The following is a 72,089-nucleotide window of genomic DNA, read 5'->3' as shown; positions in this document are numbered from 1 at the left end:
AAGATGGCAGACTAGAGGGCAGCTGCATTTCATGTTGCTCCAGGATGCAGGATTCAAAAGAGGAGATAGTGAGAGACTTGGGATCAACTCAAAGCCGCCGGGTGAGTCTCTCCTGTTGGGGAGGTGTCCCAATGGGGCGGTAGCTCCAGAATGCAGGAAACTTTGTGAAGTAGAGTTCCTCGGCGAGACACCCCTCCCCCCGCTGGAGCGGTAAACACGGACAACTGGGATCATCGTAGAGGAGGCGGCTCAGCACAGCGCTTGGACTCGGAGCAACCACTGGGGCTCCGGGCGGCTGCCTGAGGAGGAGCAGCGTGGCGAGCTGTTTGGACTCAGAGCGATCGCTTCTGAACACTAGGGAGTTGCCCGGAGGAAGAGGAGAAGCGTGGTGGGTCGCTTGGTCTAGGAGTGACTGCATCAGAGCTACAGGCGGCTGCCAGAGGAGGAGCTGCGTGGCGAGCTGTTTGGACTCAGAACGACCGCTTCTGAACACCGGGGGGTTGCCGGGAGGAAGAGGAGAAGCATGGCGGGTCGCTTGGTCTAGGAGTGACTGCATCAGAGCCACAGGCGGTTGCCAGAGGAGGAGGTGAGTGGTGAGTTGTTTGGACTCAAAGCAACGGCTCCTGAACACCGGTGGCCTGCCTGGAGGAGGAGCGCAGTGGGTCGCTTGGTCTCGGAGCCTCCGCTCCTGAACACCCGGGGGGCTACCCCGAGGAGGAGGAGGAACAGGGCGGGTCACTTGGACTCTGAGTGACTGCCTAGGGATACGGGCGGTTGGCAGGAGGAGGAGACGCGAAGTGAGTTGCTTAGACTCATAGTGACTGCTTTGGAAACCGGGCAGCTGTCCGGAGGAAGAGGTGTGTGGCGAGTCTCTGGGTCTTGGAGCTATTGTACGGGCTCCAGGTGGCGGCTCAGAGGAGGGGCCGCATAGCCAGGCGATTAGGTGCAGAGCAGGGTCCCAGGACCAGCATCTTGGTGGAAGAGCCGCACAGAGACACGCCTAGGGGCAGAGCGACGTTCCCAGGACTGCGGGCAGATTCTCTGAGGAGAGGCAGCCTAAGGAGACTCGTCTGCGAAGAGTGAGGTTCCCAGGCCCAGTAGGTAGGTCCGGGCCCCTGGGAACTTTGCAGAGGAAGACAGCCCAGCCCAGGCGGTAGTTGTAGATTGAGGGGAACCTCTAGGAGGGGAAGTAACCAGCAAGACATCCCCACTGGGTGAGTCTTCCCTGCCGTGTGAGGCTTTCCCACAAGGACGGTAAAACCAGAGACACAGGCTCAAACAGGCCTTGCCTCAGCCCGCAGCCTAGTTCCCCTTTGGATGACCATTGATCTACAAGTGGAGGCACCTATGCCCACTATCAGGGAATATACCCCACCTGAGGGTCACCAACCCTAGAGAGGCAGCTTCCTTGTGGAGCACCGCATTTTCAACTTCCTCCAAGACTGCAGGCTACTGAAGGATAAGAGGGGATATACTAGCAATCTTCAGGGACATTATAAGTCAATAGAGGAAATCTGCAATATCTTAATGACCCACTGATTGCTGAACAATATGAGAAAACAAGGGAAGAAAGTGCCCCAAACAAATCTAGATGTTACATAAATAAAATCCAACTACAGCATGGCAGAAGAAATGCAGAAAGGAAGTTCAGAATGTACATAATTAAAATGATCAGGGAAGCAAACGATGAGATGAAAGAGCAAATGCAGGCATTGAATGATCGCACCAATCGACAGTTAAAAGAGCAAATACAGGAAGAAAAAGATCATTTCAATAAAGAGTTAGAGATATTGGAAAAAAACCAAACAGAAATCCTTGAAATGAAGGAAACAATAAACCAAATTAAGAACTCCATAGAAAGCATAACCAATAGGATAGAACACCTGGAAGACAGAACCTCAGATATTGAAGACAAAATATTTAACCTTGAAAACAAAGTTGAACAAACAGAGAAGATGGTAAGAAATCATGAACAGAATCTGCAAGAACTATGGGATATCATGAAAAGGCCAAATTTGAGAATTATTGGGATTGAGGAAGGCTTAGAGAAACAAACCAAAGGAATGAACAATCTAGTCAATGAAATAATATCAGAAAATTTCCCAAATCTGAAGAATGAAATGGAAAATCAAATTCAAGAGGCTTATAGGACTCCAAATACACAAAATTACAACAGACCCACACCAAGTCACATTATAATGAAAATACCTAACGTACAAAATAAAGACAGAATTTTAAAGACTGTGAGAGAAAAGAACCAAATTACATTCAGGGGGAAACCAATACAGATATCAGCAGATTTTTCAATCCAGACCCTAAAAGCTAGAAGGGCCTGGAACAACATTTTCCAAGCTCTGAAAGAAAATGGATGCCAACCAAGAATCTTATACCCAGCAAAACTTACCTTCAAATTTGACAATGAAATAAAATCATTCCATGATAAACAAAAGCTAAAAGAATATACAAAAAGAAAGCCAGCATTACAGAACATTCTCAGCAAAATATTCCATGAGGAAGAGATAAAAAACAGAGGCAAATCAGCAAAGGGAGGAATTATCCTAAAGGAACTGTCAAATAAAGGAGGAACCAAGGCATGTCAAAAAATAAATAAATAAATAAATAAAATTTTAAAAATGAACCAAATGACCGAGAATACAAATCATATCTCAATAATAACCCTGAATGTTAATGGCCTGAATTCATCAATCAAAAGACGTAGACTGGCAGATTGGATTAAAAAGAAAGATCCAACAATATGTTGCCTGCAGGAGACTCACCTCATAGAAAGAGATACCCATAGACTAAAGGTGAAAGGATGGGGAAAAACATACCATGCACATGGACACCGCAAAAAAGCTGGAGTATCCATCCTCATTTCAGATAATGTGGACTTCAAGCCAAACTTAGTCAGAAGGGATAAAGAAGGACATTTCATACTGCTTAAGGGAAGCATAAATCAGCAAGATATAACAATCATAATCATCAATGCCCCAAACAGTGGCTCATCCATGTAAGTCAAACAAATCCTTCTCAATTTTAGAAACCAAATAGACCATAACACAATAATACTAGGTGATTTTAACACGCCTCTCTCACAACTGGATAGACCCTCCAAACAAAAATTGAACAAAGAAACCATAGATCTCAATAACACAATCGATAATTTAGACTTAACAGACGTTTATAGAATATACCATCCAACCAAGAGCGAATACACTTTCTTCTCAGCAGCACATGGATCCTTCTCTAAAATAGACCATATATTATGCCACAAAGCTAATGTCAGCAAATACAAGAAGATAGAGACACTACCTTGTATTCTATCAGATCATAATGGATTGAAGTTAGAAATAAATGAAAGAGTAAAAAACAGAAATTACTCCAACACCTGGAGATTAAACAATATGCTATTATATGATGAATGGATAACAGAAGATATTAGGAAGGAAATTAAAAAATTCTTAGAGGTCAATGAGAACAAAGAAACATCATATCAAAATCTCTGGGACACTATGAAAGCAGTACTTAGGGAAAATTAATTTCATGGAGCGCATTCAATAAAAGAACTAAAACTCAACAAAAAAACGACCTAACACTACAGCTCAAAGCCCTAGAAAAAGAAGAACAGACCAACTCCAAAAGTAGTAGAAGACAGGAAATAGTCAAACTCAGAGCTGAAATCAACAAAATTGAAACAGAAGAAACAAAACAAAAAATTGACAAAATAAATAGTTGGTTTTTCAAAAAAATAAACAAAATTGATAAACCTTTAGCCACACTAACAAAGAGAAGACGAGAGAAAACCCAAATCACTAAAATTCAGAATGAACAAGGAAATATCACAACAGACACGACTGAAATACAAAACATAATTAGAAGCTATTTTGAAAATCTACACTCCAACAAAATAGAAAATTTCGAAGACATCAACAGGTTTCTAGAGACATATGAATTGCCTAAACTGAACGAGGAGGACATACACAATTTAAATAGACCAATTTCAAGTAATGAAATAGAAGAAGTCATCAAAAGCCTACCAACAAAGAAAAGTCCAGGACCAGATGGGTTCTCAAAAGAGTTCTACAAAACCTTTAAAGAAGAGCTCATTCCAATACTCCTCAAACTATTCCATGAAATAGAAGAGGAGGGAACCCTCCAAAACTCGTTCTATGAAGCCAATATTACCCTGATACCTAAACCAGACAGAGACACATCGAGGAAAGAAAATTTCAGACCAATATCCTTAATGAACATCGATGCAAAAATTCTCAACAAAATTTTAGCAAATCACATACAAAAGCATATTAAAAAAATAGTGCACCATGATCAAGTGGGTTTCATCCCAGGGATGCAAGGTTGGTTCAATATCAGGAAATCAATAAATGTCATTCACCATATCAGTAGACTTAAAGTCAATAATCACATGATTATTTCCATAGATGCAGAAAAAGCACCCCTTCATGCTCAAAACACTTGAAAAAATAGGGATAGTGGGAACATTCCTTAACATTGTAAAGGCCATCTATGCTAAGCCCATGGCTAATATCATTCTAAATGGTGAAAAACTGAAAGCATTCCCCCTAAGAACTGGAACAAGGCTGGGATGCCCTCTTTCACCACTTCTATTCAATATCGTCCTTGAAACTCTAGCCAGAGCAATTAGACAGACCAAAGAAATTAAAGGAAAAGAAGAACTCAAACTATCCCTATTTGCTGATGATATGATTATATACTTAGAGGAACCAGGAAATTCCACCAGAAAACTTTTAGATCTCATAAGTGAATTCAGTAAAGTAGCAGGATATAAGATCAATGCACATAAATCTAAGGCATTTTTATACATAAGTGATGAATCTTCAGAAAGAGAAATTAGGAAAACTACCCCATTCACAATAGCCTCGAAAAAAATAAAATACTTGGGAATCAATCTCACAAAAGAGGTGAAAGACCTCTACAATGAGAACTACAGAACACTAAAGAAAGAAATTAAAGAAAACCTTAGAAGATGGAAAGATCTCCCATGTTCTTGGATAGGAAGAATTAATATTGTCAAAATGGCCATACTACCAAAAGTGCTATACAGATTCAATGCAATTCCAATTAAAATCCCAATGATGTACCTTACAGAAATAGAGCAAGAAATTATGAAATTCATCTGGAAGAATAAAAAACCCAGAATAGCTAAAGCAATCCTTGGCAGAAAGAGTGAAGCAGGGGGTATCGCAATAACAGATCCTCAACTCTACTACAAAGCAACACTAACAAAAACGGCATGGTATTGGTACCAAAATAGAAAGGTGGATCAATGGTACAGAATAGAGGACATGGACACAAACCCAAATAAATACAATTTTCTCATACTAGACAAAGGGGCCAAAAATATGCAATGGAGAAAAGATAGCCTCTTCAACAAATGGTGCTGGGAGAATTGGAAATCCATATGCAACAGAATGAAATTAAACCCATATCTCTCACCATGCACAAAACTAAACTCAAAATGGATCAAGGACCTCGGAATCAGACCAGAGACCTTGCATCTTATAGAAGAAAAAGTAGGTCCAGAGCTTCAACATGTCAGCTTAGGACCAGACTTCCTCAACAGGACTCCCAAAGCACAAGAAATAAAAGCAAGAATGAATTACTGGGATAGATTCAAACTAAAAAGCTTTCTCTCAGCAAAGGAAACTATCAGCAATGCAAAGAAAGAGCCTACAGAGTGGGAGAAAATCTTTGCCAATCATACTTCAGATAGAGCACTAATCTCCAGAATCTATAAGGAACTCAAAAAACTCTACACCAAGAATGCAAATAATCCAATCGACAAATGGGCTAAGGAAATGAATGACACTTCACAGAAGATCTACAAGCAATCAACAGACATATGAAACATCTCTAGTAATAAGAGAAATGCAAATCAAAACCACCCTAAGATTCCATCTCACCCCAATTAGAATGGCAATTATCAAGAATACAAGCAACAACAGGTGTTGGTGAGGATGTGGGGAAAAAGGTACACTCATACATTGCTGGTGGGGATGCAAATTAGTGCAACCACTCTGGAAAGCAGTGTGGAGACTCCTTAGAAAACTTGGAATGGAACCACCATTTGACCCAGCTTTCCCACTCCTTGGCCTATACCCAAAGGACTTAAAATCAGCATACTACAGAGATACAGGCACATCAGTGTTCATAGGTGCTCAGTTCACAATAGCCAGATTGTGGAACCAACCTAGATGTCCTTCAGTTGATGAATGGATAAAGAAAATGTGGTACATATATACAATGGAATATTACTCAGCCATAAAGAATGATAAAATTATGGCATTTGCAGGCAAATGGACGAAATTGGAGAATAACATGCTAAGTGAGATAAGCCAATCTCAAAAAACCAAAAGAAAAATGATATCGCTAATAAGTGGATGATGACACATAATGGGGGGTGGGAGGGGTTAGTGTTAGGGTTAGAGTTAGGGTTAGGGAGGGGGGCAAGAATGGAGGAAGGAAGGACTGTATAGAGGGAAAAGAGATGTGGGAGGGGTGGGAGGGAAGGGAAAAAATAACAGAATGAATCAAACAACATTACCCTATGTAAATTTATGATTACACAAATGGTATGCCTTTACGCCATGTACAAATAGAGAAACAACATGTATCTCATTTGTTTACAATAAAAAAAAAAGATCGACATGAGATCATTACTTTTTTGAATCAGTTATACAACAGAAACAAAATATGGTTGGTACTGAAACTAGTAGCAGTAGCACACAGATACTACTGAGATTGTGTGTGTATGTGTGACCATGAGTGTGTCTTTGTGTATGTGTTTTAACTTTTTGGGAATAACATGCAATGAAAGAAGTCCCCTTCCATCAAAGTAGGGACCTCTGTAAAAGGGTCCAGCCTATAAAAGCAATATTAGAAAAACTATCACAGACTATATGAGTACTGCTTTTATATACTTACCATGGGTAGGCAGAGAAACAAACTCTGTTGTAGCTAGAAGGTGGGCTGTTTTTGTCAATGACCAGAGCTGTGATAACCCCAGTATCATCTGGAATTATGATGCCATGAACTACTGTAAGGAGAATTCATTTCAGACCCTTGACTCCTGAGGAGGAGAGAACTAAGTATAAATTAGAAAGAAATTAATGTGTGTGAATGGGAGGTACAGGTGGAGGAAATGGCGAGGAGGAATGAAGAAGAAGGGGAAGAAGAAAAAGAGGAAAGAGGAGGGGAAAAGGAGAAAGATTAGGAGAACACAAGAACAAACTCATGTTCAGGATAAGAATGCAAGCCATTATTTCAAAACATGTGAGGAAAAACAACGCTAGGAATGACAGCCAATTAAAAAACAAACAATGACAACAACAACAAAATAATCAGGGAATATATTCACTCCAGAAGAAGTGAAAATAACAGAATACTTTGAAAATTACTTTGAAATAAACATGTTAAACTCCCCAAAAAGATACGAAGAAGAGATTGTGGAATATAAAACATACATTAACTGACAATGGTTATGAGAAAAATCAACATTTTTAAAAAGAAAAACAGACGTTGAGATAAAATCCAAATATACATGAAGCTAAAGAGAGAATAAGTGAATTAAAATATTTATTTAAAAGGAATTCGCCTCCAATGCGGAACATAAAGTTAATGACTGTTATGGTTTGGATGTGAGGTGTCTCCCAAAAGATCACACGTGAGACAATGTAAGTAGAGTCAGAGAGGAGATGGTTGGGTTATGAAAGCCTTAACCCAATCAGTGAATTTATCACCTCACGGGGTTAATTGAGTGGTAAGTAAAGGCAGGCGGAATGTGACTGGAGGAGGTGGGGCATCGGGGGTTGAGGCTTTTGGGTGTATTTTTCTATCTGGCAAATGGAGACCTCTGCTCTTTGATCATCAAGTGAGCTGCTTCCCTCCACCACACTCCTGCACCATGATGTTCACTTTGAGCCCTGAGGAATGGAGCCTGCTTGCTGTCTATGGACTGAGACCTCTGAAACTGTGAACCCCCAAATAAACTTTTCCTTCCTTATGATTGTTCACAGCAGCAAAAAAGCCAATTAAAACAATGACATTAAAAATATAAAACAGCATATTAACTGAAAAGAAACCAAATGAAAACAGACCCACACTTTTCTCACATTCCATTGAATATGTATAACATAAAGGATGGAGAGAAAAATCTTTGAAGTTACCCTCAGTACTGAAGGATGATATTCTGGGAGATTATGGCAGTTTGGACTTTAGGAAGTGATGGAGGGACCAGAAATGTTAAGTCGCTAGGGTCAGGCTTCAACACAAGTGCTTTGCCAGGTGACACAGGTGGGGGAAGAAAAACAGGTCCGTTTCTAAGTTCTGTGAGACAACTGTTGTTCCCTCAGTGTCAGAAAGACAAGGGGGAACAGTTAGGCCCAGGACTAATGTGAGTGAGTATCCGATAGCAAAAAGTATGCTATTCACAGAAGAGCAATAAGCAACCAGGTTGAAATAAACAACCAGCCCATCTAAGAAGGCAGATCCATTGCTTTAAGATCTGGGTTTTAAAGACAATCCATAAATCTGACTTTTAAGGTGGCATCTTCCAGTTTTAAATGTTGACAAATAATTTAAAATATAGTACACTACAAAACTGGGCAGGCCAAAAAAACTCTTGCCTGCAGGTTGAATTTGCAGCTGTCCACTTCAGAGATATGTGCACAATTAGTTGAAATTTTAGTCTTCAAAAGGTTTCATGTGACCTTATCAATTCCTTTGACCTATCTCTTCTTTTGTCAATACCATGATATTTAAATCAATATCAAAGCATATGTAAAATGTTATTCATACTGTGACCCTAATAAGACTTTCTTACATGAAGAGAACATCTTCTACTCTTGCAGAGACAGTTATCTTTTCCCCTGATGTCTAGAACTGTGCCTGATACTGTTTGATTGGGTACAATTAAATCAATACATTTCAAAACAATTCAATTTTGGGCCCATGCAAAATTGTGTCTGGATTTGTTGTTCTCCTTTGAACGGAGAATTACCAGATCAGCTGTATCTCCTTGCAAAAATAAGGAAAAATATAAATGAATTTTGAAATAGCATATGATTTCTCATTCATGGGAGTTAATTGGACACAAAAAGATACTAATGTATTAAAATTATAAATAATGTAACAAAATCTTTTTGGGACAAAAAGTTACATTTTAAAATACTAATTTTAACACTTTATTTTATTTTGCTCATTCACTTGTGTTTCCTAGATTAGTATTATACATGGATATAGCATTTAGTAACAAACCAAGTAATAATGATTGAATAATATACTCAATCTGTGTTTCTTCTAATAACTGGAAATAATGCTGTAAGCAATCAGATTCTGATTTTTCCTGGCATTTTTATGTATATATGCAGAATTATGCTCTTGATATAATGGAATATAGTAAAATATTATTTTAATTTTTTTTGAGGAAAGAAAGGAGAAGTATCTACCCTTTTCAATCTACCCAACTCAATTAGTCTTGAGACACCTTCTTTTCTTTAAATATTTTACTTGAAATATTTCAGGTTTTCAGCAAATAGGAATGTCTCAAGCATTATGCTGCTGAAATAAATCACTTAAATTGCCAGGTTATATTTTACAGCTCCAGTTGTTTAAATATTTATTGTAAAGCACCAAGTACAATGATTTCCATTTTTATAATTAATGAGAAGTTCTGGAAAAATAATTCTAATTGGCAAGCCAAGAGTGATTGGTATGTGTTCTTAAAATTTCATCCAGATCTGTAGCATTACTCTCTTTCTTTGTGAATGCACATCAATTAGAAAGATCAGAGGAAGGACACCACTAAAAGCTGAGTTGCAGCCATGGTCCTAATGAGGTTAACCAGCAAGAGAAGAGGTTGCCTGGGTTCTATTGAACATGCTATTCTCTCCAGGGCACAGGTGGTTTCAGATGCATTTCTCTATAATTTAAAAAATAATTTCCTAATCTTAACACATTATTTCTTCTAGGAGTGTAATTAAGCCTGATTTTGGATCTCCCATTATAATTCTAAAGACATTATTTAACAATTATATTATTCTCAGTTTTTTTTTTTTTATTCTTTAATTTAAATCGGCTATCTTCCCAAATTTCATATCAATTCATGGTTCATTCTTTAAACAAGGCAGCCTACCTTCTAGTTAGGATAGATCACAATTTGGTTTTGCTCATTTTTTCCTTCATATTTTCTCATTGTATATTGCTCCCAAGGTCCCAGCAGTGATGGTATCCTTGACTTGAACTTATCATTTCCTCCTCTGCTTTTTCATCTGTCATCTACTCCTGAATATTTCTAATATATGCCTTACCAGAATCCTGCCTATGCTGAGATTCTTATTTATATCTTAATCATTTTCAATAGCAAATCCTCCCTCTACCTCATTTATAGCCTTCTTAAATCTTTAATCTGTGAGTTTCAGAAGATCTAGAATTCTGCTGCTGCTATACTATGCTACCTCACCATTTTTCAAACTTTAAATTACTGACCTTTTCTATAATCTTTGATGGTTTCAGCATCTATCTTTTTTAACTCTCAATTACCAGCTCACTTGCTTTATCCTTTCAATTCCTTTCATACCCTTCTCTTCAAATAGTGCCATAAAAATAATCACAATATAAGGTGCCAAATTTCCATTGTGTCTCCATAAAGTTTATTTTCCTAACATCATCATTATATGCCCACTAAATGTCTGATTATGTGTCAAGAAGCGTGTTGGGGACTAGATAGAAAATGTTAGGCTGCATATAGGGTAGCTATTATTACATGTTTAATGAACTGAAATTTGTTATGTTATCAAAATGAACATAAATTTCCATACTATGCTATAATAAAGGGATGAATTTAAAATGAAATGAGATAGGATGGCTATTACATTTTGGATTCTTGATTTTTGTTTTTTGTTTAAAAAGAAAAAAAAATTTCTGTGTTTATCACTTTTATCACTGTGTATAGTAATGAGAAACATCTCCACCTATTTCCCATTTCACTTTTACCTTCTGAAGTCTGAAATATCAGACAATTTCATCAAAATAATGCACAGGAAGTAAATAGCTTAGAGTCTGATCTTCATCCTTAGGGTGGAAGGTATACATCCTGAAAATAAGTTGTAGAAATGAAGGGCCTGGATTTGGAGACCTATATTTTATTTCATCAAAAGCATGTTTTGCTTACCATACAGCATTCTGCTTACATGAGACTGTTGATACGTAGGTTTAAAACACAGATGTTATTAAATCTGTTGAGAGGTTTCTCAAGGAATGTGAAATTCCTTCAACCTCTGAAGGGTATATTCTATAGTCACTCGTTTAAAGGAAGAGAATCACTTGAAGCCTTTTGGGAATGATGCTGTTACATAGCAGAGTAACTAGAAAAAAAATGGAAAAAAGAGTAGAGAGAATTATCTTTAGTTCTGTTTTTTTGTTTTTCCATTTCTGGTAAAGGTCTTTAGGTTATATGCCAAGAGATTACATTTCCCGTAGGTGAAAAAAATGAAACAAAAATGTGTTTTGTATATATTTAACTTTGTAAACTTGCACTTCTCTTTTTTTCTCATGAAAGCAATTAGATGTAGTTCTGAAGACAGAGCAAGGGAAGGGGGGACCTGCCCGTACGAATTGAAGAGATAGCAGAAGTCCTAGAAAATTAGGACTCCCAAGCTTTGAAATAATTTAATAGCATAGAAGGGTGTAATACTGATAACAAACACTATTCACAGATTAAAAGCACTTCAGTTACTATTTAATGTTTATCATGAGCTCTTCTGTACCTGAGAGCTTCGGTCTAGATTTTTAGACAATGCCTAGCTACACTGTAATATTTCCGGAGGGGCCACCAGGAAGTTCCTGATATTTGGTTTCAATGAGTAGCAAGAAGAAACTTTCTCCTGCTCATCAAACCAGAAGGCCCTGTAAAACAGAACAAACAACCTACTGGGGTAGTTCTTTCTGTTGATCTTCTGAAATAACAAATGCAGTGTTGCTGAGCCTCTCCACCTCTGCACGCTGTCACCAAGGTCAGGACAGCTGAAGGGAGGTGTACAGGCAGCTCTCACCTGACCCCACTTCACCCTGAAAAAAGTGAGTGGTTGGTGATAAACCAAGTTGTGTGTTTAATGTGTGATACCGAGCTGCCAGAAACGTCTCATAATTATTTTTAACTGTGCTTCTGCCCACTCTGCTCTTCTCATGCACGGAAGACATTGACGCAAACTTACATTTCAGGCCTCTGATGAAAAATTCAAGAAAAGCTTTCTTATTCTTTGCTAGGTGTTATGTATGAATAAGCCTCTGCCACCTCTCCTCAGAGACAAGGAACAGACGGTAGGAAAGGGAAAGAAAAGGGGGATGCAGTTTGTCCTCTCTATGAGCTCCATGAGTTATTTCCCAGACAGGGTTCCTTCTGGGGAGGGCAAGGAAAGTCACCCCAGGGTTTGAGATAAGTCACCCTCCAAAATAAAATCAGGAAGATTCGAACATAATGGGTGAGATTAGTTATCTGTAGGAATGACATACCCTAAGGAATAGCCAAAAAGATATGTGGAGAAATTTAGAAACACCCTAAGGAATTTGACAATAGCAGAGGCTTGATTGTATCCATATATTTCCAGCAACAATCTAATCACAGTAAATGGATGAAGCCGTAACACAATCAAGCAGGAACTTAATCAGTTATAGTGAATAGATTAAGTACTCTAATCACAATCAATTGTATTGTGACCCACCTAAGGAAGAATGTACTAACTGAAGGGGGGTCTATAAGGAACTGGGGGCCCCAAGACGCCAGAATTTGGCTATGACTGCAGCTCTCTCCTGTGTAAGATGTGGAGCTACAGTGCTATACTTAACTGGCAGGTAGGACTCAGGGCTGTTTGCATAGTAATTTGGATTTCAAAAGCTTTATTCACATGTAGATTTGCCTACAAGGATGAGTGCACTTATCAGCAAAGCAGCAGTCCTTATCAGTTTTAAGGCCAAAGGATTGCATTTTTAGAGTTATAAAAACAGCCAAAGGGGAGTTGGTAAAATTAATTTCAAAGACAGGGTTTCATATTCACTCAACAACCATTCATGGAGACCTTACTATAATACTGCAGTCCCTGGTTTAGGAGCTGGAGACTCTGTGTTGAAAAAGAGAAAATCTATGCCTTTAAGCTTTCATTTTGAAAAGGAAGACAGAGATTAAACAACTGACTATACAGTAAGTTATTTCATTATAGTAGTGTTTTCTAGAAAGAAAATATGCAGATTTACCTGAATTGAAAAAAATCACAGGGGCCCTTGAACTGATTTAGAGAGAGCTTTTTTGAGGGTCCTTTTGGTTGATTTATGCATAGCTTATTAAAAGTAAAGAGACAGAGAACCACAGAAATACATACAAGTCCAGGGAGTAAAATTATGCTAACATGGTGAATAAACTGGGTGATAATCAGTAGCCCCAAAATGATCTAGGACAGCACAATGGTTTGCATGCAGACTGTTTAGAAAGACCACTGCTAATGTTGCTTTAAGAGTGGCACCAAAAGAGGCTCCTATTGCCATTTACATTCCACACATGATGTACTGTTTAGAAATGAACTGCTTCCAATATTCTTAGAACAGATAACAGCTTTGAAGATTTTACATCACTGGAAGTTGACCATGGATCAAAATGATCTGTGTTCACTCTTGAAGCAAAATGAGGGTGCTGGAAATGTGTTATGGTTCCAGCCCCCATTGTGAAGCACTGGACAATCAGCTACAGTGGATAAGACCAATTTGAGGATGCAAGATCATAAGGCATAAAGGTAGAATGATTCTAAAGTGATGCTGAAATAGAGCATTCTCCTGTAATTTCCTATCCGAGGCAGAGAGGGGTTATTGAAAAGTTTTAGAGCAACCATGCACATGCTCTAAGTAGGTCTCAAGGGCACTCAGGCAGAAGCTACATTACCCAGGAATGTGTTAGGAGTTGGCATGCCAGGACATAAAATATGGAGTGCTAAAACACTGCTCTGTGTAAGATATAAGGAAAGGGCCAGCATATGTTAGCTCCCCAGTCACAGATCATAACAGAAAAGGAGAAGAAACAGATGAAAGAGCAAATAGGTAAAAGAGTTCCTCCTTCCAAAATATATAGAGAAAAATATTTTGGGAAGAAGCTTCCAGTGATTGTAAAGAAAATTAATTGACTGTGCCTGGGCTTATAAGGCATTATGCATTTATTTTTTAAGCATGTATTTCTTAAGCTTTTATTGAGAAATTATTTGTTTGTAGTGTTGTGCTAAGTTTATGAAGGTTTATAAATTCTGCTTTTGGAAGTTTATAGTTTACATCTATGAGATTTGGTGAGAAAGCAATTCAACAGATACTCTGGGTCTCCAACTTCCCTAATCTTCTCTCCCCAAGTTCATTTTAGTGAAACATTTTTTTTTTCCTTACTTCTCAGCCCCTGTGAATTGTTCAATTGACATTCAGGACAGGATGCTTCGCACCTTGTGATGAGTGCTATTCATTTTGTTTTCTTCTTTGGGGAGATTTAATCAAGGAATCTTCATGGGAGTTAATGGGTATAAAAGTAAGAATATGCCATTTCAAGCAACTGTATAATAAACTGGAAATCCATATGCAGTAAAATGAAATTAAATCTCTCTCACTCTGCACAAACTCAACTGAAAGTGAACCACAAACCTAGGCATTAGACCAAAGACCCTGCACCACATAGAAGACAAAGTAGGCTAAAATCTTCAACATATTGGCTTTGGATCAGACTTCCTTAACAAGACTCCCAAAGCATAAGAATTCAAAGCAAGAATCAATAAATGGGATGGATTCAAACTAAAAAGCTTTTTCTCACTAAAGGATACAACCAATAATGTGTAAAGAGAGCCTAAAGAGTGGGGAGAAAACCTTTTCCACACATACTTCAGATAGAGCACTAATCTCCAAAATTTATCAAGAACTTACAAAACTTTACACCAAAAATATGAAGAACTCAATCAATAAATGAGCCAAGGAACTTGACAGATACTTCACAAAAGAAGATACACAGGTGATTAATAAATATATGAAAAAGTGTTCAACATCTCTAGTAATTAAAGAAATTCAAGTTCAAACAACTCTAAAATTTCATCTTACTTAGAATGGCTATTATCAAGAACATAAAACAATAATAGATGTTGGTGTGGATGTGGGGAAAAAGGCACACTTTTAAATTGCTTGTGGAGTTGCAATTTGGTACAGTCACTCTGGAAAGCAGTATGGAGATTCCTCAGAAAACTTAGAATGGACCCCCTTTTGACCCAGTTATCCTCCTCCTTGGTTTATACCCAAGGACTTAAAATCAGCATTCTACAATAACCCAGCCACATCAATGTTTATAGCAGCTCAATTCACAATAGCTAGATTGTGGAACCAACCTAGATGCCCTTCAATAGATGAATGGATAAAGAAACTGGTATATATACAGAATGAAATATTTTTCAGCCATAAAAGAATAATATTATGGTATTTGCAGATAAATGGATGCAATCGGAGAATATCATGCTAAGTGAAGTAAGCCAATCCCCAAAAACCAAAGGTCGAATGTTTTCTCTGGTAAGTGGATGATGACACATAATGGGGGTGGGTGTGGGGAGTGAGAGAAGAAGAGAGGAACTTTAGATTATGTAGAGGGAAATGAGAGGGAGAAGGGGGTGGGGGTATGAAAGATGGTGGAATGAGACAGACATCATTACCCTATGTACTTGTATGATTACATGAATGGTGTGAATCAACATTGTGCACAACCATAGAAATGAAAAGTTGTACCCCATTTGTGTACAATGAATAAAAATGCAGTCTGTAAAAAAAAAAAAAAGGAAAAGAAAAAAAAAAACAGGGAAGGAAGAAAAGCTGGTTTAGACATGATAGAAAAGCATAGAGTAAAGACATTACAGCTTGAAAGGAAACTAGAAGCTGAAAAACTAAAGGTAATCCCAAAAGAGGCTGTGGATGATTATATTATGTAATTATGTAAACTGTTAATGTTAAAAGCTATTGAGAACCACAGTAGTTTAGATTGGAAATGGATCTCTGAGGTCTTCTTATACAACCTCCTTGTGTTATGACTGAAGACTCCGGGATCCAAGAGAAGTTCAGTATGTTGGCAGAGCAATCCATTATTTCATAGCAGTTATTTTCTTGAATCTTATTCATATTTGGTGGTAGAGTTGGAAGTAGAAATCGTGTTACCTGATTCCCACTCCATTCACTGTTCTTTACTCAATCTTATATTCCTATTCCATTAAAAATGAATTTACCTAATTATTATAACACATTTCAAAAAAGAACTATTATGTGTCTATTCTAATATAGTTAAACCTCGTTTAAACACAAATACTCTGCTCTAGAACAGTGGTCCTCAAGCATGAGATTGCAGGAGGATCACCTGTAGGTCTTGCAGGAGCTAACATTCCTGGGCCTGAGATTTTACTGATGCTGCTGGTCCAAATTTTCATTAGCACTTTAACAGCACTAACTCTAGGAAATAGGCACTAGTTATACTAATCCCACTTTTGGTAAAATGGATGAGAGAAGTTAATTTTCAGTGAAGGAACAGCATGAACTAAATGAACCATTATTTGAGTTGGTTGATTTTAGATCTTGTTGTATTTCCATGCCAGTCTTTTACAAATTCTTCTCTCTGCTTACAGGCTCCTGTTTGCAGCTGGCAAGCTACCTACCTCCCCAGGGTTCTCTTTTACAGGAAGCCTTCTAGTGTTTAACAGGTTGCTGGCACAGGTCTTTTTCTTATTTTTTCTTTACTTTGTGTCTCTCCACTTTGGCCCTTGCCATGGTGATCTATAATTGCTGCTTCGCATGCTTATTTAACCTTAAGACTTCAAACTCCTCCAGGCATTATCCTTTACTTATGCTTTCATAGTGCTTATCATAGTACTAGTCTTATAATTTATATTTGGTTGAATGCTTATAAACATGAAGATAACTAGAGAGAAAACAAATATAAAATACTTATTGTTGACCAATTCTCTGTGAGTGACATTCATTGCTCTTAATTCTATTATCTATTCCCTTTCTATTCTTGGTGGATCTATAAATAAAATGCAAACAACTGTGAGAAGATTGTAAATACACGTTAAATGTTAATTCATGATACAAAAATCTTTCATGAAAGTGTTAGGTAGGAGTTCAGGGATGCCAAGATGACAGAGACAGGGTAAAAGAAAGATACCCCTGGAGGACAAGACAGGGAGAGGAATCATCATGTCCTTGTTTATGGTAAGTCCCATTACCATGACAACTCCAGTCACAGGTTTAATATTTTAAAATGACCAATCGAGGTAAAATGGGCAGTATTCTAATTAGGATTTCTAAAGTAACCAATGGGGCAAAAATTGGACAATAATCTAATCAGGTATCATAAGGTAACAAGCAAACCAATGGAGTAAGGCTTTTAATCTGGGCCATATAGAAAAGAGAACCCCTCACAGCTCAGCATACAAGACACTAATTTCCAGACGTTGGGGCCTTAAGCCCCTCTTTCTCTCTAAGCCCACTTTGTTCTACCTTACAGAATGCTACTCTTACCTTCACTTTCAATAATCTGTACTTTGCTTGCCTCTTGTGTGTGTCTTGTCCAACTCTTTATTTGGAACACCAAGAATATGGATGGACCCCACTGGACACCCCAGTGAAAACTCAAGTATTCAGAAATCCCCCTCCAAAAGTTTGGCATCATCAAGGATAGTACATTCATTCATTCCTGAGTCATTTCCTTTAGAATTATATTTCTTAGAATCTTTAACAGGAAGGAATCTTTGAAAAACACTGAGGTCCCTTCCCTTTTAACCATATCCATAGGAGGTTGGTCTCTGAATTTGCTTGATGACATCCCTGGCAAGAGCTAGGTACTTTATAGTATACCTATTTCAGTTGTAAGAATGTTAGTTTTTGGATTTTTGTTTGTTTTAAAAATCAAGTCCATTTCCTCTAATTGTCTTTCTGGTTGTACATGGAGTAAATATAATCCTTTCTATTTTGTTTCAGTCCTTTAGATTTCTAAATATACTTGTCATGTTCTGTCTAGCATATTTTCCTTCGTGAAAAGAAGATAGAGAAAATGAAAACCACATATTTAATCAAAAAATACCTATCAAGTTCAATGCTATATTTCCCATGGGTGCTGTCTAGAATGGCAGGCAGAAAGAATGTGTAGAAATATGCAAATCAAATTTGAACTAAAAATACAAACAAGTATGAATTATGCACACTCATTAAAAGAAATTTACTGATTGATTTCTACTCATTCTACTTCAGTTTCTAATTTTACAGGAGTTTTTTGGTCATTGACACTATCCTTGTTTCCATATTTTCCCCTTACAGAACTGTATTTGTGTGAATGTTTGAAGTATTATCAGAAGGAAGTTTCTGATGACAAGAGGCACTCCAACAGACTCTGTTCCTAATTTTATTTCATGGTGACACTCCCCCCTGGTTCAAGACATAGTGAATAAACCTCCCTTCCACTTGAAGTCTCCATGTCTGATAAAAAATGGAATAGTTGAGTTTATGCAGCTGTTCATGAGCTAATTATCTGCAATCATTTCTGATTACTTAATAGGCCATGGTAGGATGTGTGTTTGCTGCTATGTTGAGTTTACACATTAGGCTTTAATGTGCTGATATGGTTAATTGTTGTGCTCACTGCTGCCTGCTAATAGACCATTCCTGAAAATGAGACCATATCTCAACGGAATTTGCTTGTTTATTTTAAATAAGTAATAACTACAAACTCAGATCCTAGATCCAGTGTTTACCATTTTAAGAATGCACTTTTTAATGCTGTATCATTTCTAATGCATTTAAATTATTCAAGTTTGAGAAAACGAGTTATTAAACTAATGAGTCAATAACCTACTCAAATACATAGATTTTAACATTTTGCCTGTTCTATTCAGTTTCCTAAATTGTTTTCTGCCATTGATAGCAAAATCAATTCTTTTAAATAGTGCCAAACAAGTTGAATATGATACCATAATAATGAGAAAAATAAATGCATATTAAAAACAGACAAGTATTTATTAATATGTAAACCAAGATTCTCATACTAGCAATTGGGAGTAACACAGATATGTTAGTATGGAAAGTAGATATGGAATTGTGTAATGAGGCCATTAATTTGTTTTGTAGTTTTACATTTTGTGATAGCATTTAGTCCAAAAAACTCTTTGTAGTTTAAAAAATTTAGAAAACTGTTTTTTTGTTGACTCTGCATATTTGTGCTTCTATTACTGAAAATCGATGCAAAGCACCTGTATAGGTGTTTAGGTATTCCTTTTCATCCTTCCCTCTCTGTTCACAAGATCTATTTTTTTGTCCTGTTATCACTTTTTTTGAGACTTCAGGTCTTTTTAACATCATGTCTTCCCTCCCTTTTACTGCTTTTATTAGAGAAGTCAATACTATTCAAATAATGAATAGGTATTTAATAAATAGATGTCCTAGATTTCTTTTTGCAACTTCTAGGAACAACAGGGCTCTTTCGTTCTTTGCCCATTCCCCAGGCAGGCTCTGCTATGGCTCTTTTAGCATTGTTTTCACTTCTTTTTGAATAGATTTCAATGAACAGGTCCACTGGGTCTGCTTGAGACCATCACTGGGTGATACAGTGCAATGTGGTCCTGTAATTATATAATGTTTCCATGCACTTAGAGCCATAAGTTGCAATGAAAAAATACTGCGAGACTGGAATTAGAATAATTTAAACTGATGATGATTTATACTCATGTTTCCTAAATATGACTCCTATCTAAAATGCAATATATGCCTAGAGTACACTAAAGATTTGGCTCTTTCCATTTTTCATGAAGGACTTTTTTTTTTTTTTAGTTTTTTGTTTTCTGTTCTTTTCCATGTTTTCAATTTGATGTCTCACTGAAACCATAAAACTCTAGTATCTTCTTCCTAATGACTTCTTTTTCAAAGTTCCAGACTCTCTGTTCCCCAAATACATGTCCTTCCTCATGCTTCATGCTTTCATATTGCTTCCCTCAATTGTTCCTGTTCTGCTCTAGTGAAGTTCAATTTCTTCTTCTAAGTTTTTTTTTTTTTTTTTCTTTTTTAAATCATGACCGTTTTTTTCCAAAATATTCTATAAGGGCTGGGCATGGTGGTGCTCGCCTGCAATCACAGAGACTCAGGGGGCTAAGGCAGGAAGATTGCAAGTTCCAGGTCAGCCTCAGCAACTTAGGGACACCCTATCTCGAAGTAAAAAATAAAGAGGGTTGACTACATAGCTCAGTGGTTGAGTGCCCTTGGGTTCAATTCATAGTACCACAAAAACAAAAAAACAAACAAAAAAGCCCTACAAAACTAAAACATTCCATGAAAAGAGTTGTGCTAGACCATAGTGGTTGTACTATCACTAATAAAGATAATAAAATTAATTCAAACAGTTTAACTGTCAGGGATTTTAATAAACCCTTTACATGGATATTACACTTGGTCCTCAGAATGGTTCTGTGAAATTTGCACTATTATTGTCACTGTCTAACAGATGAGATGACTAAGGTTTAGCACACGTATTAATCAGTTTTTTCGCTGCTGTGACTAAAAGACCCAAATCAGAACAATTGTAGAGAAGGAAAAGTTTATTTAAGGGTTCATGAGGTCTTAGTCCATAGCAGTCCATCTTCATTCCTTGGGACTTGAGGTGAGGCTGAACATCATGGTGGGAGAGTGTGAGGGAGGGAAGCAGCTCACATGATAATCAGAAAAGAGAGTGAGAGGGGGAGGGAGAGGAGGAGGGAGAGGGAGAGGGAAAGGGAGAGGGAGAAGAGAGAGGGGGTAAGGGGAGGAGGAGGGAGAGGGTGAGGGTGAGGGAAAGAGTTCACTCTCCAGATACAAAACATATACACCCTATAACCACGCCCCCAAGAATCACTTCCTCTAGCCAAACTCCACCTGCCTTCAGTTGTCACTCAGTTAATCCCATGAGGGATTTATTTGCTAATTAAGTTAAGGCTATAACCCAATCATTTCTCCTCCAAACCTTCTTGCATTGTCTCAAATGTGAGCTTTCGGGGAACACCACATCTAAACCATAACAACACAATAGACAAAACTTTGTAAAATATTGAGTTCAAGGTCATATGGTCAAAGAAAGGTTAATGGCCGGCTGTAAAGGTCTTTGAAATAGCAGTCTGACTTCAGAATGCTTATCTCAGGGTCTGAGCAATTAACCACTATGCATACCATTTCCCACAATGCTAGCAGAATAGTTTTCCTTTTCATTTGTTCAAATGGCCCTGTGTTTGCATCATTAGTTTAGTGTGTGTCCCAGTGTGCATTGACTTGCTTATCTGCCAATGGGTTCCTTAAGGGGAGAGAGTGATTTATTTATTTTTATAGCCTCAGAAAACAGAACTGGCCCATCTTAGGAACTCCATTTATAGCCATGAAATGGGAATTGATTCTTTCTTTACACATTTATCTCCTGGTATTTTCCTTCACATACCCTATGATATAGCTAAATAGGACTGTTTGCTATTCCCCACACATCGCCCATGCTGCCGCTCTCAGATATCTTTGCTTATGCTGTGCCTACTGCCTGAAATGCCCTTCTGCATATGCAAATCTTCACCAAGGTGAAATTCCAATGGCTGTCTTTCCTGAATCTCTTCTAGTTTATGGGTTAGATATGCTTTGTTCCTGCATCCTTTAGTGCTTTGTTTATAGTGCTGTTATCCATTATCATTTCATTCATTTGTAGGATCTTTTTACGACAATACTTTCACTGAATTTTTCACATAGTAGGTGCTCAATAGAGATCAACTGTTTAAAAACCTATTTAAACCAGTTGGATTGTTTTTGTACCAAATGAAGAGGTTCAAATTTATGACCTTGTGAGAAATTATTTATCTAAACATATTATTAGCAAAATGTAAGGCAGCATTATTTTCATAGCTTGCTTTTCAGTGAATGCATAACCTTTGCTTTGATTTTGACCTGTTCATTTGTAAGCAAATTTCTATAAATGCCAAGAATTTTATTTAAATTATTAGAAAAATTTAAGTTTTTAGATATGGAACAATTTTTTTCTCTTTCATAATAAAACAGTAATGCTCTTTTCAAAGACATTTAAGTGTGTTCATGCCCAAATAGTGGTAAAGAGGTTAAAAATATTCAACAGATTGACATATTAAACCTTCATCTACTACTGAAGTCAACAAATGTTTATCAAGTTTCTACTGTGTAAGACATAATACTTGGTAAGATTATTTGAAGAGTAAGTTATACATAATTTCTTTAGGAAGATAACATTAAGAAATATAGATAGAATAACTAGTAGAGCAACCACTGGTAGACTATGGTATAAACCACAAAAAAGATATAAAGTGCTGCAAAGATATCCAATGAAAAATCTTTTGCTAATATTGGTAACCTATGACAGAGATTCTTTGCTTGGCCAAAGTTTAGTCAGGTTTCTGAATCTTCTCATAGGCCCAACTGTACATTGCATTTTTCAGCAAAAAAGCTCTGTAGTTTAGCAAGAACTTTTTTATCCTTTGTATCTGATCAGCTTCCCTATACTCTACCATGTTTCTTACTCCACATCCCCTGACCCGGTTTGACCACTCTGCCCTGACTTCATTAAGAATCTCCTTAAATGGTTTTTATTTTTCAGAATTAACATTTTTTAAAATTATTTTTTATTTTTACAGACTGCATTTTGATTCATTGTACACAAATGGGGTACGTCTTTTCATTTCTATGGTTGTGCATGATGTAGATTCATACTATTCGTGTAATCATACATGTACATAGGGTAATGATGTCTGGAGGAACTTTAGATTACGTAGAGGGAATGAGGGGGGTATGAAAAATGGTGGGATGAAACAAACATCATTATCCTTAAACTGTTTTAGCAGGAATCCTTATCCTTGATGTTTCTTCTTAGTACTATTTTCCATCCACTATTTCCAGCACTGCTCTGTGGTTATAAATTTCCACTTGCTCATGCTGTACTCAGAGTTAGCCCAATGTCTCTTTCACACTGTGAGAGCCAATTATGGTAATCCCTATTAACTTTAAAGGACAAAAGTTTTATTTTTGCTCACTGTTTCATGGGTTTCAGTCTATGGTGTTTCTGTTGGTTCCAATGTTTTTGAGTCAGTGGCAAGGCAGTATATCATGGAGGGGAGCTCATGGTGGAGCAAAGCTGCTCACCTTATGGCAGAAGGAAGGGAAGAGAGGAAGGAAGGGGCCAGGGTCCCAGTATTCCTTTCAAAGCTATGTCTCATGGCCTAACTTCCTACCACCGAGCCCCTTGTTGTGAAGGTCCTACCACCTCTCAATAGCACCAATGGCAGGCAACAAAGCCTTTAACACATGAACCTGTGGGGGACACTTCAGATCCACAACTGTATAGCAATATATTAATTATTGAAATTGACTTAATTCTATAATTTAGGTAATAAGTTTCAAAAGGAACATTAGAAAAATATAAATCAACTTGTCTTTTAAACATATACAAGCAACTTCTGCTCTTAAATGCTAATTTTTTAATCTAATAAATTTCCATGAAAACACACCTGAAGTTATACAAGGGTTTGGCATTTCCCTTGCATCTAAGAGGAACTTAATGTTTGTTGAACAGAATAAAATGTTCTTTTTCATAAAGAGGATGTCAAATTTTAAAATTTTGTTTAAAAAAATTCTTCTAATCATTTTAATACATACGGTAGTTCCTGAGAAAAGTATTCATTACATGATATCTTATTATTTCATTGTGCTGTATAGTCCTATCCTAAAAAATAAAGCTTTCTTCAAAGAAGTTACAAGAGACCAACAGACTACTGAAGATAACTTTATTGTAATTATTACATGCATTAAATATACATTATAAATGGAATATACTGCCCATCTGATGAAATGAGTACATTCATTAAGATAAAAGGGAAAAAAATACCACAGGATAACACATTAAAAAAAAAAAAGACCTCGTCTCAAATACTGCATACTTAGGTTACATGAGGTATTTTACAAGCTTTCTTATTAAACAAAGGGGTGTATACATTATAAAAAGTTTGAAAGGATGAAGTGCCAGACATTCTACAGAAAGAGAAAATATTAGCATCCTGGAATAATTTTTATTCCTGGTCCATTTTCTGCCCACTGGAAAAATTGCACTGTTTTTCTTTCTCAAAAGGACACACAAAAAAATTCTTTCCATTATTAGGTCCAATCTTCAACACTGTTCTCATGATGGAGCGCCTGCCATGGTCGCAGAATGGGAAGGACAAATCTGCCCACTAGGGGAACAACGAAAACAAAAAACAATGAGTGTAAACTTGGAAGTTACTGTGATGTACAGACTAAGCCGAGACGCATTTGATTGGTGTCATATTGGCTTCACTCCTATTGATATTAAGTTGATTGTAAAACAGACATAAACCATTACTTGTTGCCTTTAAATAAAGTTTATATTCTGTAAGAAGCAACTCTTACACGTGTTTGAATCACACAGAAAATGTCTTAATTTTGAGCTTAAGGTTTCTAAATATCTGAAGATATAGAAATTCCTTCCCTTTATTAATAACTGAAAACTGTCAGAATCTTGTAATAAAAGTAATCACCAGTGTTTTCTCTATAGTTTAAGTTTAAATTACAAGATCAAATATTTTTCATAACACTAATGCTAAACTTCCTTAGTCTCTTAGGAAGTGACTCCAGTAGGAACATATATAGACCAAATTAAGGAGATTCCATTGTATTATTCTTATTTGAGCCTCAAGAGAGGCATGAAGAAGTCTTATATTACTGCTAATAATATTATTATTTATTGCTAATAATTTTTTCCATTATATCTATAAAAGTTTCTTGAGGAAAGATTTAGAAGGATAGAGTCACGTCTTATTCAGAGGTGTAAAATTACTATCAAATTTTCCCTGGGAAATTCTTAAGAAGAATCACACTGAAGACAGATATTTATCTCTCAATAAGGCTAACTAGAGCATTTTTGCTCCAGCACTGAAATAGGTCAGTATTTTCATTTTTCAGTTATATATCAGATAAAGTGTAGTTTGGAAAAGTGTGTGCTTTTAAATTTTAGATTCACACTCTGCCTGTGATTCTCATACTGAGAGGAATGCAGAACGTGAGACTGACTGATGGACTCCAGATTATTGTCTCCTACCTCAGATTCATTTTCAGGGACAGACTCATAGACTGGAAAGTCATAAAGAATATAGTGAAATTACTTTAGTGTCATCATCTTTCTTCCCTGCCCCACTTGGTCAAACTTGTGTAGCAGGATTCACTAGGGTTATTGTAAATTTAAGGCATGTACACTGTCTTTCTCATGTACCTCTACCCGATGAAACCAAAGGTTTTCATAGAGCACTGAAGTTAGGAAGAGTAAATTCTTATCTTGGATTATTAACCACATGAGTACTACCAGTACTTGTTAGTCAATACCTTTCCATCTTTGTGAACCAAGGGCAACAGTTTTATATTCTTTTTACATTTATGATTATAAATATGATACACTCTGGTAGTCTAATAGCTATTAGTTCACTATTATTATTTTGCTGAACCTTTTCAAATTTTAAATTATTCAACGTTTGAGTTTTAGACTGACTACTATTGTGGCTAAAATATAAAACTGAAAGAGCATCACTATTTGTTACATTTTAATAACTAAAATTCAGTGACACCATAGTAAGCTTGATAAATCTTATACCTACTTCAAAAAATCCACATTGTGCTTCTCCAGGCAGAGGACAAGCATAAAACTGTCTTCCCTTGTTTGGGCCATCCTTCCTCACAACTCGGAGAACACAGTGGCGGTTGTGTTTACTGCATCGAGGGCCACCAGCATTTAAGGTACAAGAACCAGCCGTCATATTCGTTTGGTGTACACTGTAACAACAGGTCATGAAATAACCACAGAAAAATAGTGCTAAGGGGATCATTCACACGCCACCTGTACCTGTTTGAACTCTGCTTATATGAAGAAACTATATCAAAAAATAGGCCAACATGAACTTTAGGTAATTGCACAAACTACTGCCTTTTTAATTGTTTTCCAAGGTAATCTAATTCACTTCTCAAGCTACCTATATACCTGAAGCACAGAACTTAAATTTCTGAATAAAGACAGCTGAATTGTTGTGAATCCATTACATCAAATTGTTAAGTTCTAGTTCTGATATTCAGTTCTTCTTTTACCCAGTATTCAGTGTAGACACTTTTATTTCCTGTAAAATATTCTCAGGTCTAGCTGGCCCTCGACCCATAAAGCAAGCAGAGTCACAATCTTCTCTAATTATTTTCTCATTGGTAGCAACTCTCATCAATGGCTCTGACAAGGCCAAAGAGACACTCTTTCTACTGTCCACTTTAAAGACAATTTTCTATGCTTTTCTTTGATCAAGGCTACTATAATAGTTGCAATCATATTCTAGCAAGAAACAGGCTGCCTAGAAGAGCAGAAATGTGTATTTTGTGAAGCTAGTAGGGAAGCTTTATCTCCCCCACAATTAGAATCAAGAGTATTTGGAGGTCATTCCTGTATTCGTTGAACAAAGCTGAGGAGTTGACCTTGTACTCTAGCTGTATAAGCAGAATTTTCTCTCTGAAAAAGAGCTTCGCTATTTTTAATTTTCTGTTTTGCATATTTTAAATCATGCCTTTATAATAGACTTTTAATAAGCCAGTTGAAAAGAAAGTGTTCACATTGATTAAAACCGGGGGTTGGGGTATAGCTCAGCAGTACAGTAGGTGCTTAGCACATGCAAAGCCTGAGGTTTAATCTCAGCACCCAAAACAAAACAAATAACCAAAAAAATAAAACCAAACGTCTTTCCCCTTTATACATCTATGTTTTTAACTTTTAAAGGATAAACAGTGAATTCTTTCTTATTTGGGGTAAAATTTCTAAAGAAAAAAAATTATTCTTAAATTTTAAAAAATTAAAAAATCAGATAGGTGTTTTTACTTGTTTCCTTAAACTGCATTTTTCAGATACCTGTTTCTATAATAGTGCCTGAAGGCATCCTAATTGAAATGTTCAAAGAATATGATCTTTTATTTGTGATAAAATTTGTTTAAACTCATTTTTAAAACAAATGCTTCAATTTGTTGGGATAGACTTAGACATTCTGAGGGCAGTTTTTGAAGATGTTCTTGTGGCAGTCATTTGTAAACTGAAGGTAACTGGGCAATTCTAAGGAATTCTTATAATTATTCGACCAGTCACTATTTTGCTGGCATATATTCCCGGGTGGGGTGGTGGTTTATATTTGAGATGAGTAATGTCAAATTAGAAATACCAAAGCTGAATTCAATCCCCAGTACTGAAAGAAATAAACACAGCTAAGAAGCAATAAGCTTTTCTTTTCCACAACCCTCCATTTGACAAAATGCCGCCAAAAGAGGTGCTATTCAAACTTCAACATGGAGAGAGGGTGAATATCTTGATAGTTGTATGAGAAGTCAAGAGATTTAAAAATTAAGTGATTTCATAAAGTGTTCTTTTTAAATTTAAAGACAAATGATTAAGATTACTGGCAATAAGTGAAATGATCCTTATTAAACTATGTACACATAAAACATAGTTTTATATATAATTTTAAAGGTGGACATCTTTGATAACAATTAATTAAATATTTTCTAATCTACTTGCTTCAACATACCCAAGGACAGGCTGATTGTTTACCCTTGAGGCTTTTCTGAGGAGCGGGGCAAAGTAAAAGGCAGGAATGAGGTAAGAGGGGCATCAATGTCTTCCCTCTGGTTCACATCTGTCTTCAATTTTGTTTCCTCCTTGGTATCAAGTTAAAGGAAAAGCTAGTCATATGTATCCTAACCTTGGTCCTCAAGAGTGTGTTTCACTGCCCAGAAATATCAGACTCACCTGGAGCTCCTTAGATATACAGAATTAACTGCTCCTACTCCAGAATCCTATGGAATTAGTATCTGCATGTTACCAAGTTTCCCAGGCGATTCATATGCACATTAAGTTTCAAGCACTGGAGTTAATGAAACCAAGATCCCGGAAGCCACCTGTGATCACAATCACATGGGCTCTAAATATGTGCAGCTAATCTTAATTTTACGATAGAAAACATTATTCAGGATAATTAAATATCCTACTTAATTGAGGACATCTTGGTTCCTCTTTGCTTCAAGCATTATTTTAAAACTTTCTAAAATGTAGCTAAGCATATTCATAGGTAAGTTTAGCATAGAGAATAGTTGATTTTGATGAACAGGTCAATCATTTTGAAAATGGACTTCTAAATGGCATAATAGATCAGGAGTTGGCAAACCTTTTAAAGTAACACATTTTAGGCTTGTGGGTCTTGTGGTCTCTGTTGAAATTACTCAATTCTGTTAAAATTCATTTGCTGAATATAAAATTCATTTAGATATAAGGTTACATTAATTTTAAAAAAATCCTTAGTTCATTATAATAAAGATGCTATCTGAAAGTTTTGGATAAATCAGTGCAAATGAATGTAGATTTGGTCGTCTGAGATTATTTCAAGGATTAAAACAATCAGAAGATAAATAAACAACTTATCCTGAATGGTCCAGTTGATTCTGCAATCCTTAGGGAGGGGAAACTTCAAGGGGTGACCTGGAATCTAGAACCACGTGTCAGTGCTACGGCACCAGTGAATAGAGGCAGACCTTCCACACCACTGATGGCAATGAGAAAATGCTAATGATTTTGATAGTGTCATTTCACTCTTCTACATGATCCTTTGCATTGACTCAGTAAAAATTTTAACCTACAACACATGCCATCTCTGGAAATGTATCAATGTGTTTTGCTTTCTATTTATAATAATTGAATCAAACATTTAAAACTGTTTCTAGCAGTTATTCTTAACTGCTTAAAAATTGGTTCAATTATCTAATTTATAATTCAGTAGCTGGAAAACATTCAAGTGTGTTTAAAGATCGATCCAAAAATATGCCTCATCAACATGGCATGTATAGTACAGTGATGAGATCAGTAATTAAAAGAACAAAAGTCAAATGAATTACCCTGTAATTATTAACGAAAAAATTAACTTGCTATAAATTCTGGGTGGACCACCTGCTTTAATAGTATTATGTTGTGGGCTTCTGCTAGGTGTCTTGTCCACAAGATGAATACCGTAGCTGCCAGACAAGGAGAAAAATGAAATAAATGACAGTAATTTGCAATTTATTCCTTGTAAAGTAGCTGGGTGCAGAAGGGCTTCTGGGTGAATTTATTTCATCACTTGACATTTATTCTGCTAGTTGATCTTGATTGATTGTGGAGTCTCAGTCTTGGTGTTCTTATATTCAATACATTCACAAGGCTGCAGCATTTCTAAGTAATGCTGTGCACTGTGATTAATCTCATAATTCTATTACTAATGGCTTATGAAGAAATCACTTAAATTTAAGGTTACATTAATGTTTTTTTTTTTTTTTATCCCTGATTCATTAACTAAATTGTCTGAGATTTTTAAAAAAGCACTAAGGAAATAAAAATATGCCAAGATATTTCATCTGGGTACAACAAATGACACAATATTTTAAGATGATCACTTCTACTTCTTTCCACTTAAGTCAGAACAGAAAAGCTGTTCAAAAATGATTTTCTCCTACAGGATAGCTTCCCAATTCAGACATTCTTAACTAATTGCTCCATATTTCCATCATGAGGCACTAATAAAGTGAAAAGATTTTCTATTTACCCAGCCAGTTAAAAATTTGGCCACTATAGCTGAATTCAAATGTGAGTATCATGGTGACAGAAGTTAAATCAGTTATCATAAGAGATTATGAATGAAGTATTCTGAAAAATAAGTCAAGAATAAATCATCTGGATTAAGTGATAAAGTTATAATAGGAAATTTGAACTGAATGCATGCACTGAGTAAAAGTTGTCTCAGAACTGTTATGAAATAAGCTTTGAGAATTCCCAGAGTTTGGTCTAGGAGTGTCACTTATCCACTGCCCAGAGGAAGAAATCTTCCTATCAGCCAAAGCACAACAATCTTAGGAAAAGCTAGCAATCAGAATTCCACCAGAAATTAAAGATTCCACTCAAAATAACTGTCTCCTGTTGCCTAGGAAGAAGATCCTGCATTTATAAGTTATATTCTTTATTTTAAAATTCTGGATATATGGCTTCTTTTTTGGTCAAAAAGCAGTTTGGAAAGCAAAATTTTGGGAAAATCTCTATTTCTGATGGAGGTATATTATCATATCATGGTGTTTAGGAAGCCCAGATAAAGGGAGGAAATGAGGTAGGGGAAGGAGGGCCAACAGAAAACTGGCCCAATATTAAGGAGCTGCCATTATTGAGGGAAGAGATGACACTATTTATTCAAATGTCTGCATCTTGGTTAACAGCAATTGAAGTTTTCTGGAATGAAGCTGGAAGTTTCATAAAACACATCTAATCAGGTATTTATAAATTGGAATTACAACTTCCGTTTCAGATACAAAACCAGTATGAACACTTCTTGGTTGAAATAGAGAATGCCACCCCACATGGATGAGTGAGAAACAACTACATTCTTTAACAGAAACATCACTAAAGGTATCTTAGATTTCTTTTTTTTTTAAATAGAGACCACTTACTAAACTTTTACAAAAGTTTCTCTTCCAGAACTATTTTTCACTGGAGGGAAATTTGGATGGTCTTCAATTTATGATGGTTCTACTTAGACTTTTTCAACTTTACTGTGGTGTGAAAGCAATGGGCAATCAGGAGAAGCTATACTTCAAATTTTGAATTTTGATCTTTTCCTGGGTTGGTGAAATGTAGCACAATAATTTCTTTTGATGCTGGACATCAGCAGTGAGCCAGAGCTCCTGGTCAGTTACATAACCACAAGGGGAAACAACCAGTACTCAGTGTCCTATGCTACTAGGCTATGACTGATGTTTTAGCAGGTAAATTAACTGCATTTTTGACTTAAGACATTTTCGACATATGCTGGGTTTAGCAGGATGTAACCCACTGTAACTTGAGGAGTATTCTACATAAAAAAATGCTAAAGGTTATTGGTAACTGGTCTGATTATGGGCAATTTAATATTTTTCTTTATACTTTCAATATTTTTCAAATATTCTGTATTGAGCATATACATGGTTATAGTACAAAAACCTCAACTTTTTATAGGTGTAGGAAATTTGTATATTTCCTTTCCTCCTCTGGCATTATAAACTAGAGAAGAGAAAGGAGGTAAATTACTACAATGATTTTGCAGTGTTTGATTTATGTTACAAGAATCAGTTCGACTTTCTTAGCAATGGATGATTTTTCTGCCTTCTTAAAACTTAATGTAGTACAAGTACCTCAAAGATCTTAAAAATATCTTAAACAAAGCTGAATTCAAATATCTTAAAGACCAAGGTTAGAAGCATCATACCTGTTAGAAAATCCAAGGTTGCAACTTTTGAGATCAGGTTCTGAGTGGTGGGTTGTTTTCAATTTTTTATGTGCTGGACTAAATAATTCAGACTGAGAGCAGACCAAAGGTGATATGTTTACTTTGTTAGATAGTTGAGTTATATAGTTTGTTCTCTCCTTGGAGGGGTGCTGTGTATCACTAAGACAAATGTTTGAAGGAAGACAGTTTTGAAATTCCCCATCCAGTATCTGGTTCTGGCTTTTTGTTCTTTCCAAAGTACTGGATTTACTGCTAAAATCAGTTAAGACAAGGGTTGTAGTTCCAAATACAGTTTTCCTGTTGATCTTTACTTCTGTATGTGTGTTCCCAAAGCTATTACAAGGATACTTCATTAGGTTGCTAAAGGCAATAGTATTTTCTTCATTCTTGAGCAATGAATCTGAAAGGAGAGATAAGTAATTCTGCAATATTCCTAAAAAATATAATATATTGACTATTTGCAACGTCTTTTTTATTTGACTAGAAAATTTAGTTCACTTTATTACAGTGAACTAATATGTAGAACTAATAATGCAAAGTTAACTTGAGCAAGTTATAATTAATCTTTTGCTGGTTAGGAAGTAAAGTTTTATTTAAAATGCAAAATGTTAACAACCTATAGGGACACAAAGATGGGTTTAACGAAGATTTCTATTTGCAGTATATTATATTTAAGCTTTACATATTATACAGCTTCAGTTTTGTTAATATTAGGCAAAGCATTAAAGCAGTAGTAATTAAGAGAAGATGTCTCACAAAGCTTTAGGTCAACAGTTAGTCCTCTGTATGGACTACCAGTAATGTTCCTGTAAATGACAAAGCCATGCAAATGGCATATTTAGAAGAAGTAAAGATGAATCATGCAGACTTAATATTTACCAAATAAAACATCTCGACAAAATATTCTGGGATTTTGGAATTTGTACTATATCTAAGACTAGATTTCTGAGGTTGCTCTCTGAATGATACTGAAGAAGAAGGGATGGAAATAGGAGGTGCAGTCCCTTCAGCTATTAGCAAAGCTGTGCAAGGGGTGATGCCCAACTCGCAGGCCCAGGGAACAAAACACAATATGACAGCTAACACAATGTAGAGGTCTGTAAGTCAAGAATGAACTTTCTCATCTCTAATTGAAAGAAAGAAAGAACACTTTGCGAACACAATAGAAGCTGCATCAATGAGATGGTTCTTAATCACAGGTTTCCTCTGAGGTTTTACATTCTCTGAACGCATGAAATTGTGAGCTATAAAGAGTTATTTTGAAGGATTTCAATGAAATCAGTACAATTGTCTGGGTAAAGATTTTAATAACAAGGGTAGGAAGGATAAAGAAGAGAAAAAATTCAGCATTTTTCTATTCCACCTGCAAAGATATTCTTACAGAAATCCTCCCTTTCAATTTATGAAACACTTGGACTGAATAACAAACTCGAAAGTTGCTGAAATCTGCATAAAACAAAGCTTTATTGAATAATTCATTAGAAACAGTAGAGAACAGATGTGATCATCTCAGTTTTTTGAGATACAAAGGCACATACTGTTTTAGCACAAGCATGTTTTCCCTCCCTATAAAAAATATTCAACAGAATATTGGCATGGTTTACAGGCAAAGGATGGCAATTCCTTTAAGTCTTTGAGAATGAAAGCATTTCACTTAGTGATAGAATATCAAGAATAAAGCAAGATATGTACCTAACTTTGTATAAATGATCCTTTTGGAAATGCAATGAACTCAAAATCAAAATTCAGTCTTACCAATAGGCCTTGAGGTCAAGCAAGCATCACATGTCTTAGCAGAGGGCTTATTTATTAGTGTGCAGACCAAACATGTCCATTGCTCTTCAGACTTCTGAGCCACCAAGTCAATAAGATGATCCCTCCTGTTAGATGTCCAACTGACTACAGTATTTCTAATTGGTAGTTTGCTAGAAAAAATTTAAAAATTAATTATTAACATGATCATTGCCTTATTCTTATACATTCTGGGTATTTTAGAATCAATTACAAAAGTATTAATGTCCCAATGCTTCTTACATTGCTTAGAAGTCATAACTGAGAGTTAGATGTCATAACTACATCTTGAGCCCTGCTGATTGCCATTTAAGTCAGAAATAAAAGTTTTTATTTAGAGCCAAAGAGCTATTTTTTTGAACCAGTAGGAAGTATTTCACAAATATTCTAATACTTTTCAAAGCAAAACTAAAATGTTACTCAACTAAATCAGAAAAACAAACATCATGCAGAAATTAGAGCACTAAACATTGAGAGATTTTACATTACCTCATGTACTCCAAAAATTCTAGAAAGTCTAGAATTTATGGTATTTGCTAAGCAATATGTGGGTTAGTTGATCAATAATAATAAAAAAAATATTTTTCTTTGTATTATTTTTCTTCATATAAAACTACTTTATATCTTCTGAATTACTATTGGTTAGTACACAAGCAATAAAACCAACCCTGATTTTTTTGAACACAAAAGTAAATAATGATTTTCTACCTGGAATTTTTCCTTGACCATTTATTGTTATACAAAATGCCTTCCTACAGCTCTGATACAGTCTGACTCTCAAATACACAGGTGTAGGTCTATAGAGCACATCATGTGGTTAAGCAACCACAGCAGTATCATGGATTTTTCTCATTATTCCAAGCATTAATATTGAAAACTCTCTTCCAGGTAAAGGCTATGTATCTTACATTTCAGAACATGAGTTCTTTGACTTTCCAATGTGACCTTGACTTCTGTAACATTTTTCTCCTTACATACAATTATACTAGTTTTTAAATTCAGGCTTGTCTGATAAAATAATAAATAGCATGAGAAAATCTGAAAGTAAGATACATCTCATTATGATTCTTTTATCTTTACTTACCTTGACTTTTAATGCATTTAGAATTTCTTATTCCTATGGAACACCAGACCTTCTACAGAATTTGCTTACTTGACCTTATTCCTGCCCTCTACTAATTTACACTGGAAGACAGTATGCTGAATATTTGTTCATAATTAAATAAACACGACTTTAATGCCCTTCAGATTTTCAATGTGCTCTCAACTTTTCATTATTTTCACCTTTTTCATACAGAGGCTTTGGAAGTATTCTTGCCTATACTGCCCCATTTCTTAAACAGCCACTATTAAATTCATTCCAATCTCTACTTGGATATCTAGCAGGACTCTCAAACTTACATGTGGCAGTAGGCTGAATAATGGCCTCTTAATGGTATGAGGTCATAATCCCAGTAAACTATAAATTGTTACTTTGTAAAAAGAGCCTCTGCAGATGCAATTAAGGATCTTGACCTAGGGAGATTATCTGGATGGTTCCTTAATCCATTCATAAATATTCTTATGAGAGGCAGAGGGAGATGATTTGATTTACACAGGAGAGATGGTACTATAAAAATAGGCAGAAAATGTCCTGGTTGCAACCAAAGTCAAGGACCTTGGGCAACCACCAAGAGGTCAATTCTTCTCTTGAATCTTTAGAGTAAGCACAGCCCTGCACACACCTTATTACTGATCCAATGCTGCTGCTGTTGATTGAGCTTCTGGCATGTAGAGCTCGAGCAAATAAATTTCTGTTACTTTAATTCACTAAATCTGCAGTAATCTGGCATAGCAGCCACAAAAAACTAGTACAAATAAAATTCATGATCCCCCAATCTGCAACTCTACTTTGTCTCTCAGTAAATGTCATAAGCATGCCCTAATTGATCAGGTCCAAAGCCTAGACGTCATCCTCAATACTTTCATTTACATCCCATGTTCAACCTGTCAGCAAATCCTACAGTCTACCACAGAGTCAAGTTTACCATAAAGGTAATGAAGCTTATTCTTTCATGGCGTGGTGGGTTGTTTTCTACAGACCAGAGTGGGGGACAGGGAGAATGGAACCAGCAACTCCAATTGCATGCTGGAGGCCAAGATGCTATCAGTGGTGGTGATCCTGGGGTTCTAGGTGAGGCTTATGGGCTGCCAGTGTCACCTCATGAATGTTCATTATCCAGGGACAATGTGCCCTGGTCACATCAAGAAGCAGGTAGATTCTGTCTTTATCCTTGAGTACCATGATCGGAACAAGAAATGCTTCTTCACTCCTTGCTGAAGGGCCATCATCACCCAGTCTGCAAGGTCCCTTAACCCATATACCACTCCAATGCCCTACTCTTAACCCCAAAACAGCAGGGTAGAGAGGGAAATCTGAGGCAGTAGAGGGAGGAAAAAAAAAGACTGAGGTTCTCAAAGTAAGGTCCTTAGGCCAGCAGCAATGGCATCACATGGCAAGTTGGACATGCTGATTTTCAGGCCCCTCTCCAGACCTCCAGAAACTCTGGGGATGGCCCAGTATCTGTATTTTGACAAGCTCGAGGAGATTCTAGTGTTCCTTATAGTTTGGGAACCACAGCTTCAAAGCTTCCTTGCAGGAAAGAAACAGTGCTTGAGGAAAATATTACAAGAAACATTAGAGATGAATTATTGTCAATTGCCAACTGTGGGATGAAAGACAGTTTTCTAATTCATTGATAATAAAAATGCAATATTATTATTGGTGGTCATGTGACAGAGCAATCAAGGAGTCTATAGCCCAAACATAGAAGGCAATAACATGCTGAGTCAGGCAGTGAATGAATAATACTCATTTTTCTGATGTTTCTGGCACTTAAAAATTATAATCTATTGTGACTCCTTGGACCTAGGTTGGTTGGTTTGTTCTTTTTCCTGTGCTGGGGAATAAAGTTGGGTCTTATGTATGCTAGGCAAGTGCTCTACCACTGAGCTACATCCTTAGTCCTGGGCCTAATTCTATTCATAATTTTTTATTCATTTTCATAGAGTAGTCCCCCTAAACTGTGTAAGATTCAAGGCTTCTTCAAATTCCAAAAAAGTTAAATACAACCACTTTTTGCCAGGCTTCATTCACCACCTACACTGATGTCGAAAGCTCCTGATGCTGCTGCTTCATTCTAATAACACAGCAGTCAGTTTTTTGGAACAGCTTAAGTGATTCCCATAGAACATAAGTCAGTTCATATCACTTCTTTGCTTGAAGCCTTCCAATGGTTTCCTAGCTCACTCAGAGTCGATAACATTTCAAGTTAGCCAGTGATCTTCTAAAATTTAAATGAGTTATTTCATGCCTGTTCAAAACCTTCCAAAGACTTCATGTTATACTCAAAATGAAATGCAAATTTCCTTCCATGCCCAAGCAGCTATGCGTACTCTCTGGTCTGTGTCTCATTTCTTCTGCTTTGGTCAATCACCCTTGCCTTCTTTCTCTTCCTTGAAAAAGTCAGAGGTTTCTCGCTTTCTAGGCTAACTTCTTTGAAAACTTCTCTCCTATCCCCATATCTTTACAAGTCATCAGATCTTTTCAACAATCTCTTCCTCAGAGACTTAATCTGCTCACCCCATCTAGAATGGACTTTCCTTATTATTATCTATCCTCTACTGTGGCTGGTATTTCTTAAGAGCAGTGATCATTACTTATCATTGTCTCATATTACACACACACACACACACACACACACGAACAGGATTTTCTTAAAAAAGATCTACCACTATATTCCAAAGATACCATTTTTTTCAAGACCATTTTAATTTTCCAGCTGTCAAATCAAATGACTTAGAGAGGGTCCCATCCTCTCTAACTCAGTTGAATAACTCTCTCAAGCACTTCCCCACTTGGTTGCTATAGCATTGATTCTTCCACCTCTTTCATGAGCTCCTTTTCTTCTTCTGATTACTAAGGCAAGTTAAGGTATCACAAGGATCTCTACTGGACCTTTCTGCCTCTTTGTGCTTTGCAAATATTATTAAGTTCAACTGTTATCTCAGATTTCTCCAAAGTGATGAATGGTAGGGGCATAAAGTACAAGTGGAGCATGACAGTATCTTGCAGATATCTTTGCACGTCTCAAGTAAGACAAGATACTAGCATGGGAAGCAACTGATTTTTCTTTGTCCAAACAAAACAGATTTTTTAAAAAGGCCAATATAAAAGCTAATAAAAGAAAGTTATGCAAAACAAAGTAGCATTTAAAGGTTTATATAAAAAGAACTTCCAAGCTGCTATTCAACTTCTATTTCAATGGAATCACTTGCTGTTTCATTCCTTCTACTCTGAATTCTTACTCTTACAACACCAACACTTCCTGGGAGGTCTCCAGAATGTATTTCTTCTGCTGAAATCACAAAACAAAACAAAACAAAAGCTTGTTATCCTGAGGATGGAGTTAAGAGGCTTAAGCAGGAAGCAGTATGTCCTCTTTTTACTTCTACCTATGTAGAGACTGGGCAAGGTCATCTTCATGGTTTCCTGTCCCTGAGGCTCTGGTTAGTACAGTTTTTCCATTTATTTTGTGAATTATCCCAGTATTCATTTGGTCACATGGCTCTTTTCAACTATGTTCTAAAGATGACAACTATGCAATTAAACTTTCTTCCCAAAGCAAGCTTACTGCATTAAGACTAAGCCATCACAGGTTGCCTTCATTTCTTTTGCACCCTCCAATTGCTCCATCCCTTCAAGTATCTCTGCAGGTCAGGCCTGGTATTAAGATTTGGCTTGCATTCTATGTTCCTATATGAATACACAACCAATGTAACTCTATGACATGTACAACCACAAGAATGGGAAGTTATACTTCATGTATGTATAATATGCCCAAACACATTCTAACAAAAAAGAACAAATAAAAAAGTAAAAAAACAAAAACAAAAAACCACACACACAAGATTTTGCTTGCAAACAGCACTAAATTCTCATTAACTGGCAACCAATAATCAGAACATTTGCAAACTAGGTGGTTGTTAAGACCCAAATATATCTTTTTTAAGGAACAAAATATCCTCTCCACCTACGCACAGCTCTCCAAATGCAGTGTCTCCTCTGTGCACTTGCCCATGTGCTGTGTTCTCTTCCAGGAAATCCTTCTCCTTCCCGATCTTTGATGAATTCCTACTTCCTTCGACAAGAAACTCTAATTTTACCTCTTTCAGAAAGATTTCCTTGTCCTTCCCAGGTAGATTTTTCTATTTACTGCACTATACCTCCACTGCCATTAGTGTATCCATACCTGTCCACAGCACATTCACTACAGCATCTTTATTATCTATTTACTCATTTACTTCTCACTTTAGATCTTGAGCATGGTGGGGACTATATTTGATTTTGTACTGTATTCCTGAACCTGGCATATAGTGAACCATAATAAAGTAAATGATAAATTTTAAAAATTAAAAAAAAATTTTAAAAAGATTCTAAAAAAAATCCTTATTTTCCTTGAAAGAAACAATGCTTACATACAAAAATTATGAAAGTTAGCATGTAATTAAGACCCAATAATAAATGATATAGTCATTTAAAATGTGATACAATTAATAAAAACTAGAAAACATGGGTATGATTTATGATGGTGTTAAGTAAACTTTTACCAATTGAAGGAATATTTAGATCACTGCTATTTTCAGACTTCAAGTTAAGCTAAAGTGACTTTAAATTAAAAGAAGGAAATTTAATTAAAAATAAAAGTATTTAAATACTAATCCAAAATAAATGAATGGAATATAATTACAGAAAAACCTAACAATAGGGCAAATAGTACTGGTTTCCAAACTTACAAAATTATGTATGTATTTCTTTTGCAGTTTAAAGTCTTAAACTGATTGGCAATATATAAGACAGGATTAGGTGAGGAAGGAAGAGTTTTAGTAGATCATGCCCTCTCTTTACTCTTTAAGTCTCTTTCAGGGATCTCTGAGCTTTAAAAACTAGTTTCAAAAATCTTCAGTTCTGACAGCTAATTATTACCTTATTTAGATGATAAATAATATTTGATGATTTGGAAGAATAAGGAATTTTTTTTAATTTGAAAAGCTATCAATTAACAGAAAGTAAATATAGAACATTAATCACCTATTTAATAGACAAATATATATTGGAGGTCTACTGAGTGCCAGATATTGGGGTTGAGTGCATGTGGCCAACTGTATACCTATATTATGAAAAATAGTTTCTTGTTCATGAAAAACAAAAACCAATCATAAACATGTATGGTAATATAATTATCTAAGCATTTCAGATGTCTCTGATAGTAAAATCAGGTGAAGAAGCTGAGAGGAAGGAAATATAAAGTGACTTAGAAGTAGCTGAGAACAAGAGGAGTGATGAAGAAAATGAAACAAAGGAGCAGAGAGAAATAAAAGTAGCTTCAGATACATTTATGAAGAAAGAAGCCAAGATCTCCGCATTGTGGCCCAGAGCTCTACACATACCCAATGCCCTCTCTCTCCTCTCCAGCTTCTGCACAGCTGCACAGCTTCCTATTTGCAGTCACATCATTTTGTTCCCTTTGCTTACTTTTCCTCCTACTCAATAGTAATGGGTAGTCCCTGAAACTCACACCTTGATTTGTATCTTCATTTGGTCACAGTGAACTGAGAAACTTTTAATGTTTCCCCTAACAATACTGTGCTAATAAGATCCCAGGCATGACCTCTAACCCTTCAGTGGATACTCCACTGTTAACCTCACATATACACTCACTGTATCTTTACCATTATATCCCAACTTTCTTGGACTCATAAAGTACAAATCTCTATTATTTGGTTCTGAAATTTTCTGCATTATTCTACATATCAAATCTTCTGTGATTTTTATTGACTTTTAAAAGTGTTTAAGGAAGGTTCTATTTCCAGTGTTTTGATCCTAGCCCTGGTAACCATTTCTTGTCCTTTATTCTGCACTGGCTTCTTCATACATTTCCCATCTTTTCATTTTCTATGTTAACTACATGCTATAATCTATTAAAAGTCCTATTAAACATTCCCAGAACTGCGAATGATCCCTACTATTTGATTTCATCCTACCTGTAAAACCAGCCTTCAATGGAGCCTTCAAATGTTTGGCCTTTGATGGCTTAGCTGATATTTTTTTCATTCTCCAGCATGCCTGCATATTAACGTTCAAATGTGGTGGCCACACTTCCTTTTTAAATTAAATAATGTGTACTTTTTCATTTACTTAACCAAAATTCCATTTTTAAAAGTAAAATTCAAATTTGACCTTATGAGATCTTCTAGCCCCTCTGTATGTGTAATCCTCTAATATCCCTGAACTCATAGCACTACATGCACTGATAATTTTGGTTTGTAATCCCATACAGAGTAGCTGCAAAACAGCTTTAATCTTTCTCTTGGCCTTGCCAAGTCACACTCACCCCACTATCTTCTACTAGGACGGAAAATAATCAGATTTTGTTGGGATTACTAGATAATGACACTGAACTGATACTAATTCAAGGAGACCCAAAACATTACTATGGGTCACCAGTTAGGTCAGAAGCTTTGGTCCATTTCATCTTACAGAGAGTCTTCAACCCATCCAGTGGTTACTACACCAGTTCTGGAATGCATAATTATACTCAGCAAAGGGCAAAATCACTGCACATATGTTTATTAAGTAATCTGTTGTTTAATCAGTCAGACAAGTTCTGAAAAAAGATCCTGCTTAAATTTTATGACATATTTCTAAGTAAAGCAAAGACTTTTGAAGATAGTTGCATTTTTCCCAATTATTGACTACTCCTGATACTCACTTTCCCAAATTAGATTATACCAAAGGGCTGGATATTATCACCTGAGTTAGAGGATTTCTACCTGAATTGAGAAATTATCCATAAATCAGCTTTGGCTCCTTTTGGTTCTTTGATGACATTATTTACTGTTTTCTTCAAAAGGTCCAAATACTTTTGAATTGTATACTCTTATGAATAGCTTGATATTTAGTTATGTTCTTTGATTATTAACCTTTTAGTTAGATAACCAAGGCAAACAGTATTGCTTTAAATGAGGTTTCTTACCATATGTCAACATGTTGAGGATTTTCTTTTTGACACTGAGGACAGAAATAGGTCATTCTGTTGTTCTCCCCCAAGCGACATACAGTTATTCTGCAGTGGCAATGACCACAGTTCGGACGTCTATAAACCTTGTAGTGTTTAGAAACACCAGATCCTGCTTTACAGCACTAACAAAATAAATAAGTAAAAGTTGAAAGAAAATAAAAATAAATATATGTTTAATGTTAAACAGTGTTGTGAAGGAGTCAAAGATAAATTCTTTAAGTCACCTCTGAAAACAATCCATTAAAAATTTACATATATTTGAACATAGTTCCATATAATCTTTTCTTTCATCTAAGGAAAAGGTATTGACAAGCTTCTGTAATGTTTGTTAAATAAGATTGTGTGGAAATAATTAAATCACTTTAACTTATTAGTATTCAAAATAGTTCTTTGCATAGCTTTATCCTCTTGTTTAAATGAGACATAAAAGTTTTATATATTAAAATGTCTTCTATGATTTTTAAGGTATTTTTTTAATTGAACGTAATTATGTGGTTCAAAGAAAAAGACTAGATTAGTTTTAAATCTGATTACTTTCAGAACACTGAAACTGCTCACACAGTTATAACAGTCAAAAACCTTATTTCTAGGGGACAAAATTTAACAGGAGCATTTTTTTTTTTTCTTTTAACCTTAGAGACTCACTGGAAAACAAAATTCAAATACCATCCTAGTAGATATGTTCCATTTTGGAATAAATACTATTTCAAAAAATATTTTGCTATCTTCTGTGGTTTTTACACTATTCATATGCATTTAAAACTCTTACAAAAAGAATATTTTGGATTTACATCAGTTGTGTGAAAATTTAAAAGTCCAAAAATAAGGTTCACCATATGAGCTGAAAATTGCACAAACAATTTATATTAATTTAAACAAAGTTTTGAAAATAGCCAATTTAATCTGGGCAGAAAATGGGCTGTTTTAAAATAGTCCTATTTACTCAAGACAAATATGTAAAGCAAAAGGTTCCCTGACACTTTAAGTCAATTAATGAAGAATGCTACAATACTTTCTTTTCTAAACATAGTAAAAATAAGACTTTGAATGTAGGAAAAGACTGGCAGAAAAACAGACTTATTTAAAACAGGTTTAAAAGATAAAATGTGTCTATTGAATTCTATGTACGCATATATGTAAGTTTTAAAATTTACATGTTAGCAAGTACTTATTTCATTCCTGGATTAGTTTTTGTGAGAGACAGAGAATTATTATTCATTTTACAGATAAAGAAACTACACTTAAGATTTATTTACCTGAAGTAGTCTATTTTTCTAAACTTCTGTTTGATGTATTCAAATGTAGAATAAGAGTGTATGACACATGCGTTAACATAGCTGCTTCCAACTAAGTAGAATTCAGTATAATCATGGTTAGACAAGTCTGGAATGACCTATGACCTAGAATTTCAAAATGTTAATTATGCCCATAAAATGTCCCCCTGCCTTTTTGTATCTCTATACTCTTACCACTAGGTGGCTATATCTAGCCTTAGCATTTTTGATGCAATCAAAAGGGAAACCACTGACATTTTACATAGCTGAAAATTTCTGCTCTTACCCTGTAAAAGAAAATGCTGAAATCACGAATCATCTTCACAAGGTGATGGGTCTGTTGCTCTGTTAATTGACAAACCTTGAGATGGAAAAATAATTGAATGTAATTTCATAATTTATTCACTACTGTAAAATAAAAAACCTTCCAGTTCTCTGAAAGAGAACTATGAATAAGTTAAAAATATTATGCATATCTTCTAGAACTCTCTTTATTATATATCTTTTTGGGGTTCATTAACTAAACTGTAGCTTTATTTTTACTTGATAGTGGTATTGATTTTAAAAAATACTATCCCTATATGTGTTTTAACTCTAAACTCAAGTATATATTGAATGAAAAGCCTTGCTGGATTTGAAAAAGTGAAAAGTAAAAAGAAAGAAATCAGAAAGAAAGGAGGAAGGAAAACTAGGCATAGGAGCAGTTGAGTATCAAGGTTACAATAGGTTTTAAAAATATATGAATTTATATACAAGGATTAATATTGAAGTACTCGACACATGGAAGAACCCAGACAGACCTTACTGGAGAACTTTTATGACAAAGTGGCACAAATCTCAGTGTTCCTGATGCAGAATTAATTTTCATTTGGCACATATGCTTTAAATGGCAATTCCAAAAGAAATTCCAATACCTTACTCTTGTTGTATGTGTCTGAATACACACACACACAGAAACAATTTATCAGTGAGTATAAAAATGAAAATTGTCTAATCAACATAATCTTCCAAAAGTATTGTAAATGTTCTTTGATTTTTTAATTTAAAATATATACATTTTAAAAACATTTATTCTTTACATATCTTATATACATATCAAGACAAATCTTGGAATGCTAACCTGTACTAGTTCAATAATTGTGTCTATACTTTTAGGAGGCTAATAAATAAAACTTCAGAAATGTCAGTGATTTTTAAACTTCCAGGTACTATGGGTAAATGAACTTTCACTAAGTGAATGGATGACTGTACAGATAAAACGTAAAATTCTCAGTTCATCTGAAAATCCTTCTTTCTTAACATTTTCCTTTGAGGTCTACGTGATTTAAAACAGCACCTCCTTAAAATTTTTTTCATTATTGCCCCATTGAACTAACTTGTTCCCAGTGTCAAAAAGCAGAACTCAATCTAAAATTATCACTACCTGGTTTCTTTTAAAACTTAATTCCTACTGATTTGGATTTTACCAAACTATCTAGGAAGTATCTACACAAAACAAAAAGGTAACTTGTGACTTACATAAAAATAGTTAGCAGAATTAATTATTATTTCAAAATAACCTAATTAATAGAAATAATTTAGTTAACAGAGTTAAAAATAATTTAAATAGTAATAGATCTGGATAAAGCCCTAATGTAGAATTCTTCTGGAAACTAAAACACATGCATTCCAATCTCTCTGACTTCTCAGAGAGGTTTGGATTCCAGTCTCTCAAAACTCTCACAACCTTGCTCTACTGACTACTATCCTCTTTCCTATAATTTAAGTATTTCTCTCTACCACTTCTTTTTTTCCCAATTTAGAAGTAGGTTCAAATCTCTCCAGATATAGAAAAAGAAAAAAAAAAAAACCTAAATCCATCCCTATTCTGGTATTCCCTCCTTGCAGTCTAATATTTTTCTCAAGTTAACCTAAGTTATTAGAAGGAACAAGAACTCTATATTTTGTTTCCATTTATTTACTGACCACTCATTCCTTAGTTCCTGTTATCTGAATTCCATTCTTATCATACTACTGAAACTACATTTTCTATGAGCACCAACAGCTATAACTAGGAATACATGAGGATGTGTAGAGTATATGTTGAACATGCCAGACAAAAAGAAATTCATTCATACATCCTACAAACATCTCTTTATGCCCATCATGTCAGCCACTGTGTTCCAGATGCATGGAAACATTCCTGAACAAAGCAGACCTGTCCTAATCAGAGACTGCATTCTAGTTAGGAGAAGGCAAATTTGTTGAACAATAAATGTAATAAGTAAATATATTGCGTTTGAGAGTAATACAAGATACAGAAAAAATAAAATGCACAGTAAGTTAAGGAAGATTGAGAGTGTGAAGGGGAAAAGGGGTTGCACACTGCAGTTTTAATGAGGTGGTCAGATTTGGTTGCAGAGAAGTTGACATGAACCAAGACTTGAAGGACACCTGAAGCCTGAGCAGAATGTGTTACTGCAATACAAATTTAAGTGTTCCACATTGGTCCCGTAGTAGTATTTAAAAAGAGAAGTTTAAAAATACTTAAAATTTACTTTAACAGCTGGATGGAGACCACTGTCAAAGAGTGCTTCATTTTTGATGATGTTCCCTACCCCAGGCAACACTTTCTGATCCAGTAACACATCACATAGCATCCGACCTTTCTGTTTGTTAACTTCACTTTCTGCTCTTGAGAAACTAAATTTAGGTGAACATATGTCTAATTCTTCCATCATTCTTATTTTCTGTTGGCTTTCCACTGAGTTCCTATAGAAAGAAATAAAAAAAAAAAAAGTAACTGTTAAGTCTGGCTTACAGTTTCACAATGTCATTTAAAAATGAGTTTTGATATAAACACTTCACAACAATCAGGGCACAAGAGTTATTTGGGTGAACAGTGAAGAACCTAACAAATTATTTTATTTGAAGACTTCTTTATCATGATGTTTCATCAAATGTAAATTGTTTAGTAACACAGGTGACGTTCCAAAGCAAACTGCAAATCTAATCTCCATAGTTTTGCAGCTAAGTATTTTTATTTTATTTTTTACCTGAGTTCTACAGATGAGTCAAAGAAACAAATCAAATCTTTGGTGAGCTGCACTTCAAAAACAGGAGAAACACCATTTTTACTTTTATGTTTAAGTGGATTAATCATGATGGAGCCTTTCATTCCAAAATGAATCCTGAAACAAAGTAAAACCCATTTTTAAATAGAAGTACATCATGAATCACACTTTTCCCCTTTACTTCATTTTTTTTTTTTTTTTTTTTTTGCATTAAAGGCAAATAAATGCTAGTCATCATGGGCACTTTCTAAGGGCAAAATATTGTAGCTAATATTATATATTTTTTCTTATACTTTTGTATCTTTATAAAGCTAGAAGATGTGACAATGCTTCAACCAACACATTAGTTTCTAGAGAATAACCAAGCCCCAACAATAAGCTCAAGAAAACATACCCCTCTTCTCTTCTTATCAGATGAAATATCTTTTATTCATAGAACAGTCTAGCATCTCTCGGTATTTTCTGATTCATAGGCTTGAGATAAAGCTAAATTTAAAATGCCAATAATTTGTGTTTATAAATTCTACAAAGCCACTAACATTCAAATTCCCTATTTCTAGCCACAGTAGAATGGAAATGTTTACCTACTGCAAAATAAGATCTACAGTTTAAGATACTTTTCTTTCCTGCTACTCCGGGCTGAGCAATGAAATAATTTCTTGCAAAATCTTGTGTATAAAAAAGAAAGAGCAACAGGCGAGAGAGAGAGAGAGAGAGAGAGAGAGAGACATGGAGAGGGAGGAGGCAGGAGAGTGAGAGAGAGAGAGAGAGAGAAACACAAGTCAAAATGCTATTGTCTTCAATTCTTTTCATTTTCTTTTACCTTTACATGTATTGGGAAGAAGAGATTTATAAATATTTACGGTTAACTTTAAAGTTACAATGCAGTGATGAAAAATTCATAACCTTTCAGATTTTATAGGATTGATTAGCATGTCCAGTAAAATAAGAAAAAAAAAAAGAAGTGATTTTGTGAGGCCTCTGATGATGAAGATCAAAAATGATTCTCAAGATGAAATACTGTGTTCTGCCTTTCAAATCCATCTTCTTGTAGCTTTGTTGAGTTAATAAATATGGTTCTTTTGGCAGTAAACGTTACTGCTCTGCGCTTCTAATTCCAAAGCACCATGTTATAGTATTGTACAAGGTTAACCAGTCTAACTTTAAAAATGTGGGTTTTAAACTCTGTGTGCCCTACTATCAATCATAAATGCATTTTACATGCCCCATAGTTCTTGACAGGAAAAATGTGTGCCTGTAAGTACTCCATAATTTAGCTTATGGAGGTTCAGCCCCAGTGAAAGGTGTACAACTGTCATGCCCAGAAGCCATCATATCTAAAATCTTTTCAGCTGCATGCCTCATAAAGTGGATTCTAAATCACTTTCCATAATGAAACCACATCCACATCAAAAATCTCAAAGGTTAAGACCCAATTCAAATGCAGGAAAAGCCTTGATAAGAACTGTAAATAAAGTAAATGTGCCTTTTTCTTGTAAATCTGTTCAATTTGGGGGAAAATGTGCATAAAATAACTATTTTTATCTTATATATTTATTTTATTAAATAGACAAAATAATGGAGCACTGATAAAAATTTTCTGTTTAGTGTTAAGTACCTTTTTTCTTAAAATAAGAATATATTAGTATCATGAAAAATTTGAAGACATAGTAAACATCTAAATTGTTTTAACAACTGATATATTGGTTTTTATAGATCAGCACATAGATCCATTGTACAATTAAGAATGAGATTTTAAAGTATCATTTGATTTTTCTGTATTTCATATATGTAATTATCCTAGTTCAGGAAGATATTCCCAGATCCTATTTCTATGCTGTTCCCACATCCCAGTCAAATGGTTACGAGAGACCATTCACTCTGCATAATGTCACTCTGTCTGCCAACTGCAGTTGTCTGGCCCAAGGGTGGATGTCAGGCCAAACCTGGACTGGTCTCCAGCCTTTCCTCTGATGCTATGCCTTTGATACAATTAAGTAATAAGTCCCTGTCCTAGCTGTATTTATCAGTTCTCTTAATAAATTTATAGATTTTAGATTCACAGAGATCAGTTTTTATTTTTTTAGTATTGGAAAAATCACTGTGGGAACTGTCTGTGGGAATGGGAACCCGAGAAGCCAAGGAAGACCTGTCTGCAGAGAGGAAGGTTACAACAGATTTTAGTGAGGAATGGACTCAAGAAATGAAGAGAGTCCTAATAGCTTTCAGTCTTTGCTTCTAGTTCTACCTCAACCCATCTGGTTCAGGTTTCATAAGATACCCCATTTTCTTTTTTTTTTTGGGTGCTGGGGATCGAACCCAGGGCCTTGTGCTTACAAGGCAAGCACTCTACCAACTGAACTATCTCCCCAGCCCCCCATTTTCTTATAATAAGTAATTATTAAACTTGTTTGAGTCATACTTTTATCATTTGCAGTCAAAGTTATAAATGTAAAACTTATGCACAAACTAAAACTGAAATGAGAGTAAGAAAATTCCTGTAGTTATGAGTCTTCTAAAACAAATTAATAAAAAAGTCCTGAACCCATTGGAGAAAAGATAGCCTCTTCAACAAAGGGTGCTGGGAAAACTGGAAATCCATATGTAGCAAAATAAAACTAAACCCCTATCTCTCACCCTGCACAAAACTCAACGCAAAGTAGATCAAGGACCTAGAAATTAGACCAGAGACCCTGTGCCTAACAGAAGAAAAAGTAGGCCTAAATCTTCACCATGTTGGCCTAGGATCTGACTTCCTTAACAAGACCCCTAAAGTACAAGAAATCAAAAATCAATAAATGGGATGGATTTAAACTAAAAACCTTCTCAGTAAAGGAAACAATAATGTGAAGAGAAAGCTTACAGATTGGGAGAAAATCTTTACCACATGCACATCAGATAGAACACTGATCTCCAAGATATAAAAAGGACTCAAAAAACTTCACACCAAAAAAAACACAAATGATCCAATCAATAAATGGGCTAAGGAACTGAACAGACACTTCACAGAAGATATACAATCAATCAACAAATATATGAAAAAAGGTTCAACATCTCTAGCAATTAGAGAAATGCAAATAAAAACTACTCCAAGATTTCATCTCACTCCAGTCAGAATGGCAATTATCAAGAATACATGCAACAATAAGTGTTGGCGAGGATGTGGGCAAAAAGGTACACTCATACATTTCTGGTGGGACTGGAATTTGGTGCAATCATGCTGGAAAGCAGTATGGAGATTCCTCAGAAAACCTGGAATGGAACCAACATTTGAACCAGCTATCCTACTCTTCAGTTTATACCCAAAGGACTTAAAATCAGCATACTACAGTGATGCAGTCACCTCAATGTTTATAGCAGCTCAATTCACAATAGCTAAACTATGGAACCAAACTAGATGCCCTTCAATAGATGAATGGATAAACAAAATGTGGTATATTTACACAATGGAATATTACTCAGCCTTAAAGAACAATGAAATTATGGCACGTGAAGGTAAATAGATGGAGTTGGAGAATATTGTGCTATGTGAAATAAGCCAATCCCAAATAAACCAAAGGCCAAATGTTTTCTCTGATATGCGGATGCTGATCCATAATTGGGGGAGGGGTGGGAAGAATGGTGGAACTTTGGATTGGACAGAGGGGAGTGAAGGGGCATGGGGGTGGGAAGGATGGTGAAATGAGATGGACATTATTACTCTATATACATTTATGACTGCATGAACAGTGTAACTCTGCATCATGTACAGCCAGAGAAATAAGAAGTTGTGCTCCATTTGTGTAAGATGAGTTGAAATGCATTCTGCTGTCATGTATAACTAATTAGAATAAATAAAAAAATAATCCTTTAACCTAAATTAAACATCTAGGCTCTCTTCTAGGCTATTATCGGAATAGTCTGAACATTATGAAGTGCACAAAACAACACAGACAATAGCACTGTTGCAGTTCATGTTAATGATGACCACACATTGCAAATAAGGCAACTGCTTATGAAAATTGTCAGGTGGTCAGAAGTGTCCTAAAGATGATAAAGAGTATAAAGTAGTTGAATATGTAATTATAAAACCTGTGGTAAAAATTCAAAGAAGGAGGTTGTAAAAAGATAGGGTTTTAACCATGTGAAGATGAAAAAAGTGAGTTTTACTTTTACTTAGGATATAGAAGTGAACGCAGCTCCACCCAAACACAGAAGGGAAAGAAATTACATTATTTAGAATATCAAACATTTGCTGTAGTCCATCAGGGACATGAGGTTTGCAAGTCAACCAGGTGAGCAAAATTCCAAAGTGACAAATCCCTTTCTGAGGAAAGTCAGAACACACAAACTATTATACCTATGGCAGGATACAGGAAGAAGAGAAGGCTACCAGTGAAAATGGGTAAGGAAACAGCTAAATTTCAACATACCGAGTGTGACCTAGCATGGCAGTTCAGAGTCCCTGGTCAGAATCCCTGAGTCCCACAAGGGAGTGTGCACTCCTGGCATCCATTGCTGAGGCAGGCAAGGGGTGGAAGAGTCGGCGCGGGAGACCTGAAAGAGCTGCCTTTTGTGGCAGGACACCTGTCTTTACAAACACTTCTCTAATATGAAGCAAGTCTTAAAAAATCTTAAGCTGCTGTTGTGAAAGGAGAGGTAGAAAGAAAAAGCTGTCAGGAAATCTCTGCTGCTCACATAATCATTTTTACACTGATTAACATGCTTAAGCAGTCTGCAAGGGGGCCAAGTAGGAAACTCCTGCAACCAGGCCCAGGTAAAGGTGATTCAATGGTGAGGGCAAGCAGGGAGCAAAAGCCACCTGTCCTTAGGAGTGAGACAAGAAGTCGGCTTTCGCACAGGATCTTGCAATTATTGCAGAGAAATCTGCTTCCACTGAGAAAGAGGTAGGAAACCGTAGGACCCAATAACACCCACAGAGATAAGGTAGAGTTAATGAGGAGAGGGGCAGTAATTTCCAGAAAACTGCAACCCTTACGTCCACATGCACAGGAATAGCCCAAGCCTCAAGCTCATCCAGAAGAAACAAGAACCTCCATGGTTGCAAGCATGAGTCTCTCACTGAGAAACAATCAGCAGTGGTCTACCACTAAGGAAGTGGCAAAAGTAGAGACTCCCTATGTGACATGAACGTGCAGGGTCTGTTGAGAGCTGAGAGCAGAGCAGAAATGCAGAGAAACCACACGTTGAGCAGCAGAAGCAGCCGGAGCTTTGAAGTCCTTGGTGAACTACAGGAGGCCACTACTTCCCACAAACCAACTTCCCAGCTCAACCAACTACTTAGAAGATCCACTCAGTTTTCCACACTTATGACCTGACAGAAGAGGCATTACCACTTCTGGGGTTCAGGCTCTCCTAGAAGTGAATTCTGGAACTTAGCTCTTGTTTTCCTGTACATTATGTCTGGGACTCAAAGAATACACATAAGACATACCACATGCACACACTGAAAAATACAATATCAAGAGATAATACAAGTCAATGGAAAAAGATTAAAAAATGTCCCAGATGTTGGAATTATGGGATAGGTAATGAAAAAGTAACACTAAATTAAAATTAAGATAGTCATTTTAGTCAATTCTTTATGTATCAGTCATCAAAATATTAATGATTAATATATGAGATGAGGTAGTACAAAGACACATGAAGTGATAGGAAATTCCTATTAGAGAAATAAAAAACATGATTTCAGAGATAAAGAATTTCTTCAAGGAGCAGATCAGCAGACTTCACACAGCAGAGGAAAATACATGAACTTGAAAATAGATGAACAGAAATTATGCAAACAAAAGATGTGTATATGCTTTAGACATGAAAAATATCCTTAATGTTTCCTCTCAAGTTTCCCATTTGCAGCGTCCTTTTCCTTTCTGTGGAATTGAATTCGACCAGTGAAGTATTCTTTATGTGGGGCAGACTTCTTTTACTTTTCTGTGTTACAGGTCTGTTGGTGCTGGATTCTCCTAGCTTTCTTTTTTCTCTTTTTTAATGTGGGGTGGGGTGGGGTTGTCTTTTTGAAAGTTTTTTTTGTACTTTCATTCTTAATAGATATTTTCAGGGGGCTCAGAATTCTCAGTTGAGAAGCTTATTGTCTATTTGGCAATTTCAAGAGGTTGTTGTTCTGTCTTGCGGAGTTTCTGATGAGAAGTCGAATGTATTTTTTTAGCTTTGTTCCTTTATATGTGATGTTTATTTTTTATCTGGCTGCTTCCAGGATTTCTCTTCATTAATTTTTAGCATGTTGGTTGGGTATATGTGAGGGATATTTGTTTTTATTTGAAGCGATCTGAGTTTTTGAGTCCAGGATTGGATAAGGAAAATTTCTGGCCACTGAACTCTTCAAAAGATGTCTTTTGCACTATTAACTTCTTTTTTTTCTGCGATTCTAGTTAAAAGTATGTTAGACCATTTGACCTTGTTCCACATCTTCATTAATTCTGTACAATTCTTGGTCATTACTTCTCTAATCCTTATGTTCTCTTCCTGGGTCGCCAATACATTACACCAGTTAATACTGTACCAATATTAGATCTACACAAACTCTTTGAGAAAACCAGAAAGGGAAAATTCCCAATACATTTGGAGACCAGCATTATCATAATGCCAAAATTAGACAAAGACACTGAGAAGAAAATAAATCTATAGGCCAATATTGCTCATGAAGACAAAATCCTCAAAAAAATAAATCCTCAAAAATTCTCAATAAAATAAATCCAGCAATATATAGAAAGGATAATATATCATAAAAAAATAGACTCTGACCTTGGAATGCGTGTCTTATTTAAAATTCAAGAATCAATCAGTATAATTCACCATATGTTGTGGTTTGGATGTGATGTGTTCTCCAAAAGCTAACATGTGAGACAATGCAAGGTTTGGAGGAAAAATGATTCGGTCACAGCATTAACTTAATCGGTGAATTAATCCCTAATGGGATTGATTGAGTGGTAACTAGAGGCACGTGGGGTGTGGCTGGAGGAAGTGATTCATTGGGGGCATGGCTATGGGGTACATATGGTATCTGGAGAGTGGAGATCTCTTTCTCTGCTTCCTGATCACCATGTGAGCCACTTCCCTATACTACTCTCTTCTGCCATCATGTTCAGCCTCACCTTGAGTCCTGAGGAATGGAGCCTGCTGTCTGCAGACTGAGACCTCTGAAACCATGAGCCCTCAAATAAACTATTCCTCCTCTACAATTGTTCTGGTCGGATCTTTTAGTCACAGTGGTGAAAAGCTGCCTAAAACACCATGTAAACAAATAAGAACAGCAATGTAGTGATCATAATAGATGCAGAAAAAATACTTGAAAAAAATATAATAGTCATTCATGATTTAAATTCTCAATAGTCTAAATAAAAAGAAACTTTTCCAATCTAATAAAGGACATTCATGGAAAAAATAAAACTAAAATCCCAGAGAATAGGCAAAGTGTATAAATACAGAAGGTATTTATTACCCTAAAATATATAATTTGGAATCTTTATCCCAATTCAGTCTTTCCTAAAAAGTTATTTAACAGATTTCAAAAATTATATGTAAACTGTAAAACCCTTTTATTTTTTAAAATATTTTTTAGTTGTCAATGGATATTTTATTTATTTATTTATTTATCTATTTATTTATTTATTTATTTATATGTGGTGCTGACGATTGAACCCAGGGCCTCACACAAGCCAGGCAAGTGCTCTATCACTGAGCCACAATCCCAGCCCTGTAAAACCCCTTTACAGTTTATGATAGGTCCCATAAAGACATCTTGGCAAACTAAGAATTGTTGTATCATCTCTTGCATATCATATTAGAGGTTCATACTGATTAAACAATAAACTACAAAAATTATTAAGTAAAAAGTTTTCCTAAAATGGCAAAGCCTACAAAATATGTCAGGTATAGCTTCTGGTTTGAGTATGTATGATAAATTATAATCAGTCATATAAATCACAAAATTAGAAAAATATTTTGGAGAGATAATTCATTAAAATATATATCTTGTAAAACAATAGCCCAAAATGTAACAGCTATGTCCATTTTGATTGAAAATAACAGTTGAAGGATGGGTGGGTCTGAGTGAGTAGACATTAATATATGTTCACTGTCCAGGCGATAAATGTGCCAAAGTCAATAAAGATTACATTTGGTAGTGGATCCTGAATGTATTATCATATACTTACTTTTTCAGTTTGTTCTAGAATTTGTTATGTTTACAACAAAAAATTAAAAATGACTTTTTGCCTTGCTTTACCTGAAGAGTTACTGTTCAGAAAAAGTATAGATACTACTAAAACTACAACTGTGCTCACAAAATGTCTATCAAATAATTTTTAGTATTCCATGGCACTATTATGAGTACTTATATACATCATTTACTAACAGAAGTAATCACACTCTAATTTGTATTTTTCTGAAGTATGAATTTTTACATGGCAGATTCTCTTAGAGTGGACTGCACCTGTATTCTACTTTATAAACAAATGAATCTCAGATGATTCACAGCTTGCCCTGTGAAATACACAATGTATTATGACTAAAATCCATGGGCAATTTTGATCATGAAGAGCTTGGTATTAAGGAAAAACTGTAAGAAATCTTTAAGCACGTTTCTTGCTATATGCTCTCTAAAATGCAGACCAGTGTTGTGGGTGGAAAACAAGTAATAAATGAACACTAAATATCTATGTCAGGCTCACAGACCTGCAGCCTCACAAAAGGATCACATTCATTTGACAGTCATCCATTCCCCTAAGAAGCATAGGCTGGGAGTGCATTTTTTGAACTTATGTTACTTTGTGAAAGGGGATACAGTTGATTTTAAGTTATTGAGTTTAGATTCCAACAGCTGATCTGCCACTGACCTTGAATTGTTATAAAATAGCTGTTAAGGTTGCAGGAAACAGGATGCAAGTCATTGCATTTTCTTCCTATCCACATACCGAGATAGGTACTCTCCAGGGATGATACTTGTTCATGTAGTCTGAAGAAGTGATTGCCCTTGTTTGGAACTTCATGGAACACTTACTGACAGCCCTGCACTGAGAAATGATTCCTTCCTTATCAGTCTGGTGAAGAACACTTGATAAAGCCTCCTTCTCATCTTACAGAAATAAATCTGCACCTAACATCAGAGAATCAATAACGTATCAATGTTTTCAACTATGGTGCATGGATTCCATTGTGTCCTAGTCTGTCCAGAGCTAAGGGTTTTCAATCACATCAATCTACAACAGCAGTAATGTAACCTGCAATATATCATTACTGCATGAACCAGTAGGCATATGCTGATGTTATCAATCCCAGACTAAGAAAAACTATGAAGTGACAATGTTGTCCAAGGACAGCAGCTGCTGACAATGAAGAGAGAACACCTCAAAGGAAAAGCAATTACATAAACCTGAAGTACTCTAAATATGTGGTTCATGAGATGCAATAAATAACAATCATAGAGTCACACCATCTCTTTGTAAGCTTTATTCACCTTCAGTTAAAAGCACAGGGTCTAATAGCAACTGTTTTCTTTAAAGAAGGTGATAAGAGTTCAATACCTTTAAAAAAAAACACTGAAAAGGATTTAAGGAAGCAGGACCCATCTTAAGAGTTTGCAATAGCTTAGGCTAAATTCAGAAAAGACAGACTTAGATTCAATAGACATATTAACTCATAGACCTTTTTTATTTCTCTGCAAAAATTAAATAGGTACCTGACCACGCATTGCAATTACATAAATTTTGACACTTTTTATCTTTAAGTTAATAAAGTAGTAGGCTGCTTGTCCTTCTTTGCCAACATACTAGCCATGAATTTCCATAAGAACTCTGAAACAATGGAGAACTTGTTATTTCTGAGAAAGTTTTTGAATTCAGTAAGTTCCCGAGTTCTGTTGAAGTCTTCAGAGAAAGAAGGAAGACAGAAAAATATAAAAAAACCTACTGATACATTTAGGCCAAAGTAGGCCCTGTCACAAATATAAAATAACTGATGCTACTGAATGCAATGAACATTTGATGACAAGATGGGAGACTAGCAGTGCAGAGAATTTGGAGAATAGCAAAACAGAGTTGTGGTGCTCTAATGCATCTTGGGAAGTGCTGCTAGCCTATCAGTTTTTTTAAGAGAAATAAATTGACTAGCCTCCAAGTAATGATGACATCACAATTTATTCTTCTTCTGCTTATTGCTTTCCAAGATAGAATCTCAACCTCTTATATTAGAGCTCTCTTAAACATAGAGTACTTTCTACATGATTAAATGTGACACCTGGCAAACTATAAGAAAAGCCTTCTACACATCTTTAAATACAGAGTGATAAGATGTATTGTACAGGTTTATCTTACCGTAAAGCTTTTGGGCCAAAGTACATAAAGAGCTCCTTCCCCAAAGTTTCCACACCACTGTAAATATATCCATTAAATTGTTGCAAGAAATTCTGTCTGGACTCTTTATTATTATTCAGTGCAGCAGCCTAAAAGAAAATACACACATATGTACGAACTCTAAACAAAATAATAATTTAATTCTTAAATGCATTTACATACTTCACACCCAGGTGCATTCCAATGAGAACAAGTTCCACCAAGTCAAGTAATGTAATCAGCTGTTTACGTACATTTTGTCAAATTACTATGCAGTCATTTAAAAAGAGCAGCCAAAAACATTAAGTGAAAACCAGTAATTGGCAGACAATCAAAAGGAGCTTCTTCCAGGATCATATAACTGTGTGTATATGAAATTAAAGCACAGGAAAACAATGTGAATGTTGTAAAACCAGCAAGCAGAATATAGTCTTCTATTTTTCAGAAGAACAGCCAAGTTTCCAGAAAGAGTATTCAGATAAACACTGCTAAAATGATGTAAAATAAGAAAACAAAGTATTTTTAAAAGTACTGATAAATTTTGAAGCAAGTAAGGAATCATAAGAAGCTGAAAACAAAGTAAAAGTAGGAGAGAACCTTGAGAGGTAGGTAAGCAGAGTCCTGTAGTCAGCTTGGCCATAAGGGCATTTGTTAGACCTAAGGAATGAGACAACTTAAATGTCCACAGCCTTGTGCCACAGGTCTCCTAAGAAGGTGGTCTAATTTGAGACCTGCCTCACTTTAACCACAATGTTAAAAATGAAGGAAAAATTCACATTCCCTTTTACCCATCAGTCTTGCAATACCAAACAATATATTGTTAGGGTTACAATGTATGTACTGAACACTATAATAAAATCAAGGAAATTATAAACAAAAATATAAAATATAGACTTTTCTATGGAGGAAGGAATAGGATTTAGCTTAGGTACTGGTCATGTTCTTACCAGAGCATTATGTATGCTTGTGTTCTATATATAATTTTTATGGTTTAGGTATGTTTCATAAACATTTAATTTTCATTCAGAATTTAATACAAAATTTAAAACTTACAAATGTGTATACAAAAATTGGTACATGCACATTAACTCTTTATTCAAGGAAATCCTCATCCCTAACTTCTCTGTTCTTTTTCTCAATGGGTCTAAGGATCTGAAGATTCTAAATGAAATCTTGGTAGGTAGGAAGGGGTGGGGGCAATGTCAAGGAGGTAATTATAAAATAGCTTTGGACAGAGAGCCTAGAAGAAAGTCACCACTATTCCTTAGTTTACGATAGAATGACACTGCTCAGGAATTCTCAAAATTTGGTTTACAAACATCTGTTATTCTACATGCTTGAGGAGATATGTCCACTCTGTTCCTAATTTTACTAGGTTGGCCCTTGCTAAAACAAACAAAAAAAAAATATGACTGTAGTGTTTAATTCAGAGAGGTAACAGGGAGATTTATATATATATTTTTAAAGACTGACAGTAGACACTATTCTTCCACTAATCTGTTCAGGATTATAATGGTGGCTACCAATGCCAGGATTTTCTAACTGCCTAAAGTTCAAGGAACTGTGAAGGGCTTGGTATCCCTCCTTTGCTTAAGAACTGGATAATTAATCACAGGTTTACAATGACCAGTAAATATGCAGGAGTAATTAAAAGTGGCAGCCTTCCAGTTCGCAAGAATCAGTGGGGGAGTCAAGCATATCCTCGGAACTTCTGCCTCTGATTTCTCTTTCTTGCATGAACTTGAGAGCCCACCAATGAATATCAAGCACTGGTGAGGAAGGCTGAGTACCAGGTGAGGGAAAACATACTTCCACATCTACCCTGCTTCTATAAATGAACCTGTTAGAGCCCTGACTTGAGAAGCAACAAGAGTCATGATGCTTTTCGGCCTGACAAGGGACTTTAAGCCACTTAACACACACTTCAAGCCAAGTATAGACTACAATAGCAGGTTTCAAGGTCGGTTTCCATGACAACCAATTAGCACGTACAAAGTTCTTATAAAACTAAACAGGACACATTTAAGATGATGATATACAGAGCTGATGCAGATCTATCATAAGCAAACTTTGCCTTAATATAAATTAAGTTTTATATTTGGGGGACTTTAGATTTAAGGCCTGACATATCATCTTACACACTGGTTTATGAATTACTGGCTCAGAATCTTGTTTCTCTACCACTTCCATGTCAGCAGTCTCTTAGCCTCCCCCAATATTATTTATTAGCAACTGGTTTTAGTCATGCCCTTCAGCTTCTGTCAGGACTCCCAGCAAAGACTACACATGCTCATATATAGTAGATTTCCCTAGTCCTTGTTTAGAAAGGAATTTACTACTACTGCCATCATCGGGCTTTATTCTCCTTTAGTCTTTCAGTTTTCCAAGTCACATCACAAAGGCAACACTTATACCAAATCCGATTGGCCAATTAAAAAGTCTTCTTTCAGTTGTTACATCACCATCCAGCCCTATCCCTCACTGTCCCCTCCCCTTCTTCCCAAGATGGGAAACCACATGATGAGGTTGCTTTCACTCCTGGTCTGCTTCCTGCTCAGACCTTCTTTCCTCTATTCAATTATCACTTTACCATGTTTTAGGATGTCTCTGACAAAGAGACAGATAAAGTACCCTTGAAATAAACAGTGCTGTCACAACACCTACTAAAACAGTATATGAGAAAATGAGTCCCAACTGTCTCACTGCTACATTAACAGCTTTGACAAGAACGTACATCATTTAATAAAATCTTGAAAAGCCAACAGCTGTAACAGTTCATGTTATTCACTTGGCTGGGTCTACAACACAGACATTCTCTAACCACAAAAGTGATCTGTGACACCTAGAAAGACAATCCTTCCCATTAAAAAATGGACCACAGTCAAGCATGGTAGCTCATGCCTGTAATCCCAGAGACTTGGGAGGCTCACGCAGGAGGATTGCAAGTTCAAGGCCAGCCTTAGCAACTCAGCATGACCTTGTCTCAAAATTAAAAAGGGTTAGAAATATATTTCAGTGGCAGAGCACCCCTGGGTCAAGCCTTAGTAAAAGTAACAAACAAACAAAACCACTCATGGCTGTTTAAATGGATTGATTAATTTTTAAAAAGATTGATTTTCTACTGTGTGCGAGGTTTAGTTCTAGAAGCTGAGGATGTCAATAAACGATTAAATTCATCCCACCTTTAGGGAGGTTATCTTCTAGTAGGGGAAGAGAGTAGAACACAGTATGTCAGAACACCTGCAAATATGAGAGAGACTGGGGAGGGGGAACAGGTAGCAGTTTGGATGGGGTAGTCACAATTTCATTAGGAAATTGGCATTTGAGCATGTGCTTAGAGAAAGAGCCATAATTCTGGCTAAAGAAATGGCAGTGTGAAGGACCTAGTATGCTGTGGGCCAGTGTGGCCATAGCACAGACAAGAGCAATATTAGAGATTTGATTTATGGGTTATGGACTTCCATGGGTTCTTGGGCTCTCTACCAGAACAACCAGATAAAGACACATGAGCACAGGAACAATGGTCTTCATTCTTCTATAGGGAGATCAATCTCAGGCTGGCTCAAATGAAGGAAAATGGTACACAGCTTTTATGGCATCTACAGGTAGGCAGAAACTTGCTGTTGTCACATGTAGAAGTTGAGTTTTAGTTGCATCTGTGCTCTTCTTCTTGTATCTTAGTACCATTTTAAGTCTCTACCTCGGGGCGTAATTTCTACTTGGGGTGTGATTTTTACTATGCTAATAAAAGTAGCTATAGGTTACTTTAGTGACCATCTTATGCATGCATTGGCCCCTTACCACATGAATTTGTTCCTTACCATTTGAAAGAGTCTCCAGTATTATTTTCAGAACAGGACAAACTATTATCCTCTCTCATTGGGTTTGATTTTCGTGACCTTGCTCTTCTTGGCTTTGGCTCCTTGTTATCTCTGTTGACCACATAGTCTTGGAAGACTGAGCTGACTTACCAACCTCCTGACTCCAGGTATGTTCTTAATTTCATAGCCCTGAAGTCTGATCTACATTTTAACTTCTCATTTTCTGGCATGATCTTTTAATCCCATAAAATTGAGGGCTGGATTAGCTCTCACAATAGGATCAGAGAGAATGGCCAAAAGGGTACAATCTGAGTAGTCACTTTTTCTCTGACAGTAATCAAACAGAAGAAAAATGTGATCTACATTACTGTTTTATATATGCTCTCTGGCTTCTGGCTAGAATTTTGGCTGAGGGGGTTGAAGGTAAAAGCCAAGAAAGTACTTCAAAGTCTACTGCAAAAATCCAGTCAATAGATGGAGATCTGGACCAGTGGAGACAGTGAAAAGTGGTTAGATTTTTAAACATATTTTGAAGGTAAGACAGAGTATATGCTGTTGGATTTAATGTGGGAGGAGAGAGATGGGGGGTCATGATAATTGATTTTTGGCCTAATCAACTGAAAAGAGAAATGCCATCCAATAGATGGGGAAGATTTGAGTAGAACACATAAGGAATGGAAAAATAGCAGTTTTAGACATGTTAAAGTTGAGAAGTCTGTTAAAAAAAAATGTCCCATAAACAGACAGATATAGGAGTCTGGAGTTCAGGAGAGGAATCTGGGCTGAGGACATGAATTCGTCCAATGATCAGCTGAGAAATGGTATCTAAAGTTGCAACACTGGGTGAAACAGGGAGTATGTATAGATAAAGAGAAGGATCACGGGAACTGGGTCTGGGGCTCTGTAGAGGAAGAACCAGCAAAAGAACATTATAATGTCAGAAAGGAGGAGAAGGAAGTAGCAAAGGTGACTGAGAAAGCAGGCAGCAAGGCAGGAGCAAAACAAAGCAGGTGCAGTATCTTAGAAGCAGGTGAAAACCATGTTCCAAGGACGAGGGCACATAGAGGGCTGCCAACAAATCAAGTGAGATGAAGACTGAGACTGGACCACTGGATTTAGCAATGTAGTAGTAATCAGCAACAAGAGTTTTAGAGAAGCCCTAGGGGCAAAAGCCTAGTTGGAGTGCCCCATTATCAAAATGCCAAGGTTTAATTTATCAAGAGAAGAGTTGAAAACTTTGCCCATAGCTGATGCTAAGGGGTAGTTTTAAAACCTCCTGGCAGGATTAAGCCCTCAAGCCATCAAAGATTGTCCTGAAGCATATATCTCTATCTGTAAATCTATTGTCAACTAGCAGAAATTGTATAAAGATCTAAACATGGAAAATTTGGTCATTTAGTAAAAGAAAGTCTCCATGGATGGTCCTTAAAACCCTTATGGTACAAGTCACTTATTAACATGACAAAGGAGAATAATTGTCCTTGTAAATAAATTCTGTTGTGCATGGGAGGAGTCTCAAAATATAAAGGCCGATATACTTAAAATGCATAGGACCATTACATATCTTCACACAGCTGTCAGTGAAAAATGAAATATGTTGTCCTGCCTGACAGAGCCTCAAAGCGAACCTCAAACCTAATCTTTAAAGGTATAAAAATGACTTGCCAATCCTACTGGTGTTTCACCTATGTTCCATAATTGAAAACAACATAAATGGCATCAAAAAAGAAACATTGAAACAGTCATGAAATTAAAGGCATATAAATGTTGAAAAAGATGTTTATGGCCTGATAAATGTGAATATTATAATATAGCTATTGGAAGAAGGACAAATGGAAGAATGATCATAGGAGGAGAAATACTTGGGTTTCACTTGACCTGAATCTATCAAAGCACTTCTGTGCAGAAGAAGCTCTTCTAGCTACAGATGCTGTGTGACCTTGGCTTGAATGTGTTCAAGAATTAGTTTTTTAAATGCCTGATGCAGTGTTTGGGAATTGAAATGAAATGCTGGTACAACTTTATCCTTGCTTGCATATATAGTTTGTAATCTCTCTGGTTCTAGGGTTTTCCCTCCGGGGCAGCTGAATAATCTTGAGACATTCTACTTGTCACACTTAGCATAGTGTTTTCTAAACCATGGTCATGGTATTTACTACACTGAATTATTATTTGTGTGTGACTTGTATTTCTTCCCTATCTGTAAAAGCACATTGGGGGTTGTAACTCGCATTTAGCTAATATATTTAAGGGCTTTATACAATGCCTGGGGTTCAGTAAACGTATGTAGGATTAAACAGATCCCTTCTGTCTTCCCTCCTAAAATTATGTGCAGCTTTAAAAGAATTGGCTCAATGTCTCCCCCACCATATCCATCTTGCTTGACCTGTCCTAAGACTTCACAGCAAAAAAATTCTACTCTAACCATGAGTTTCATATTCTTTTAAAATCTATTAACATCTCAGTCCCTTATTTTCATGTTATCTGCAATGGAGTGAGATTTAAATGTAAGAGGACAAAATTCTCATGACTATCAAATGCTATATGGAAGTAAAATATCACATTTACCGGAATTTCTCATAAATTAAAAAGAGTTTAATAGGGGAGATTTGAAAAGGGATTGAGGTATGTGCAATGACAAGTCCCAAAGCACCCCCTTTTGTGTATCTGTGTGTGTTTCACATGTTTACTTAGCATTAAATAGCTGTTTTAGAAACATCTATTCTAATACTACATTTGTGTTTGGAGAAAAATTACATGTAGAGATCATTTTTTAATTTAGTTGTCCATTATGCAGAAGCTTCATCTAAGTCAGTTGATTTCTTAGACACTATTGTTTCTAAATCATCAGTTCAACATACTATTTGGGACAAAATAAAATTTTCAGCTAATGATTTATTGGCTATCACAAGTCAATCAATATACTTTTCACTTTTTAAAAAAAATTCTAATTTAAGGGGAAGTTCTGATATACCAGTAGGCTTGTTTCACTTATTTTGTGAGCTACTGTGTACAAACTGGGTGAGACTTTTGCAATAAACCTAAGATTTACAAGATATTCACTTGTCCTACTATGGAATCTAGGGTTATCACCTCATTCTACAAGCTCCTGTTGCCTAGACAAATTAAAAAATTAATTTGTACAAGCCTATTATCTTTTCTGTAATTATACACAATTGCCCAATATATACTTGACTTTCTCATGTTGACCCTTATAATCCTGTTACTGTATTATTTGAACATTTCAACCTTTTTATTTTCTGAAAGAGATGAAAATCTCCTTTGCCACAATTTTAAGTATGATTGAGTAGGGTTCACCTTCCCATTTTCAAGTGGCTTAATAATATGAAATCTTCAAAACAACATATATTTTCTGAGACAGCACATGATTTATTGCACTGATTACCATTTATCCTGCCTATCCATGGGTGAACAAGGAAGATGAACTTTTCATAGCAGAATAAGACTTTTTCATAGATAAATGTTTCAACTTTACTGCAGTTACATATTTTCCCCACAGAGAAGAAAATGTCATATATTTTCGCATTCTCTCCTCCTCCTTCCTCACATGCTCTTTTCTCCCCTAATGTAACACTTCTCCTAATCAGAGATCACTTATCTGCCAATCTAAACCACCAAAGAACTTAATTTTAAAATGGTCTCTAAGTTCCAAACTAAAGGTCTTTAGGTCTATATATTCTACGGTTTTTAAAGAGCAGGACCTTTGAGCACTTACCTTTTTGAGGGCATCAACTGATTACAGGCCATTTATAAGGGAAGAGGGTGTTCCTGAGGTAAATAGGTCTGGTGGGAAAGCCCTGATGGAGCAGAGAAAGGTACAAGTACCAGGATGTTTACTTTGCCATGCACTAAGAGTTTAGTATGTCCTCTAATTTAATCCTGATCACATAAACTAAGATGTGACTATAAGCATCTGCAAATAGAAAGTAAAGAAGGAGTAGAAATTAAAAATCAAGTTGATCAGGTATTCTTTTCTCTACAGCACACTGAACAATGTTGGATAAAAGACTATAATGGCCGTGGAAAATCACCTCCTTTAGTTTGCTCATCTGTAAAATAATGTGAGGATATGTGTTCTCTGTTACCTCCCATTTCCTGATGCATTATAATTCTGCATACCGATAAAGATGATCTTGAGTCACTGAGGAGAAATAATTACCAATATCCACCTAAGAGGGCAAAAAATATATAATGCATGTTATAGCCAATATTTGGCTACTTAAAGAAATTAGTTTCATTTAGCTGGGAAATGAATCTCTGTAGATTAGTTTGTTCCTTTAAATAATGGCAATAGAATGAGCTATGATTTTTTTTCCACTTTGAAGAAGGGTAAGGTAGGAGGAAAACTTATTATGAGGCTTCATTATTTTCATGTTACTAGGCATTTCCAAAACATAAACATACTCATAAGGGGTATAGAATTCATTTTTAAATCCATTATCATTGTGCACTATTAAAAACTTTGCTCCATTCATTCACTTTTATTAAATCTTAATCTGTTCATGATACTCTGATGTATAAAGATGAATAAAAATAGCTAGAACGTTAAATACATGTATCAAATGTTAAGAAGTCATAGGAATAACCAGGAGCTCATGTTTCAAATGAAATGAATGCTTATAAATAAACTCTCATATCCTATTTTATGAAAGGAGATTGAAAACATTCAGATTACACACTGATTTCACTAAAACATTGTATCCACCCAACAATTAAAATCCGAGGATTGACTCTTCAAAGCTCATTAGTCAGGCACATTCATTTACATTCCAAGATTGTGTCTTACCATAAGGTTCTACAAGCTCCAGCAGAGTTTTATGCAATGTGCTTACACAGTTGCATAATTTTATGCTGACAAGACAGTGGATCAAGACTCAGAAAATAATACAGTACATACATGACTGGCACATGCTGGGATCTTCTATAGCTAGGCTTTCTTCCTCAAAATGAGGATTAGTTGTCACAGGCAGAGATACACTAAAGTGTGTTTTCTATGAACTTTAAATTGGAACAAAGAGAAATGCTGTAAGACAAACAATAACTGGTTCATGATGGTAGTATCTACTGTGGTACAGGGTTTTTTTATTGTTTGGTTGGTTTTCGGAGCTATGATTATCTGAAATTTAAATATTTTATTTTAAGTACTCTATTTGTAATTTTTTTCATGTTCACTGTAAAGAATATAGTATATAGTTGTTATTTTAAAACTATGTTTGAGAAAACAAATCATTCCAAGCCAGTAGCAGAAAACATTTAATAGCTTCAACTCTCTGGCAAATATGCATAGGAAATGGGCTCATCTGTTACAATAATGATCTTGCAAGAAGTTTGTGACAACCTACTATGTTTTAATGAAATTCACTATGGATTCAACATCCCTCTCAAATACAAAAGAGACTATTCATATTTACAAGGGTTATTATTATTACTATCATTATTATTTGGGGTACTAGAGATTGAACCCAGAATGCTCCCCACTGAGCTACACTTCTACCCTCTTTCTCTTTATTTTCATTTTGAGACAGGGTCTCACTAAGTTGCCCAGGCTGATCTGGAATTTGTAGTCCTTCTGCCTCATCCTCTCAGTAGCTGGGATTACTGGTGTGTCACTCCACCTGCTGTTATGTTTTAGATAAGTCCCAGAATGTGAAGCTATGGCAAAATGTTTAGAAGTTTATCAAAAGCCATAAGGAGATTATTAATTCCATATTAATAGAACCAAACTTCTCATCCTAATCACAAAGATCTCTTCCAATTTGTAAATTCCTCTATTAAGAGGAATAGAATAGCTGTAAATCCAAGGCTGCAGCATAGTTAAGACTACAGGTTTTGGAGTCAGAAAGAAGAAAGATCAAACCCTGCTTATCCCCTTACTACTCACGTGATCTTGGGCAATGGGTTTCAACTTACTCTGAGCCTCACAATTCTTCTCTGTAGAATTAGGTTAATTCTTTATTATAGAGTTATTCTTTCTCATGACTAAATGAAATGTAAAACCACCTCATGCCTTGCAACCAGAGAAATTCATGATAAATTTAAAAGGAAATGTTCTTACTCTTGCCTAAAAAACAATGAGGTGATTATTTAAAACGTTAGGTTGAACTCTTGCAGTGGGAACCTTATCTTATTCATCTTTATATCCCCAGGAGCACAAGTGCCAAGGCCTAACACAAAATACAAAATGTTAATGATGTAGATTATGATACTGAGAAGAATATTTATATCATATTAATTGCTAAGCACTATGATCTGTACTTTTGAAAGAGTGATTTTTTTCTCTCTCTCATTTAATCTCTACCACCAGCACCCAGTCCCAGTCCCTCACTTGAATCACTGCAGTAGTCTCCCAACTGAAGGAGCACTGTCTACTCTGGCTTTCCTCCAGTCTTTTCTTTCTTTTCAAAGTATAAATGAATCTTGTCACACTTTAAGGACTCCTATGGCTCTTATGATAAATATTGAGTCCCTAATTTTGTCTATAGAGTTCTCTGTGGTCTGCCTTCTACCCACCAATCAATATTATATCAAACCACCATCCCTGTTTCATTCTCCCTTTTCCATTTACACTGGTTCATATGCTTGGAGCTCTTTTTCTTTGTTCTGTGGCCTACCTTCAGCACAGGTGCTGGGTATCTCAACACTCACCCCTTCATGCCTCAACTTTGTTCCATCCCCAGGGAAGCCTTCTCTGCCCTTTCTAAGTCCTTACAGAATCATGTACCTCTCCCACAGAGAACTTATCAATATACATATCTTTATGCTACCCTTTAATGAATGTCTATGTATCTTCCCAACTAAAAAATAGGATATACAGGGGAAGTGTTTGTTTTCACTCTCCAAGTTAACTTCAGTATTCAAAATTTTGCTGGATGAATGACTTATAAACATTAACATTCTTAAGAACCATTAAAATTCATCTCTACAGCACCCTGAAATGATTTTGAGAAATGTAAAAAAAAAAAAAAAAAAGTAGAGTACTTACTGACATATCAATTTAGAATAAATAGAAGGGGAATTGGAAGGAGACACAAAACTTTTCCGAAGTTTGAAAAAGTATTTCCTCAGATTTAGAACCTCATTTCAAGTTGGAAGCATATACTAATTTCATAGTAGACAACTTTTTCTTTCCAAGACCAAAGGCTATGGGGAAGCTTTGCAGGAGAAATTGAAGTGCAGCACAATATTGCATGTATCCATGAAATACAATCATCCACACATCTGAAGGGCTTCCAATGTATGATGGCTTAATCGGAATATTTTTAGTACAAGTTTTAAGTTCTTACCAAGTGAATATCACATCATCTGCAATGAATGCCTGAGTGGCAAGAAGTTGTGCTACAATTTACTTTAAAAAGGAAAAAAAATCATGTAAGGGATCCAGAACTGGGTTTCACCGCTCCTTCATTAGATGGCAATATTGAGTGACAAGTTAGTGCTAAATTTACTATGTGCAATTTTATAATTATTTGTTATTTGTCACACTGTGAACCAACTGCAGAATATTAGTCAGGTAAGAAGCTCGGATTTTATGTTAAAAGCTTATTGTCTTAAAAATGTGAAGAAAAAACATGAGAGGTTGCAGACATCTGATAGTATTAATAGTGGAAAAGGCAGCTGTAGACCTAAATAAACCATCTTTTGTTACACAAGGTGACTTTGAATAAAACACCTTCAAATCAATTTTATCTGCTCAGGCGGTAACAGTCTGGGCGCTTTGGCTAGGACCAACTTCTCCCTACCATAAAGATAAACGTTGGAAACCGCCGGTCTCCAGGGAACTTGAACCAAGAGAAAAGATACCGCACAGCTGATGCTGGAAACCTGGGAGGGATTTTATTCCATTTCTCTCTGCATGCTCCATGGCCAGTAATAGGAGTAGCTCACCTGTGAAGAGACCTGGAGCCCTGAGACTGCCTGTAGCAACGCGGGGCTCTGCAGATTCTGAAGAGCACTTCCCCGCACGTCTATCACCGTCTGGCCTGGGAGCACTCGCGCCCGAATTTTCTCTCCATTCAGAGTACATCCTGGTCCTTCCACCATCTCTCTAGTCGGCACTGTGCCCCGCTACTTGCAGTGACCGAAGAGAAAACAGCTGTGCAACTTTACTTCCGCGCGGGACCTGACTCCTTGGAGAGGAAGTTCAAATCTCCCGCGCGTCCGGCCCCGCCCAGGCCCCGCCCAGGCACCCCCTCGCGGTTGGGCGGGAGACGCTGCCCTACGGCGCATGAGCATTGGTTCATGCCTCGGGGTCTATGTGCATTTTTGTGGAAATGCCAGTGAGGTTGAGTGTGTACTATGAACTAGGCTGAATGAACTGAAAGAACAGAGGAAATAGGAATTTGAGAACCTCCACCCTGAGTTTTTTTGCTTTAAGAATTTGCCCCTGTGTTTGAACTAACCTGTTGACACACATTTTTTTACTTCACCCTATGTTTTGCCCTAAAATCCAAAGCTGACAGGCCTGTGTTGTTGTATACCTGTTCTAACATGAGTGGGATGAGACAAACTAAGGGGAGGTTTCATAGGGCAAACCGCTTTGATATTTTTTTTCTCCTATGGGTTTATCATGTTTTGGAAAAGATAACTTTACATGCCAATTATATATTACTGTCTGCATTAAAAATCTTCACTTTATATGGCTAAGTGAGCCTTACCCAAATCCATGCATCCATTTTGTTATGGGATGTCCTGAGGTGAATGCTGTTGAAATTGTTTTGTAAAGGATAAGGCTCCATGTAAATTTGAAGGCAGTGCATAGCTTTTCAGATTTACCCACAGACCTAAGCAAAGATGAATATACACATACATATAAACATATGACATTACTTTCCATAACTTACAGGATGCTCTTTTGCACATAATATTAACTTAAAATTGAAAAGGTTGGACATTTTACTCCCTAAGTATCTTTTCCATTAGTTACTTATATATGTAAATTTTAGTTACATATATTTATGTGTGTGTGTGTGTATAATACATATGTATGTATCATTCTTTTGAATTAAAATTAAATGCTTTTATAAGTCCCTTCTAAAATAAATGTTATAAAAATTGGGTAATATGTTAAATTTCTCTTTTGCCTACCATCTTTATTAGGTCAGCAAATTAGTAACCTGTGTGTTTTCCTGATGAAACTGGACCAACTGTATGTACAGTCATTTGTGTATTTTTATATGTATTTATCTTCACAATCACCTTGTATAGTAGTTACAAGATATTATCATTAATATCTTACAGATGAAGAAACAGAGTTTCCTTTATTTCCTATGATTACATGAAGGAACCAATACAAATACCAAAAGAACCCAAATTTTCCTCAATAGTATTCTTTCCACTAATAACAAAGTTAAGTGTTGATGAAATAGAAACATCCAAAACATTAGATAATACAGCTTTCTTCATGACCTCAAGTAGCCAATATACAGTATATAGTTACATAATACTAATAGAAATTATTGGTGAGCATAAGAAATTGCCAAAAGGATATGATGGGAAATAAAAATAAGTGTAAATTTTACCTCTGAAGATTTTCTTCAATAAAAAACATAATGTTTATTCTCTCTGAGGCACATATACCAAGGCTCTGGGGTACCCAGTGACACAAAGGAGCCTTTTTACACATAGAAATTACAATGTAGTTAGAGATACTGGCATTTAAAAGTGTAATAAAAAAAACTCATGCTATGTACCAAAAAATACATAGATACTAGGGAATTCAGTGAAGAAATAGTAGTCTAGAACATGTTCTGAAAAGAAATGGGAATTGAGTGCCTGCCTTAAGATTTGGGGGTGCTAGACCAATAGAAAGGAAAATTAAGAGAATTGTTAGTAAGGCCAATATGGTAAAATAAGTAATTTTAAGACACAGTGATTAATGATACAGTTTTAAGCAGGAAGTGCTGGGATCCAGCCCTAGCAGCAGTGGGCAGTTCTAGGTGGGTGGGAGGTGTTGGCGCGGTGGAGAAACAGCACACAGAGACACCAAGTGTTCTGAGGCTGAATCTGAATCTTTATTGTTCACAGAGTCTTTTTGTATTTTTTTTTAATTGATTACATCATTTCATAGTTAATACAAGGAAATGTTAGGTAAAAAATCTTCAAGAGTATAATTAATGATCTTATTCAAGAAACATGTTTACTGTATGATAGCTTAAAAAAAAAAAAAAAAAAAAACAGTTCCCAGCAAGGTAGAGGGCACCACGCTCTGTTTAGTTTTGTTTGTTTTTTTTGCGGTACTGGGGATTGAACTCAGGGCCTTGTGCTTGCAAGGCAAGCACTCTACCAGCTGAGCTGAGCTATCTCCCCAGCCCTCTGTTTAGTTTTAATTTCCCTGAAAGAGTATGTCATTAAGTTGCTATACAAGTTACCCCTTCCAAGAACTCTAATGTTAGTTATTAACAGTGGAATGTTTTTCTTACTACTAACAGAGAATTCTATTTCAGCTTATTCTATTTCAAGTACTCAATGGCGGACTAAAACTCTAACTAGACATAGGAAGAATACAAATTGTACTTAGGATTAACCTATTTATTTTTTATTAAGTGGGAAAAATATCCTTAAACTTAATCATAAACACTAAGAAAGCAATGAAGACCAAACACCACATCAAAGCTCAGAGGAATACACTCTCATATACCTATATATAACTTCTAGAGAATTTATATACTAAAAGAAATCACAGGCTCCTTACAAATTTGAGCAAATCATAATTACTTTTTATAATTTTATCTAAGTATTAATATTAAACTTTATCATATGTTGTTTTGTGTCCCAGCACCATGAAATCTCCCCAGTATTCTCTATACTCTGAATCTAAGGATATATTGATTATTAATACTAAAAGCAACTGCATATGGAGACATGCCATACCTATGGCCCCCAAGAGGGAGGATGATCTTTCAACAGAACCATGTCAAGTGTCGGATCCTCTACTCCAACAGAACCATGTCAAGTGTTGGAGTGGTAGGAGATAGATGCAGCAAGGAAGTAATGGTAGATAACATTGGAAAGATTCTTAGGAATGATATTGCAGAAAATATAGGGTAAGGAAAAGTAGAATTCATTTTCCTGGGACAATAGGCAGCTTAATGAAGTTTTTGAACAGGTATAGGGATCTCAGAGTCATGAATTCACAAAGCTTATTTACAAAATCTCAAACCCAAATTTAGTAAATGGTTTTTATTAAAGTTGCTAAACTGAAATCTAGAACTCCATTCAGGCTGTGGAAAGGAACCCAAGGACAGTTTGTATCCCTATTTGCTTATTATTCATTAAGGATAGTTGCTAATAGTAGGCAGGTAGAGTTTCCTGCATATTGCTTCGAAGAGTCCTTAGTACAGAATGTAATACTTATCCCAGATACTAGTGCTTCTATTTGCCAGGCAACACTCAAAGTGCTTTGCAAATATTGACTATTCATCCTCATAGCTATCTTCTGAAGTTGGAACTATTGTTATACTCATTTTCTTAGTGAAGGAACTGAGGCACAGAAAGGATAGGTAACTTGCTCCAGGTTATGAATGTGGGAGTCAACTAAGGAAGTTATACTCTTTGCCAAATATTTTCACCAGATCAGTCATGTTACATGGCTCTCAATCAAGTAGTTTAAACAGCAGCTTAAGAAATGATGGTTTAGAGAAAAAGAAAACCTTTTAGCCTTATATGGAGATGAAAAGTCTTCCTTCAACCCAGTATGTTTCAACACATTTTGGATTATAAAACTATATTGGTACCCTTTTCCTTACAAGGTCTGTGGGTGGAATTTTAGTTGGAATGATAAGAATATACTATGGGAGGAATTTCTTTAATTTCTGTGTTTTACATAAATTACCTGAATATTTTTAACAAGTACAGAGATCCAGTCTTTCAGAATGCCCTCTTAATTTGAGCTTTGAATCAAGGAAACTGTCATCAGTGAGCATTATATGCAGGTGTTTTCAGTGGTATTTACTAAAGAGTCTCCAATTTCTAAACATTAAGAGAAACTTTTAACATTAGACTACCAGAAGAATAATAAAATGCACAGCAACAGAAACCATTTTAACACTTTTATTGTTTGAAACATATACCAAATATTGGAACTTTGAAAATCACTTGGTTTTGTTACATCGTGAAGGCTGGGAATGCCCAGGTGACAGTTTTCTACCTGCAAAGTCAAAATTGAAATTACAAAATCAACTGTGCTCTCCTCATAAGGAAAC

The 72,089-nt window shown here is 35.9% G+C and overlaps 1 protein-coding gene across 1 annotated transcript; it reads right to left on the bottom strand.

Moving 5' to 3' along the window:
- Nucleotides 1-23,868: 23,868 nt before the first annotated feature.
- Nucleotides 23,869-67,978, bottom strand: Neil3 (nei like DNA glycosylase 3). Its single transcript, XM_047550955.1, has 10 exons — nucleotides 67,774-67,978; nucleotides 56,030-56,157; nucleotides 45,681-45,815; nucleotides 45,183-45,396; nucleotides 42,932-43,006; nucleotides 41,327-41,493; nucleotides 33,216-33,385; nucleotides 31,440-31,860; nucleotides 25,761-25,935; nucleotides 23,869-24,326 (listed from the first exon to the last, which is right to left on the bottom strand). The coding sequence occupies exons 1-10, from the start codon at nucleotides 67,927-67,929 to the stop codon at nucleotides 24,165-24,167; spliced, it is 1,803 nt and encodes a 600-aa protein (XP_047406911.1). The 5' UTR covers nucleotides 67,930-67,978; the 3' UTR covers nucleotides 23,869-24,164.
- Nucleotides 67,979-72,089: the final 4,111 nt, after the last annotated feature.

This window comes from Sciurus carolinensis, chromosome 4 (assembly GCF_902686445.1).
Source record: "Sciurus carolinensis chromosome 4, mSciCar1.2, whole genome shotgun sequence".
Taxonomy (NCBI): Eukaryota; Metazoa; Chordata; class Mammalia; order Rodentia; family Sciuridae; genus Sciurus; species Sciurus carolinensis.
Note: the sequence above shows the minus strand (reverse complement) of the source record. Positions and strands in the feature narration are given on the sequence as shown.

What these genes read in the sequence shown, in the direction of transcription:
- Neil3 (XM_047550955.1), bottom strand. Translation starts at nt 67,929, where the DNA reads ATGGTGGAAGGACCAGGATGTACTCTGAATGGAGAGAAAATTCGGGCG. An exon ending in GACTCATCTGTAGAACTCAG is followed by an intron (nt 45,397 to 45,680) that starts GTAAAAAATAAA and finishes TTCTTTCTATAG; the next exon opens with GAACTCAGTGGAAAGCCAAC. An exon ending in TCAGCATTTTCTTTTACAGG is followed by an intron (nt 41,494 to 42,931) that starts GTAAGAGCAGAA and finishes TTATTTTGTTAG; the next exon opens with TGCTGTAAAGCAGGATCTGG.